Source organism: Nicotiana tabacum, chromosome 1 (assembly GCF_000715075.1).
Source record: "Nicotiana tabacum cultivar K326 chromosome 1, ASM71507v2, whole genome shotgun sequence".
Classification (NCBI taxonomy): Eukaryota; Viridiplantae; Streptophyta; class Magnoliopsida; order Solanales; family Solanaceae; genus Nicotiana; species Nicotiana tabacum.
This window is the reverse complement of record NC_134080.1, coordinates 68,417,142-68,489,230: the sequence shown is the minus strand read 5'-3', so window position 1 is coordinate 68,489,230 and position 72,089 is coordinate 68,417,142. Positions and strand designations below refer to the sequence as shown.

The following is a 72,089-nucleotide window of genomic DNA, read 5'->3' as shown; positions in this document are numbered from 1 at the left end:
AATACGAGCCGTTGAGGAAGTATTTTCCTGACGAAGAAGTGATGCATATAGATGAATTGGAATTGCCTGAGGAACCAGGTTGGAAGCTCTTCTTTGATGGAGCCGGAAATGCGAAGGGAGTTGGAATAGGAGCGGTACTTATTTCTGAAACAGGACGTCATTATCCTGTTACGGCTCAGCTGCGTTTCTATTGTACCAACAACATGGCTGAGTATGAGGCATGAATTCTGGGTTTGCGACTAGCTGTAGACATGGATGTCCAGGACGTCTTGGTCTTGGGAGACTCGGACCTCCTGGTGCATCAGATTCAGGGTGAATGGGAAACACGGGATTTGAAGCTCATACCATATCGACAATGTTTGCACAATCTGAGCAATCGATTCCGATCAGTGGAGTTCAGACACATCCCAAGAGTTCATAATGAGGTTGTTAATGCTTTGGCCACTTTAGCATCGATGTTGCACCACCCAGACAAAATTCGTGTTGACCCGTTGCATATCCAGGTTCATGATCAGCATGCTTATTGCAACATGATAGAGGAAGAAATGGATGGCGAGCCATGGTTTTATGATGTCAAGGAGTACCTCAGGATGGGGATATACCCGAAGCAGGCCACCGGAGATCAAAAAAGAGCCATTCGGCAATTGGCAAGTGGATTCTTCCTCAGTGGAGGAGTGTTGTACAAAAGAACCCCAGATTTGGGATTGCTGAGATGTATAGATACCAGTCAAGACATGACAGTTATGATAGAGGTACATGCTGGAGTTTGTGGGCCACATATAAGCGGATATGTATTGGCGAAGAAGATTTTTCGAGCAGGGTACTATTGGCTCACTATGGAGCGTGATTGTATCAATTTCGTGCGCAAATTCCATCAATGTCAGATACACGGAGATTTGATTCATTCTCCGCCGACAGAATTGCATACAATGTCAGCGCCATGGCCATTTGTTGCCTGGGGCATGGATGTCATTGGACCTATTGAGCCGGCAGCTACCAACGGTCATAGTTTCATTCTGGTGACCATCGACTATTTCACTAAGTGGTTTGAAGTTAAAACTTTCAAGTCGGTAACCAAGAAGGCAGTGGTGGATTTTGTTCACTCACATATCATCTGTAGATTTGGGGTCCCAAAAGTAATCATCACAGATAATGGTGCTAATCTTAACAGCAATATGATGAAAGAGGTATGTCAACAGTTTAAGATTGCACACCGCAATTCCATCCCATATCGTCCCAAGGCGAATGGAGCAGTTGAAGCGACCAACAAAAACATAAAGAAGATACTTCGGAAAATGGTAGAAGGTTCTAGGCAATGGCATGAAAAATTACCATTTGCATTGTTGGGTTATCGCACCACTGTCCGTACTTCGGTAGGGGCAACTCCTTATTTGTTGGTATACGGAACTGAAGCAGTAATACCGGCGGAAGTTGAAATTCCATCCCTTCGGATTGTCGGTGAGGCTGATATTGATGATGACGAGTGGGTCAAAACCCGTTTGGAGCAGTTGAACTTGATTGATGAAAAGAGATTGGCAGCTGTGTGTCATGGTCAGTTATATCAAAAGAGAATGGCGAGAGCCTACAACAAGAAGGTGCACCCCAAAAAATTTGAGGTGGGGCAGCAGGTGTTGAAACGAATCCTGCCATATCAGGCCGAAGCAAAAGGAAAGTTCGCCCCGAATTGGCAAGGACCATTCATTATAACCAGAGTGTTGTCCAATGGCGCTTTATGTTTAACAGATATCGAAGGGAAATGCGTCGACATGGCTATCAATTCTGACGCATTTAAGAGATATTATGTATGATTTCTTTTGATTGTAATTGTTGTTTGTTTGTAGTTGGCATTTATCGGAGAATGAAATGACGGAGGCAATTCTTTCTTCTATCCAAACACTTTAACCTTTGCTTCCCCTTTTGAGCCTTATTTATCCTTTCATATCCCTCTTTTGGAATCAGTAATTAAAATGAAAGAAAAAGAAAAAGAGAAAAATAATGATAATAAAGGCAAAAGAAAGTCACAAGAAAATAAAGAAATTGGGAACTACGTTTGACCTGATTCCTCAAAGAAGGATACGTAGGCGTCTCACGGCTCGGTCATAGTGTAACATAGTGTGTATAATGTAACATAGTGTAACAAAATAAAAATCCCCAAGCAAGAAAAACTGGGGCAGAAGTTTGCGTTTGTAATTTTGGTACGAAAGTTTGATTCCAAGAGTTGTACTGTTTTACCCATCAAAATTATTTTGAACTTTTGATACCCCTTTTCCTTTTTAACCATACACAAAAATCCATATTGATGTCCAAAAAAGACCTCTCGATCAGTATCTGAGAAGTGCCAAGTCAATGCAAATGGAAGTCGGGAATAACACTCTGATCCCCAGCAAAGAAGAAGATCATAAGCTGGAAATGAATTGATAGCCGAAAGAATCCCCAGCAAAGAGAGTCATATCGATAGCACGCCAATCCCCAGCTAAAAAATAAAATAAAATGAGAGAGTCTTATCGGTGAAAACCTTCACAGGCACCATGAGGCGACGGGAGTTGAGAGAAATGAGAGAGTCTTATTAGTGAAAACCCCTCGAAGGGCACTATGGGCGACAAGGCAAGATTGGCGGAAAGGGTCCACATTTGGCAAAGAGTTGAGTGTTTATTTATCCCCAGCAAGATGAGGCCATCCGAAAGATTGATTGATACGAATAGACTGGGTTCATCAATCCGGAATGCATGACATGATCGTTGGGATTGGTTATATCATTCAGATAAGTTCTTTTCTTTCCTTTTTCCTAGCATTTGTTCAGAAAGACTTCTTCTTTTTCTATCTTTTGAAATTATCACTTTAGCAAGATTCTTGGTTTAAAAGACTTTACCTCCCCAGCAATTTGTTTTTGGAAAAGATTTTCAGAGCTTACTACCAGTGGCCAAAATGGTGCAAAGCAAAATGCGAATAGGACAGGCCAAAGATAAGGTGACAAAGTGAAAAGAAGTTTGTCGCAAGACCAAATGACGAATGGGTCTAGATACCAAGAGGACCAAATTTCCAGGGGAAGTCGGAGAAAAAAGAACAACAGTTAAAAAGTTATGGATCAAATTCCAAGAGGATCCCCAGCAGATTTGCGAGATACAGAAACAACTCCGACAGATTCTCAACCAAGTTTTACAATGGTCGGACAACACAGAGCGGGGAAGAGAGAAAAGAAAAACCATCCCCAGCAGGAATATCATCCCCAGCAAGTTTTATAGCAAAGCAGGGAAAAGAAATACCATCCCCAGCAGAAGTGGCACGACCACTCGCCACGTTTTAAACTAACAAATTTTTCTTTGATTTAAAGCAGAGAAAGGAAATATTATTGACAGCAGGAAGACATGGCCACAAATAATATTATCAAACTGGGGAAGAAAATTTTCTCTCATTACGAAAATTTTCTTGAAATAAGATAGCCGTTTGGGGAAGAGGAAGATAACACAAGTTGTTGAAGGCTGAATTATTTTGAAGAAGTTGTTGAAGTCAGGAGCCCGCCTGGAGAATGGAGGTTGTTAAATTTTAAGTTGGAGTCAGGAGCTCGCATGTAGAACGGAGGTTGTTATATTTTATGTTGTTGAAGAAGTCAGGAGCCCGCCTGGAGAATGGAGGTGTTACATTTTAAGAAATTGTTGAAGTCAGGAGCCCGCCTAGATAATATAGGTGTTACATTTTAAGAAATAGTTCAAGTCAGGAACCCGCCTGGAGAATGGAGGCTGAATTATTTTGAAGAAGTTGTTGAAGTCAGGAGCCCGCCTGGAGATTGGAGGTTGTTAAATTGTATGTTGGAGTCAGGAGCCCGCCTGTAGAATGGAGGTTGTTAAATTTTAAGTTGGAGTCAGGAGCCCGCCTGTAGAACGGAGGTTGTTAAATTTTAAGTTGAAGTCAGGAGCCCGCCTGTAGAACGGAGGTTGTTATATTTTAAGTTGTTGAAGAAGTTAGGAGCCCGCCTGGAAAATGGAGGTGTTACATTTTAAGAAATTGTTGAAGTCAGGAGCCCTCCTGGATAATGGAGGTGTTACATTTTAAGAAATAGTTGAAGTCAGGAGCCCGCCTGGAGAATGGAGGTTGTTAAATTTTAAGTTGGAGTCAGGAGCCTGCCTGTAGAACGGAGGTTGTTATATTGTTGAAGAAATCAGGAGCCCGCCTGTAGAACGGAGGTTGTTATATTGTTGAAGAAGTCAGAAGCCCGCCTGTAGAATGGAGGTTGTAAATATTAAATTGTTGAAGAAGTCAGGGGTCCGCCTGGAGAATGGAGGTTGTTAAAATTTTAAGTTGAAAAAGTCAAGAGCCCGCCTGTAGAACGGAGGTTGTTATAATTTTAAGTCGAAGAAGTGAGGAGCCCGCCTGGAGAATGGGGGTGTTTATTTTAAAGTTGAAGTAGAGAAGTCAGGAGCCCGCCTGTAGAACGGAGGTTGTTATATTTTTAAGTTGTTGAAGAAGTCAGGAGCCCGCCTATAGAATGGAGGTTGTTATATTTTTAAATTACTGTTGAAATCAGGAGCTCGCCTGGAGAATGGAGGTTGTGTCATCTTTCAAAAGTCAAGTTGGAGTCAGGAGCCCGCCTGCAGAATAGAGGAATACATTTCAAGATCAAATCAGAAGTCAGTAATGCGGAGGTTTACAACAAAAATCCCCAGCATAACAAGCTTTAATGTAGGAAGCAGTGTCCCCAGCAGACAGAACGAAATGATAAAACTTGTGTTCAGAAAAGCAAAAGGCCAGTGTCATCCCCAGCAGTTTTCGGAAGAAAAAGCACCAGAGGAAACACAAGCCGACAAGAAAGCAAGGCAACCAGAGCGAGTGGAAAATAGATAAGATTTTGTAATTCCTAGTTTAGTCTAGCCTCTTGTTTTCTTTTGAGCACAATGTAACAAGGAGATCGGTAAGCAGTAGTAACAACATGCAGCAGCAGTAACAACAAAATTGCAGTCCCATGGTAGTCCTAGCTACCAAAACTTTCTGAACTACATTAACCTGATTCCCTTTTAGCCAGGGATATATAGGAAACCTTTGAAGCAAAGGTTCGGTTAAACCTTTTCAAAAAATTCTTCACACGGAGTATTCCAACGGGCAAAAATCGCTCAAATCCGCTCACTTTATCTTAGCACGAAAACTCTTTGTGTTTTCGGACAAAGAGGGGCAGCTGTGAGCACGTGATTTTTTCTTCACGAAAAAACTACTCCAAAAGAAATCGAAAATTAAAACAAATTTCCTTGGTGTACAATTTTTAGAATTTGCGTGGCATTTTTGGATAATTATTTGTGTTTTTATCTGTGAATGTTTATCCTGTTTTAATTAATTAAAATACAAAAACAAAAATATGTTGCATGCATATTTAGGATTTGATTGTGCATTTAGGAACTAATCGAACCATAATTTGGTTTTAAAAGAAGAAAATCACAAAAATATGCATTTAGTCTATTTTATGTCATTTAAAGTGTGCCATCGTGTGATTTTATTTTAATTTAATGTTTTAACTTGTGTGCTAATTGTTGTTAAGAGTTAATTAATATTTTGTAGTTTAATTTTGGTTTTACAATTTATTTTTAGAATTTTTGTTAATTATTAATTAAAAGAAGAAAATGAAAAGAGTTGAAAATATAAGGCAAATCGAATTTGGGCCAAAATTTTAGACCAAAAATCAGGCCCAAACATTCAAAAGACCCAGTCCATTTCAGCCAGTCCCTCAGAAGACTCGAACGACGTCGTTTCTGAGTCTCAAATCTGGGCCGTTGATTTGTTTCAATCAAACGGTCCAGTTCAGCCCCTGCATAATTGAAACGACGCAATTTTAGGTGATCAGATCTGAGCCATTCATCTATCTTGATCCAACGGCCTCAAGGCCTCCTCTATACCCGACCCATTTTCACCCAAGGTCGGCCCAATTTCGTATAGAGACCAAACGGCGTTGTGCCATTAAATGAAATGATCCAGGCCGTCGATCGTACTTGATCGAACGTCCAGGATCAAACAACCCCGCCCCTATATAAACTCAACCTCCTACCCCTAGCCCCCCTAACCAAATACCCCCCCTCGTCTTCCTGTTCATCGTCTCAACTCAGAGACTGAACCAAACACCCCTCACCGAAACCCTAGCCGCCATGACACCCCACCGCCTAAAACCTGGCGGCAACAACGTCACCGGTCACCAAATCAACACCATAAGACCATCAGACCACCCTCGCTCCAAATATGTTAACATCTGGCTCGAATCTTCCTGAAAATCCTCGAATCTTCATTTGAATATTCGAGCCAAACATGAACCTACCCCAATCCACTCCAAATTCATACCAGGCAACCCCCAGACCTCCCTTATACCATAAATGACTTTGGTTCCGTTCAAATCTGCCTAGAAACTTTCAAACCCTAAATCGAAAACCAGGAACCCTAGAAATTCCAAATTATGGAATCCGTCCAAATTAAGTGAGGATTTGGGTCTAATTGACCTTAATCGAAGTGTTCTCAGTTGAGAACACTTCGACTAAGGTCTGTTCGACCTCAAAGTGTCTGAGTCCGAGTTCGAGCCTGGGTCCGTATAGTTCTGATGTTCTGAGGTATTTTTCTTTTTACCTTGTTCTGTGTTCATGTTTTTTTTTATCTGTGTATCTGTTTAGATTAGTTTTGTTGATTTTTCCATTCTTTATCAATTCATCTTCTCATCTCCAGTGACCTTTTTATTTGGTCAATTTTTCTGTTTGTTGATTAATTGTACCTGTTATAAACTACACATTCGATTTGAATAATGTCGTCGAATAATTAGTTTCATAAGTCCCGTGTTTTGTCCAAAACCATGAATCACCCTGTTTGTATGTTTGATTTTGTTTGTTGTTACCAATTGTGTATGTATAATCGATTAATAAGTTGCGTCGATTAATTAGTTTCCTGTTAGTCCCTATCCATGTTCTTGTCATTGTTACTTGAATGGCCTGATTGTCTATTTCTGAGTAATTGCTGTCAATTGTTGTAGGCAATCGTTTAATTAGTTATCATCGATTAAGTCAAGTTTTATCAGTAGTTTCGTAAAATGATTTAAGGTCGAATGTTGTGTGTGCTTGATCTGTGGACATTTAGCTTCAGGGCATTGTCAATAGGCTGACAATGAACCTGCATTCATGTTACCTATATTCATGTTCATTTTTGGTTCAATTTTCAGTTTCAGTGTTAATGGTTCTGCTGAGTTCTGTGTGGTGTTAATATGATTTAAATTCAGTTCATTTGTGTCAATTGGAATTCAAACTTAATCATTCAGTTTGTTAGGAGAATTGGTTATAGCTGTTAATCAAATTAGTTTTAGTTAATTGCTAGTTGAGCAGATTTTAGAATCAAAAGTTTTAGTATATTTGAATAGTTGTATTAAGGGGGGCAGTAATATTAAGGGGTTTCAGTGGTGATTTGGGAATGAAACAGTTAGAATAATATGTTAATATTAGTGTTTTGTTAGTGGGATGTTGGTGTCTATAAATTAATGTGGTAATGGGGAACAAAAAGGAATGGGGGGCTGAAAATAAGGAAAAGTTTTCCTTAGTGGATTTTAAGTAAAAATTTCAGATTTAGTGGAGAAAGGGGGGTCGGGCAGTAGGTTTAAAAGGTAAGGCAGGTCTGTATAAGAGAGGGACATTTTTTTCAAAGATAAGGGGATTGAAAGACTTAGAGAATGGGACAAAAAAAAATTATTGGGCTTAGACATTCGGCGATAAATACAGAGAGTGGAGGTAAGGTTAAAAAGAATTTGGGGGGGGGACACCAGAAGTGAGAATTTTAGAGTTGAATAGGCTGAATTTTTAATACCTAAATGTTCAGTAATTGGAGAAAGTTAAAAGAGAGGGTTGAGAGATAAAAAACTGAAAAGTGTAGTCTTTCTTCCACTGTTAAAAATCAGTGCTAGTTTGCTACTGTATCAATGAAGCTTCAAGCTTCTATTCTTTGAGTGTTTGAAAATCAGAAAACAACCGCCTATGTCTGGTCCTTTCTGTTGCTGCCTGTGATTGCATTTGGTATTGATGGGGTCTCAAGTGTGTTTTTCCTGGGTTACTACTTGGGTATTTGCTACTACTTCACTAGTTATTGCTGGATTTTTTGCTTGATTTTAAAATCTGTCACTGGTTTCCCGTTGCTGGTTATTACTGGTTGTTGGGTGTTGTTGTTGTTGTATGCTACTGCATTTCAGTTGATCTTCCTCTTCTTTTGCTTCCAATATCAGGTACACAACTGATACGCTGGTTACTGTATGCTGAAACATGAAGCATGAATACAAATAAAGAGTTGAAGTTTTAATTTGATTTAGTTTTGTTACTGATTGTACTTAGGACATTCTATACACTACTGTTTTGTAAAAAAAAATTCTGCCATTTCTGTATAACTGGACAGTGTTATAGTAATGTAGTCAGTAATGTCTCGTTGTTTTAGCTTGGTTATTAGGTAGTATAGGTTCAAATGCATGTTAAATAAAACCAGGCCAGTAGACTGTTTTAATATCATGGCAATCTAGCTCCAACAATAAATTGTTTGAATTTAGGATTAAAACTAGACCCTTAAGTTACCTCTTTCCAATTAATTTCTCTTCCTAAAACTTGCATGTAACTTGCTTAGTTAGATACTATCATCTTATATCTCTGTAAGTTCAAAAATTGTGAACATGTGTAGAAATAGTTAACTAGGCCCAATATTGGAATAAGACGGCCCAAGTCACGTTTAATACTACATGCGGTGAACCTGGGCCCACGTTGGCCAACGGGCTGTCCATATTGTGTTTACATTCTGATTTAACAAATTGCATTCGGAACCCGACTATAACAACTCGTAAGCATGTAAATAAATTAGGACCTTTTCTCTTTTATTTTTAGAGACAAATTGGACGAGATGAGCCTCGCCCAATAAAACGCACAAGTTGCGGGGCCCTCAATAATTGGTTAATAATTGTATAGTCTTCGGGATCGGTCGTTTAGCAAATTTCACGGCCTTACCCAAAATAATGATACGCTAGTCGCTTTAGGTGCGCCTTTAACAATTTACTTTCTTAAACTCGGGTGCACATTTATGTGACCCAAATCCAAATCTCAACAGAGTCAAAATGTGTCGATAACCACGGGTACATTGATGTGACGTGGTTCGAGATACGTTTTTCACAATGTTGTAATTCTCTGTTAAAATAATAATAATAATAAAAGCGGTAAAGAGTTTAAAGTTTGCACATAAGTTCATAATTGTATAAAATCAGATAATTAAGTTAAATACGACAGTTGAGCGACCATGCTAGAACCACGGAACTCGGGAATGCCTAACACTTTCTCCCGGGTTAACAGAATTCCTTATCCGGATTTCTGGTTTGCGGACTGTAATACAGAGTCATTCTTTTCCTCGATTCGGGATTAAAACCGGTGACTTGGGACACCATAAATCTCCCAAGTGGCGACTGTGATCCTTAAATAATAAATCCCGTTTCGATTGTCCTTTAATTGGAAAAACTCCACTTACCCCTTACGCCCCTGCGGGCGCAGGTAAAAAGGAGGTGTGACAGCTCTGGCGACTCTGCTGGGGAAGACACTTCTAACCCAGAACCACTGGTTCAAGGTTAGAAATTCGAGCTTAGAATAATTGTTGTATTTGGCTTTATCGTATGATTGAGCTTAAATGTGCAAAATAATGCTTTTTTACCGCTTTGATATTATTTGAACTGTACATATAAACTGTACCGAAACCTTCTCTTCTCACCTCCGGGGATGTGCTTACAGGTTGAGACTCCCTATTCTGTTAGTGTCATACCCTAAAATAAAAGAGGCTCAGAAAGTTTCTAAGGCGGCTGGCCTTTTGGTTCCCGGAAAGGAGCTCCTTCCTCAACTCGAGTTGTCCGCTCGGGTACACTGTCTAGAACATATACCCTGGTTGAACCTAGAATAACTTGACTTCATGCCGAATCCCTAGTAGGAACGTTTATTTGCATCATATTGCATTTGACTTAGGGGACTCAACACAGGGGTTGGGTCCGTCGAGGACAAACAACCTGAAATGAAAAAAGACCATCCTGCTGCATCCTGTTTGTTTTGCACATTTATTTGCTTCAGATCTGCATGCTGACCGGCTTCTGAAATCGGGAATTTTTGAAAAATTGTGAAAAAGAGAAAAAGAAAAATAGCAGTATAGGGAGATAACTACTTATTTTTAGAAAAATAAAACCAATGTCCAAGTAGTGTCAAAACCCTGCCGAAATTTTGAAAAATGAAAAAAAAAATTGTCTTTTTTAGTTTGATTTATTTGAAAAACAAAAGAAAGGAGTCTTGTTTACAAGTTTAGTTTATGTTGGGAGAACTACGCCGGTTTGATTCTCACAGGGCGTGAGATACGTAGGCAACCCTCGTCGGGTCCAACCTCCCATTTTGCAAAAATAGACAAAAAATGTCAAATTTTAATTTTCATCATATAGTCGGGCGATGTCGTTTTTGTCAGAAATAGCCGAATGTTCCCGAAAGGGATGCCGGAAGGTTGACTTTGCATAAACGGCCACTTCTGTCATTTTTTGGATTTTTGATCGGTTAACTCACACAACCTTAAAATCTTCGTCCCTGAAGTGCTGAAAGGTCGTGTTCGGAAAATCGGGTCTTTCTTTTATGAAAAATAATCAAATAGTTTTGAGTTAAATAGTCAAATCGTTTTGAGTCAAATAAATTTTCTTTTGTTTAATCACATTAATAAATGTGCAGGATGAGCACGACTCAAAATGAACCTTTTTCAATCATGAATAAAATCCCCCTCCAGTTGCGGCTATGGTGGAATGATTTAGGCAAAGAAGGGCGAGACGAAGTCAAGAAACATCTGAAAGGTCTCATGGGTTTGTTATCAGGTCTCGAGGGGATATTATAAGGGCACTGGTCACTTACTGAGACCCGACGCACAAGGTCTCATGGGTCAGTACTTTGCTCACTCAAGATGACAGCACGCTTGCGCCCATGATTGTATCTGATATCTTCCGAGCTCTCACGGCCTGCAAAGTCGGAGGGAACTTTTTCGAAGGGTGTAACTTGTTATTGCAAATGTGGATGACCGAACACCTTTGTCACCGAGCCCAGTTCCTGAGCCATGGATCTTCTGAGAAAACCTGCATAGAGGAGTTCTACACCAGAATTAATGAGGTCCACTTACCTGAAGGAGTCTCAGCATGGACCTCATACTTTCGGACCCTCAACGCCAGTCAAATACAGTGGACACTGGGACGGTTATCGATCGACGAAGTAATATATATGCCAATAGCTAGGCCCCATTTTCTCTTGATGGGGCTTAAGAGCATTCAACCTTATGCGCCGTATCGGGTTTTGAGGCAACTTGGGATGTATTAGATAGTGCCGAAAGATGAGGACCTGAGCACCCAAGTGACTGAGATCAGTTCCGATGGCCAGTTTCCTGAAGCAAGGGTCCGCCAGATTTGGAGCCAATGTTAATACTTGGAGGCAAATACTTGTGTACTGAATTGGGCAAGAGGGGAAGTTTCACCCGGATATCAGGCTTGGTACAAAGGGGAAGTGTCGTCTGGAAGGCCGGCTAAAAGACCTCACCTTCAAGAGTTTACCAAGTCCTCACAAGAGCATTGAGACTAGTTGGCGAAAGAAGAAGAATACAGGGCCACAATAGGCAAGTTGAAGCAGCAGGTCACAGATCTTCAGTTTGAAAGAGAAATTCAGACTGCGGTCGATGAAGGGGACAGAAAGAAATCAGCCCAAGAAAATGACTCCCTTCGAGCTCAAGTCATAATGGATGCCGACAACCAACGGAGAAGCCGGTCCGATAAAAGGCTGATAGCAGGGTTAAGGAATCAGGTCATTGAAAGCCGAAAGGACTTGGAAAGATCCGAGGCTAGCATAGCAAGAATGCGGGCCAGATGGGCAAAAGGTACAGCACCGCGGAAAAAGCACCTATGGCAAGTGAGAAGGGATTATGAAGGGAGCATTGAAATATTAAGAGAAACAAATTCCACTCTCAGAGATCGGGTCTTTAAACAAGCCCGAGATGCTAGAACGGACAGGGAGCGCTGCTATGATTTAATAGCCCGAATGGAAGAACAAATGGAGAGGTTCCAAGATCGGCTCGTTGACAACACTCAATTATTGAGATTAAAGAATCAACGAATAGAACAGCTATGTATGGAAAGGGATAGAATCAGGGGTAGGATCGATGAGATTGGGCACTACATCACCACGAGGTGCCTAACCTGTGAGGAAATGCCCTGTGATACCCTTTTTGCCTCAATCATGGGTTATGTCCACCGGATCATGGAGGAATTAAAAAGCTTGCAAAGAGGCCTAGCACCAAAGCCCGCGAAAAGGCCGAACGATGCCTCGCGGGCACCAAAATTCAAGCCCTTAATGTATCCCTAGTTCAAGTCTGCACTTGTTGTTTTTAAGAGTCTGCTGTTTACCCTTCTGTTCTCTTTTCATATCAAACAATGTTAATAGTGTGGAGTCTATATTTTATTTGTCTTTTTTCAAATGGGTAGCTTGTAATAGCATATTTTGGTAATAAAATGAAAAAAAAATCCAAATAAAATAAAATAAAATAAAATAAAATAATTATGTCTTTATTTTTACTTGTGGCAGAACTACGACCGGTCTGATTCATGCGGGGACATGATACGTAGGCAATCCACATAAGATTCGACCATCATCAAAAAAAAAAGGCAAAGTGAATAAAAGAAAGGACATAAGCCGGAATGACGCATGCAGTCAAAGCAAAGACATGTTAGAAATGGTTGAACTGCCTAGGAATATTGCATTCCCCAATGTGAAATTGCAATATGTGTTAAACTCTAACGCTAACAAGTTTGTTGTTTATATCAGAGAAAGAGATTTCAAAACAGTTAGCTCATTAGAACGTTCTGGCAGATTACCATTACCACACAAGATCTAAAGGGCCCATTCCGGAAAGTATGTCTGGTTCGGACAAAAGTGTTAAGGAGGAAAAGACAGAGATACAAATGATGAAGGAGGAAGTAGACAGGTTGAGACAAGAGATAGCTGGGATGCACCTTAGCCTGGGCTAGGGGACAAACATCACCAACCCTTCCCCCTACTCCTACCCTCTCACCGGCTCGGACTTCGGAACACCCTCCCACTGGTCCATCAACGAGCTTCCCCATTACTCAATACTATCAAGGGGAAACTTCCTATAATCCCCAAGCTTCACCACCCAAACAAAACCCTCTTCCACCAACTGTTCCTGTTTTTGTGGCTCCTCCACCTGCCACATTGCAAAAATCATCCGATGAACCAGTGTTTCAGGTTCACGACAACCAATACTATCCTCCCGAACTCACCTTCAAAGCACTCGAGTCATACACTTACACCCCTCATCTTCAGCTCCCGACAGAAACTGAGAGGCCAACAAAGAATCCGAAGCAGGACGAAGTGCTCCGTAAAGTGAAAAGCCTGGAGCAATCCTTCAGGAATATGCATGGATTGGGCAGCCAGGTTAGTGAGGCCTACAAAGATCTGTGTCCCTTCCCCGATGTTCAATTGCCGACAGGTTTTAAGATGCCAAAGTTTGATATATATGAGGGACATGGTGATCCCATGGCACATCTACGAGGTTTCTGTAGTAAGATGAGAGGGGCAGGTGGAAAGGATGAGCTGCTGATAGCTTATTTTGGTCAAAGTTTAAGTGGGTCCGCACTAGAATGATACACGAGGCAGGATCCTAGCAGGTGGTATACCTGGGACGAGCTAGCACAAGCATTTGCAGGTCACTTCCAATATAACCTTGAGATCGTCACTGACCGTCTCACACTGTTGAAACTTGAGAAAAAGCCCGGAGAGAGCTTCAGGGAATTCGGATTCCGTTGGAGAGAACAAGAAGCAAGAGTCGATCCACCAATGAGGGAAGGTGAAATGGTGGACTACTTCTTACAAACTTTGGAACCAACTTACTTTGGTCACCTGGTGACGTCAGTTGGTAAATCTTTCAATGAAGTAGTAAAAATGGATGGTATGGTTGAAGAGGGACTCAGGTCCAACAAGATAATGAGATATTCGGCAATCAAGGCCACAACTCAGGCTATCCAAGGCGGCACGGGAGGTGCGCTCGGGAAAAAAAAGAGAGAGGAGGTCGCAACAGTCGAAGCAGGTACTTGGTCCAGATCAAGAGGTCCTTCCCCTCGCTTCCAACCCAGACCCCATTACCCAAACTATCCACACACTCCATACAACCCTCCATAACCCTATTATCCACCACAAGAGCCACATTTCTCCGTCCATCACGCCCAAATTTACTCCCAGCCTCTGGCTCGCCCGCAATGGTGTGCGCCGTTTCCCCAGAATACATATACACCTCCACAAAACACATACCCACCTTCGCAAAGCACATATCCACCACCAAGGGCCTACAGGAATCCTTCAGGGGCAAGCTTCCGCGAAAATCAGGCTTTCAGGAATGAAAGGGTGCAGAGGACGAGAACATTCACTCCACTGGGAGAAACCTATACTACTCTGTTCCACAAGTTGAGGTATTTAGGCCTATTAAGTCCTGTTGAGCCAAAATTGCCAAATCCTCTTCCCAAAAATCTGGACCACTCAGTAAGTTGTGAATATTGTTCGGGGGCTCCCGGGCATGATACTAAGAAGTGTTGGAAGTTGAAGACTGTCGTACAAGATCTTATTGACACAAATAGGATCGAGGTTCAGGCACCAGAGGCACCCAACATCAATGAGAACCCGTTGCCGGTGCACCACGAGGCTCACATGATCGAACTAATGCACGAAGGGGGAGAGCCCAAGAAACCCTCACAAACGGTAATGATGATTTGTGCCAATCCAAACGAAAAGTCGACCAATTGAAAGGCAGTGGTACAGTTGGGAAAGGTATATGACAAGCCATTTGTGGTAGTGGGGAAAGGTTCGTCTGTTGCTGTGAAGAAGCCAAAGTTAGTCAGGGTAGTGCTGCAGGGAGTATCAAGCACACCAGTGTTGGTAGTGAAGGGGGCCCGCGTAGAACCAGTTGTTATCAGGCCAGTAATGCAGTTGCTGATAACAAGTGAGAAAGATGTGCCATGGAGCTACAGTCAAGTGACAGTGATGCATAAGGGGAAGGAGGTTGTGGAAGAAGTATGCGAGGCCCAGGGGTTAACTCGTTCGGGAAGGTGTTTTGTTCCCGCAGAATTGAGAAGGGTCAATCCTGTAACAATAAAGAAGACAGTGACGGAGGAAGAAGCAGAGGAGTTTTTGAAGAAGATGAAGGCACAGGACTACTCCATTGTAGAGCAGTTGAGGAAGACCCCGGCCCAGATTTCGTTGCTATCCTTGTTGATCCATTCAAGCGATCATTGTCGGGCATTAATGAAGATTCTGAACGAAGCCCATGTTCCGGACAAGCTCTCAGTGAACCATTTGGAGAAAATAGTGCACAAAATCTTCGAGGTCAACCGAGTGATATTTTCTGATGATGAGTTGCCAGTAGAGGGTACAGAACCCAACAGGGCACTCTACCTGACGGTGAAATGCGAAGACTCGGTGGTCACTCGAGTACTGATTGATAATGGGTCAAGTGCCAATATCTGTCCTTTGGCCACTCTGAACAAACTGAAGGTGGATGATGATAGGATTCACAAGAACAGCGTCTGCGTCCAAGGTTTTGATGGGGGAGGTACTGATACAGTGGGTGATATCATACTGGAATTGACCATTGGTCCGGTCGAGTTCACCATGGAGTTTCAAGTGATAGATGTGGTGGTGTCGTATAATCTTCTGTTGGGACGACCATGGATCCACGCAGCCAAAGCAGTGCCTTCTACATTGCATCATATGGTCAAATTTGAATGGGATAGACAAGAGATTGTGGTACACGGGGATGACGGTACACATGCTGTTAGTGATGCCATTGTGCCCTTCATAGAAACCGACGATGACAAGGGCCCATGGGTTTATCAGGTTTTTGACGCAGTCTCAGTAGACAAAATTCCTGAGGGTGGGGGCCTTCCACTTCCCAGAATCGCGGCTGCGACCTTCATGATAGCCTCGGAAATGTTAAACAGCAGATTTGTACCAGGGAAAGGTTTGGGGGTTGATCTACAGGGTATTGTCTAGCCAGTTTCCTTACCCAAGAACGTGGATACTTTTGGGTTAGGATTCAAGCCTACCGCAGCGGATGTAAAACGGGCCCGCAAGTTGAAGAAAAGAGTTTGGGTCCTTCCTAAGCCAATCTCGCGCCTATCCAGATCATTTATCGGAGCAGGTATCAGAGAGTTGTCGGTACCGAAGGTTCTCGGACCACTAATCGGACAAGATGGAGATTTGAATGAAGGCTTTGAAAGGTTGTTCGCCGATGTCAACATGATAGAAGCTGGAGAAGGTTCCAGTAAGGCAGAAATACAGTTTGTGGGGCCTAGTGCCAATGTCAACAATTGGACAAGCCACTCCTCTTCCTACTCGGAGGGAGTCCTAGTAGTTGGCTCTGATTTTCCTTCTTGTTTTCTGGATTATTCCAGGGTTGTAATCCAGATTCTTTTTTATTTTTATTGCGTTCATCAAAGTGTGAAACCTTGTTATCCCATAATTCAATAAAATAAAAAAGTTTCTTCTTCATTCCTTATTTTATTTTTTATTTTTAATTTTGTTTTCTTCTATTCTTTTTCTGAACAGTTCTCTTTATACTGGTCTTAATGACATGGCATGCACAACGAATCTTCAACCTAGTCTAAAAGATCAATCTGATTCCGAACTAACTATACAAGAGGTCGATTATGATAATGAATCGGAATACGATGAGGACGAAGCCTTCGAAGAGATAAACAGAGAGTTAAGCCAGTTTGAAGAGAAATTCAAGCCCAACTTAAATGACACAGAAGCCATCAATTTAGGGGATGCAGACGATATCAAGGAAACTAAAATAAGCATCCACATTGCACCAAATATCAGGGAAGAACTAATCAAAACACTCATTGAGTTCAAAGATGTTTTTGCATGGTCGTATGATGACATGCCGGGGTTAAGCACGGATTTAGTGGTTCATAAATTGCCCACTGACCCGGCATGCCCTCCCGTCAAGCAAAAATTGAGGAAGTTCAAGACGGATATGAGTGTGAAGATTAAAGAGGAAGTAACCAAGCAGCTGCAAGCAAAGGTTATTCGTGTCACTCGATATCCTGATTGGTTGGCTAATGTGGTGTCGGTGTCGAAGAAAGATGGGAAGATCAGGGTGTGTGTCGATTACTGCAATCTGAATAGAGCAAGCCCAAAGGACAACTTTCCTTTACACAACATCCATATCTTGATCGACAATTGTGCCGGACGTGAGATCGGATCTTTTGTAGATTGCTATGCTGGGTATCATCAGATTCTGATGCATGAAGAAGATGCGGAAAAGACGGCATTCATTATGTCGTGGGGGACTTATTGCTACCGGGTAATGCCATTTGGTTTGAAGAATGATGGGGCAACGTACATGAGAGCAATGACTACTGTGTTTCATGACATGATACATAAAGAAATTGAGGTGTACGTGGACGATGTGATCATAAAATCCAAGCATCAGGAAAACCACGTAGCAGACCTAAGGAAGTTTTTCCAAAGACTTCGAAGGTACGATATTAAGCTCAACCTGGCCAAATGTGCATTTGGAGTTCCATCTGGAAAGCTGTTGGGATTCATCGTCAGTCGGCGAGGTATTGAACTAGACCCGTCGAAAATCAAATCTATCTAAGATTTGCCACCGCCGAAGAACAAGACAAAAGTAATGAGTCTGTAGGGAAGGTTGAATTACATCAGTAGATTTAATGCTCAACTCACAGCAACTTGTGAACCCATTTTTCGGCTACTGAAGAAAGATGCTGCGATAGAATGGACGGCATAATGTCAGGAGGCATTTGACCAGATCAAAGGATATTTATCAAATCCACCTGTGTTGGTTCCACCTGAGCTGGGGAGACCGTTAATTCTTTATCTAACGGTCCTGGAGAATTCGTTTGGCTGCGTGTTGGGGCAACACAACATTACAGGAAGGAAGGAGCAAGCCATCTATTATCAGCAAGAAGTTTACAGTATATGAGGTTGAGTACACTCAACTCGAGAAGACATGTTGCACCCTAACTTAGGTGGCCCAGAAATTGAAGCATTATCTGTCATCATATAGTACTTATCTCATTTCACACTTGGATCCACTAAAGTATATTTTCCAGAAGCCTATGCCCATAGGGAGGTTAGCGAAATGGCAAATATTACTCACGGAGTTTGACATCGTCTATGTGACGAGGACGGCCATGAAAGCCCAAGCACTGGCCTATCACTTGGCTGAGAATCCTGTTGATGAAGAATACGAGCCGTTGAGGACGTATTTTCCTGACGAAGAAGTGATGCATATAGATGAGTTGGAATTACCTGAGGAACCAGGTTGGAAGCTCTTCTTTGATGGAGCCGCAAATGCGAAGGGAGTTGGAATAGGAGCGGTACTTATTTCTGAAATACGACGTCATTATCCTGTTACGGCTCAGCTGCGTTTCTATTGTACCAACAACATGGCTGAGTATGAGGCATGCATTCTGGGTCTGTGACTAGCTGCAGACATGGATGTCCAGGACGTCTTGGTCTTGGGAGACTTGGACCTCCTGGTGCATCAGATTCAGGGTGAATGGGAAACACGGGATTTGAAGCTCATACAATATCGACAATGTTTGCACGATCTGAGCAAGCGATTCCGATCAGTGGAGTTCAGACACATCCCAAGAGTTCACAATGAGGTTGTTGATGCTTTGGCCACTTTAGCATCGATGTTGCACCACCCAGACAAAATTCATGTTGACCCGTTGCATATCCAGGTTCATGATCAGCATGCTTATTGCAACATGATAGAGGAAGAAATGGATGGCGAGCCATGGTTTTATGATGTCAAGGAGTACCCCAGCATGGGGATAAACCCGGAGCAGGCCACCGGAGATCAAAAAAGAGCCATTCGGCGATTGGCAAGTGGATTCTTCCTCAGTGGAGGAGTGTTGTACAAAAGAACCCCAGATTTGGGATTGCTGAGATGTATAGATGCCAGTCAAGCCACGACAATTATGACAGAGGTACATGCTGGAGTTTGTGGGCCACATATGAGCGGATATGTATTGGCGAAGAAGATTCTTCGAGCAGGGTACTATTGGCTCAATGTCAGATATACGGAGATTTGATTCATTCTCCGCCGACAGAATTGCATACAATGTCAGCACCATGGCCATTTGTTGCCTGGGGCATGGATGTCATTGGACCTATTGAGCCGGCAGCTACCAACGGTCATAGATTCATTCTGGTGACCATCGACTATTTCACTAAGTGGGTTGAAGCTAAAACTTTCAAGTCGGTAACCAAGAAGGCAGTGGTGGATTTTGTTCACTCCCATATCATCTGTAGATTTGGGGTCCCAAAAGTGATCATCACAGATAATGGTGCTAATCTTAACAGCAATTTGATGAAAGAGGTATGTCAACAGTTTAAGATTGCACACCGCAATTCCACCCCATATCGTCCAAAGGCGAATGGAGCAGTTGAAGCGACCAACAAAAACATAAATAAGATACTTCGGAAAATGGTAGAAGGTTCTAGGCAATGGCATGAAAAATTACCGTTTCCATTGTTGGGTTATCGCACCACTGTCCGTACTTCGGTAGGGGAAACTCCTTATTTGTTGGTATACGGAACTGAAGCAGTAATACCGGCGGAAGTTGAAATTCCATCCCTTCGGATTGTTGCTGAGGCTGAGATTGATGATGACGAGTGCGTCAAAACCCGTTTGGAGCAGTTGAACTTGATTGATGAAAAGAGAATGGCAGCTGTGTGTCATGGCCAGTTATATCAAAAGAGAATGGCGAGAGCCTACAACAAGAAGGTGCGCCCCAAAAAATTTGAGGTGGGGAAGCAGGTGTTGAAACGAATCCTGCCACATCAGGCCGAAGCAAAAGGCAAGTTCGCCCCGAATTGGCAAGGACCATTCATTATAACCAGAGTGTTGTCCAATGGCGCTTTATGTTTAACAGAGCATTTATCGGAGAATGAAATGACGGAGGCAATTCTTTCTTCTATCTAAACACTTTAACCTTTGCTTCCCCTTTTGAGCCTTATTTATTCTTTCATATCCCTCTTTTGGAATCAGTAATTAAAATGAAAGAAAAAGAAAAAGAGAAAAATAATGATAATAAAGGCAAAAGAAAGTCACAAGAAAATAAAGGAATTAGTAACTACGTTTGACCTGATTCCTCAAAGAAGGATACGTAGGCGCCTCACGGCTCGGTCATAGTGTAACATAGTGTGTATAGTGTAACATAGTGTAACAAAATAAAAATCCCCAATCAAGAAAAACTGGGGCAGAAGTTTGCGTTTGTAATTTTGGTAAGAAAGTTTGATTCCAAGAGTTGTACTGTTTTACCCATCAAAATTATTTTGAACTTTTGATACCCCTTTTCCTTTTTAACCATACACAAAAACCCATATTGATGTCCAAAAAAAGACCTCTCGATCAGTATCTGAGAAGTGCCAAGTCAATGCAAATGGAAGTCGGGAATAACACTCTGATCTCCAGCAAAGAAGAAGATCATAAGCTGGAAATGAATTGATAGCCGAAAGAATCCCCAGCAAAGAGAGTCATATCGACAGCACTCCAATCCCCACCTAAAAAATAAAATAAAATGAGAGAGTCTTATTGGTGAAAACCTTCACAGGCACCATGAGGCGATGGGAGTTGAGAGAAATGAGAGAGTCTTATTAGTGAAAACCCCTCGAAGGGCACTATGAGGCGACAAGGCAAGATTGGCGGAAAGGGTCCACATTTGGCAAAGAGTTGAGTGTTTATTTATCCCCAGCAAGATGAGGCCATCCGAAAGATTGATTGATACGAATATACTGGGTTGATCAATCCGGAATGCACGACATGATCGTTGGGATTGGTTATATCATTCAGATAAGTTCTTTTCTTTCCTTTTTCCCAACATTTGTTCAGAAAGACTTCTTCTTTTTCTATCTTTTGAAATTATCACTTTAGCAAGATTCTTGGTTTAAAAGACTTTACCTCCCCAGCAATTTGTTTTTGGAAAAGATTTTCAGAGCTTACTACCAGTGGCCAAAATGGTGCAAAGCAAAATGCGAATAGGATAGGCCAAAGATAAGGTGACAAAGCGAAAAGAAGTTTGTCGCAAGACCAAATGACGAATGGGTCTAGATCCCAAGAGGACCAAATTTCCAGGGGAAGTCGGAGAAAAAAGAACAACAGTTGAAAAGTTATGGATCAAATTCCAAGAGGATCCCCAGCAGATTTGCGAGATACAGGAACAACTCCGACAGATTCTCAACCAAGTTCTACAATGGTCGGACAACACAGAGCGGGGAAGGAAGAGAAAAGAAAAATCATCCCCAGCAGGAATATCATCCCCAGCAAGTTTTATAGCAAAGCAGGGAAAAGAAAAGGGAAAAACCATCCCCAGCAGAAGTGGCACGACCACTCGCCACGTTTTAAACTAACAAATTTTTCTTTGATTTAAAGCAGGGAAAGGAAATATTATTAACAGCAGGAAAACATGGCCACAAAGAATATTATCAAACTGGGGCAGAAAATTTTCTCTCATTACGAAAATTTTCTTGAAATAAGATAGCCGCTTGGGGAAGAGGAAGATAACACAAGTTTCGAAGGAAGTAAAATCCCCAACAGTATACGAGAAGGGAGATACAAGTTTTAAAGAAAAGCAATCTTGGAAGAAGCAATATAACCCAAAGTTTTAAAAGTAGTGGCCTTTGAATCAGTGTCATCCCCACCGTTGTTAAAAGGAGGAGGATAATTCCCCAACAATGTTATTCCCGGCAGGTTTCAGGGAAGTGAAAGCACCAGCTTTAAAAGAAGTAGTCATTGAAGAAGGAAAATAACATATTTGTGAATAGAATATCGGTGTTATCCCCAGCAGTTTTCAGAGGAATAAAACACCAGTTTTGAGGGAAGCAGTTGAAAGAAGATGATTCAAGTTATTGAAGTCAGGAGCCCGCCTGGAGAATGGAGGTGTTACATTTTAAGAAATTGTTGAAGTCAGGAGCCTCCCTGGATAATGGAGGTGTTACATTTTAAGAAATAGTTGAAGTCAGGAGCCCGCCTGGAGAATGGAGGCTGAATTATTTTGAAGAAGTTGTTGAAGTCAGGAGCCCGCCTGAAGAATGGAGGTTGTTAAATTTTAAGTTGGAGTCAGGAGCCCGCCTGTAGAACGGAGGTTGTTATATTTTAAGTTGTTGAAGAAGTCAGGAGCCCGCCTGGAGAATGGAGGTGTTACATTTTAAGAAATTGTTGAAGTCAGGAGCTCGCCTGGATAATGGAGGTGTTACATTTTAAGAAATAGTTTAAGTCAGGATCCCGCCTGGAGAATGGAAGCTGAATTATTTTGAAGAAGTTGTTGAAGTCAGGAGCCCGCCTGGAGAATGGAGGTTGTTAAATTTTAAGTTGGAGTCAGGAGCCCTCTTGTAGAACGGAGGTTGTTAAATTTTAAGTTGGAGTCAGGAGCCCAACTGTAGAACGGAGGTTGTTATATTATTGAAGAAGTCAGGAGCCCGCCTGTAGAACGGAGGTTGTTAAATTTTAAGTTGGAGTCAGGAGCCCGCCTGTAGAACGGAGGTTGTTATATTGTTGAAGAAGTCAGGATCCCACCTGTAGAATGGAGGTTGTAAATTTTAAATTGTTGAAGAAGTCAGGGGTCCGTCTGGAGAATGGAGGTTGTTAAAATTTTAAGTTGAAAAAGTCAGGAGCCCACCTGTAGAACGGAGGTTGTTATAATTTTAAGTCGAAGAAGTCAGGAGCCCGCCTGGAGAATGGGGGTGTTTATTTTAAAGTTGAAGTTTAGAAGACAGGAACCCGCCTGTAGAACGGAGGTTGTTATAATTTTAAGTTGTTGAAGAAGTCAGGAGCCCTCCTGTAGAATGGAGGTTGTTATATTTTTAAATTATTGTTGAAATCAGGAGCCCGCCTGGAGAATGGAGGTTGTGTCATCTTTCAAAAGTCAAGTTGGAGTTAGGAGCCCGCCTGCAGAACAGAGGAATACATTTCAAGATCAAATCAGAAGTCAGTAGTGCGGAGGGTTACAAAAAAAATCCCCAGCATAACAAGCTTTAATGTAGGAAGCAGTGTCCCCAGCAGACAGAACGAAATGATAAAACTTGTGTTCAGAAAAGCAAAAGGCCAGTGTCATCCCCAGCAGTTTTCGAAAGAAAAAGCACCAGAGGAAACACAAGTCGACAAGAAAGCAAGGCAACCAGAGCGAGTGGAAGATAGATAAGATTTTGTAATTCCTAGTTTAGTCTAGCCTCTTGTTTTCTTTTGAGCACAATGTAACAAGGAGATCGGTAAGCAGTAGTAACAACATGCAGCAGCAGTAACAACAAAATTGCAGTACCATGGTAGTCCCAGCTACCAAAACTTCCCGAACTACATTAACCTGATTCCCTTTTAGCCAGGGATATGTAGGAAACCTTTGAAGCAAAGGTTCGGTTAAACCTTTTCAAAAAATGCTTCACACGGAGTATTCCAACGGGCAAAAATCGTTCGAATCCTCTCACTTTATCTTTGCACAAAAACTCTTTGTGTTTTCGGACAAAGAGGGGCAGCTGTGAGCACGTGATTTTTGCTTCACGAAAAAACTACTCCAAAAGAAATCGAAAATTAAAACAAATTTCCTTGGTGTACAATTTTTAGAATTTGCGTGGTATTTTTGGATAATTATTTGTGTTTTTATCTGTGAATGTTTATCCTGTTTTAATTAATTAAAATGCACAAACAAAAATATGTTGCATGCATATTTAGGATTTGATTGTGCATTTAGGAACTAATCGAACCATAATTTGGTTTTAAAAGAAGAAAATCACAAAAATATGCATTTAGTCTATTTTATGTCATTTAAAGTGTGTCATCGTGTGATTTTATTTTAATTTAATGTTTTAACTTGTGTGCTAATTGTTGTTAAGAGTTAATTAATATTTTGTAGTTTAATTTTGGTTTTACAATTTATTTTTAGAATTTTTGTTAATTATTAATTAAAAGAAGAAAATGAAAAGAGTTGAAAATATAAGGCAAATCGAATTTGGGCCAAAATTTTAGACCAAAAATCAGGCCCAAACATTCAAAAGACCCGGTCCATTTCAGCCAGTCCCTCAGAAGACTCGAACGACGTCATTTCTGAGTCTCAAATCTGGGCCGTTGATTTGTTTCAATCAAACGGTCCAGTTCAGCCCCTGCATAATTGAAACGACGTCGTTTTAGGTGATCAGATCTGAGCCGTTCATCTATCTTGATCCAACGGCCTCAAGGCCTCCTCTATACCTGACCCATTTTCACCCAAGGTCGGCCCAATTTCGTATAGAGACCAAACGGCGTTGTGCCATTAAATGAAACGATCTAGGCCGTCGATCGTACTTGATCGAACGGCCAGGATCAAACAACCCCGCCCCTATATAAACTCAACCTCCTACCCCAGCCCCTCTAACCAAACACCCCCCCCCCCCTCTCATCTTTCTGTTCACCGTCTCAACTCAGAGACTGAACCAAACACCCCTCACCGAAACCCTAGCCGCCATGACACCCCACCGCCTAAAACCTGGCGGCAACAACGTCGCCGGTCACCAAATCAATACCATAAGACCATCAGACCACCCTCGCTCCAAATATGTTAACCATCTGGCTCGAATCTTCCTGAAACTCCTCATGAAGATTTGATCCAAACATGAACCTACCCCAATCCACTCCAAATTCATACCAGGCAACCCCCAAACCTCCCTCATACCATAAATGACTTTGGTTCCGTTCAAATCTGCCTAGAAACTTTCAAACCCTAAATCGAAAACCAGGAACCCTAGAAATTCCAAATCATGGAATCCGTTCAAATTAAGTGAGGATTTGGGTCTAATCGACCTTAATCGAAGTGTTCTCAGTTGAGACCACTTCGACTAAGGTCTGTTCGACCTCAAAGTGTCCGAGTCCGAGTTTGAGCCTGGGTCCGTATAGTTCTGATGTTCTGAGGTATTTTTCTTTTTCCCTTGTTCTGTGTTCATATTTTTTTTTATCTGTGTATCTGTTTAGTTTAGTTTTGTTGATTTTTTCATTCTTTATCAATTCATCTTCTCATCTCCAGTGACCTTTTTATTTGGTCGATTTTTCTGTTTGTTGATTAATTGTACCTGTTATAAACTACATATTCGATTTGATTAATGTCGTCGAATAATTAGTTTCATAAGTCCCCTGTTTTGTCCAAAGCCATGAATCACCCTGTTTGTATGTTTGATTCTGTTTGTTGTTACCAATTGTGTATGTATAATCTATTAATAAGTTGCGTCGATTAATTAGTTTCCTGTTAGTCCTTGTCCATGTTCTTGTCATTGTTACTTGAATGGCCTGATTGTCTATTTCTGAGTAATTGCTGTCAATTGTTGTAGGCAATCGTTTAATTAGTTATCATCGATTAAGTCAAGTTTTATCAGTAGTTTCGTAAAATGATTTAAGGTCGAATGTTGTGTGTGCTTGATCTGTGGACATTTAGCTTCAGGGCATTGTCAATAGGCTGACAATGAACCTGCATTCATGTTACCTATATTCATGTTCATTTTTGGTTCAATTTTCAGTTTCAGTGTTAATGGTTCTGCTGAGTTCTGTGTGGTGTTAATATGATTTAAATTCAGTTCATTTGTGTCAATTGGAATTCAACCTTAATCATTTAGTTTGTTAGGAGAATTGGTTATAGCTGTTAATCAAATTAGTTTTAGTTAATTGCTAGTTGAGTAGATTTTAGAATTAAAAGTTTTAATATATTTGAATAGTTGTATTAAGGGGGGCAGTAATATTAATGGGTTTCAGGGGTGATTTGGGAATGAAACAGTTAGAATAATATGTTAATGTTAGTGTTTTGTTAGTGGGATGTTGGTGTCTATAAATTAATGTGGTAATGGGGAACAAAAAAGAATGGGGGCTGAAAATAAGGAAAAGTTTTCCTTAGTGGATTTTAAGTGGAAAAATTCAGATTTAGTGGAGAAAGGGGGGTCGGGCAGTAGGTTTAAAAGGTAAGGCAGGTCTGTATAAGAGAAGGACATTTTTTTCAAAGATAAGGGGATTGAAAGACTTAGAGAATGGGACAAAAAAAGGGGCTTAGACATTCGACCATATATACAGAGAGTGGAGGTAAGGTTAAAAAAAATTGGGGGGGGGGGACACCAGAAGTGAGAATTTTAGAGTTGAATAGGCTGAATTTTTAACACCTAAAAGTTCAGTAATTGGAGAAAGTTAAAAGAGAGGGTTGAGAGATAAAAAACTGAAAAGTGAAGTCTTTCTTCCACTGTTAAAAATCAGTGCTAGTTTGCTACTGTATCATTGAAGCTTCAAGCTTCTTTTCTTTGAGTGTTTGAAAATCAGAAAATTACCGCCTATGTCTGGTCCTTTCTGTTGCTGCCTGTGATTGCATTTGGTATTGCTGGGGTCTCAAGTGTGTTTTTCATGGGTTACTACTTGGGTATTTGCTACTACTTCACTAGTTATTGCTGGATTTTTTGCTTGATTTTAAAATCTGTCACTGGTTTCTCGTTGTTGGTTATTACTGGTTGTTGGGTGTTGTTGTTGTTGTATGTTACTGCATTTCTGCTGATCTTCCTCTTCTTTTGCTTCCAATATCAGGTACACAACTGATACGCTGGTTACTGTAAGCTGAAACATGAAGCATGAATACAAATAAAGAGTTGAAGTTTTAATTTGATTTAGTTTTGTTACTGATTGTACTTAGGACATTCTATACACTACTGTTTTGTAAAAAAAAATCTGCCATTTCTGTATAACTGGACAGTGTTATAGTAATGTAGTCAGTAATGTCCCGTTGTTTTAGTTTGGTTATTAGGTAGTATAGGTTCAAATGCATGTTAAATAAAACCAGGCCAGTAGACTGTTTTAGTATCATGACAATCTAGCTCCAACAATCAATTGTTTGAATTTAGGATTAAAACTAGACCCTTAAGTTACCTCATTCCAATTAATTGCTCTTTCTAAAACTTGCATGTAACTTGCTTAGTTAGATAATATCATCTTATATCTCTGTAAGTGCAAAAATTGTGAACATGTGTAGAAATAATTAACTAGGCCCAATATTGGAATAAGACGGCCCAAGTCACGTTTAATACTACATGCGGTGAACCTGGGCCCACGTTGGCCAACGGGCTGTCCATATTGTGTTTACATTCTGATTTAACAAATTTCGTTCGGAACCCGACTATAACAACTCGTAAGCATGTAAATAAATTAGGACCTTTTTTCTTTTATTTTTTGAGTCAAATTTAATAGAAAAAGGTAGGCACTTTAGGATTATCCTTTTAAAATAAACGAGATGATCCTCACCCAATAAAACGCACAAGTTGCGGGGCCCTCAATAATTGGTTAATAATTGTATAGACTTCGGGATCGGCCGTTTAGCAAATTTCACGGCCTTACCCAAAATAATGATACGCTAGTCGCTTTAGGCGCGCCTTTAACAATTTACTTTTTTAAACTCGGGTGCACATTTATGTGACCCAAATCCAAATCTCAACAGAGTCGAAATGTGTTGATAACCACGGGTACATTAATGTGACGTGGTTCGAGATACGTTTTCACAATGTTGTAATTCTCTGTTAAAATAATAATAATAATAAAAGCGGTAAAGAGTTTAAAGTTTGCACATAAGTTCATAATTGTATAAAATCAGATAATTAAGCTAAATACGACAGTTGAGCGACCATGCTAGAACCACGGAACTCGGGAATGCCTAACACCTTCCCCCGGGTTAACAGAATTCCTTATCTGGATTTCTGGTTTGCGGACTGTAATACAGAGTCATTCTTTTCCTCGATTCGGGATTAAAACCGGTGACTTGGGACACCATAAATCTCCCAAGTGGCGACTCTGATCCTTAAATAATAAATCCCGTTTCGATTGTCCTTTAATTGGAAAAACTCCACTTACCCCTTACGCCCCTGCGGGCGCAGGTAAAAAGGAGGTGTGACAGTACTAAACACAGCATCTCCTCTTAGACTCCTCATAAAAAGCTTCATGCGAATCCTTTCATCCTTCCCTACTCCGACCAACTTGTCGCAGTATGTTCTCAAGTGGACTCTCGGATCCCATGTACTATCAAACATCTCGAACTTAGGAGGTTTGTACCCCTCGGGCAGTTTGACATTCGGTTATATGCAAAGATTTTCGTAGTTCAACCCTACAATCCCCTTACTTCCTTCGACACCCTGAATTCGACTAGTCAATTTCTTGAGTTCCGCAGCCATGTTCCTGATGAGTGAGTCTTTATCATCAGACTCGGGTGTGCTTGAGACAGGTTGGGTGGAGTGTGGCATGGTCTCCACATAGATGGGGGTGTTATGGTGGGCGTGGAAATGGTCATTTGTGGAATTTAAAGGTTCAGGGATGAGGAGTGGAGTATTGTTGGATGTGTGGCAAGTATTGCAGTGGTGGTGAGGAGCGGGGTGGTTTTGTGGTTTTGGGATGTTTTGTGGAGGCGTGGGATTCTGAGCGTTTGGAAAATTGATATCTGAAGTGGTGAGGGAAAATGACAAGTTTGCCAGATTCCGAACCTGATCAAGTTCCTCCTGAAATTTCAACAGTTTCTGCTCGAGTTGGGGCGTACTTTGTTTGGAGACCTGAGCAACATGAGTGACCTCTACCCATTCAGTTGAGTTTTCCTTTCTGGTGTTGTTCAAATCTTCCATCTTTCCTTTGTTCCTGCTTCTGATAGGACTAGGAGGAGGAGTGGGTGAAGGGCCCTTTGATCTCGTGGAATATGATGACGATGCCAGAGGACATGAACTAACCTTTAGGGAGGGGAATAAAAATGAAAAATAAAACAAAAGGTAACAAGTTAGTGAGGATTATAAAGAAAAGATGTTGTGATATTTAAACACATAGTGCAAGAATGTAAATCGTGTCCTAATTTGGGAGCCTCGTTGTGCCCGAGGTAGGCCTAGCGACAAATTGATTTGGAGAACTTAGAATGCTAAATGCCTCATTTTATTGATAAAAGTAGACGAATACCAAAAAGACACTAAATAACAAGGAATAAAATGTCACTAGCGGCCATTGGTCTTATTACATTTCTTAAAGCAAAAAGTAAAGATTCCTATCTATTTGGTCCCCGCAGGACCTTCCTTAGGTTGAATGCTCTCGTTAATCAAATCCTCCAGCTCGTGTAGGTTCACCAGTAGAAATGCCTTTGCCATGTGTTCTCCTTCGTTTCCTTTAGCGCTCTGTCAGTCGGTTACTTTCTTCCTCACTTTCCCTTCCAATTCCAGCAGACTGTACTCCAGATATTCCAACTTTTTGCTAGCTTTGGCGGCCCTCTCTTTCCACTCGTTGATTTGGTCATTTGATGGAAGACACCTCCACCAGTCCAGCAAGAGTGATGGTGTGCTAACCATACCGAAGTTGGGGACCTCGTGCCTTATGTTTCTGCAAGACAAAAGGGTTAGGCCCTTACCCCCACCAGACTCGACTATTTAATACCAACAATTAGCATAAAGCATTTAGTTCTCCAAATAAATGCACAAAACGTGGTAGTGTCCGTTTGGGTTTTGGGAAAACCCAGTGAACTTTGGATAAGGCTATCTTAAAGAGTCATTATGCAGACAATACAACTGACTCGGCTAGGTTTGACCATGATGTATGCATAGTTAAACAAAGTAAGGTTTCTATGGGGTTTTAGACTGGTACCCTTGAGCGGACAACTCAAGAGAGAAAGGCACGGAACCGTCGACTACACCGTTGATCGACTGGTTTCACCGCAAATATGTCTTTGCCAAATTTAAAGGGTGATAATATCAGAAGAGCGCAACCACTCATTATAAGCGTTGCTATGGTATTTGTTTGGCACGAGTGGAATATGATGTTGAAAACATGCTTATGCAATAATTAAAGCAAGATGTCATGTATTTGCATGTTATGAAGTAATTACAGCAATTCTTCATAATTTAAAGCAGTAATAAAGGAAGGCAATAAAAGAAATAAAGGAAAGAAACAAAAGACAAGTCAGTTTTGTAATAGGAGAGGGAATTAAATACTTAAAGGCATTAAGAAAATAAAGACATATAGAGAAGCGTAAAGTCACAATAATAGCCAGAAATGGTAAAAGCCTAAAAGAAATCCCCCAGCAGAGTCGCCACGTTGTCACGCCCCTTTTTTCTCGCGAAATAGGGTTTATGACATTTGGGAGGACAACTCGTTCCCTTTTGGGAATTAGGTTTGAATTGAAGAGTCGCCACCTAATGATTAAAGTGCATTAGGACACTAGGAGGGGTTTGTTTTGAGTAACCAGAGATTGGGTAAGGGCTTAAAATTATCCCAAGGGGAAGGTATTAGGCACCCCTCAAGATCCACTAGTGTGGTTCCCGGCCAAACTATTGTTGTGACTTAAATGCACATAGGCAAATAAAGGCTTCAGATAAGAGGGGATTTTCACGTAATGGTTACAAATAAACAAAAGTAAGAAAAAAGAGTTGATTTTCTTGAAAGAAACGGTTTAAAAAGATTTAAAAGAAACAAAGAAAACAAGGAAATGGGGGGTCCTAGGTTTATTAATAATATGGATCACCCCACATAACATCCGGTAATCATTCCCCAGTGAGGGGCTACACGTGATGTTATTGCATGGTCATCATATCCATATCTATCCTTTCCCACCCCGTTAAGGTATTAAAGCACGAAATGGTCTCGTTTACTTATTGCATCTATTACCCGCCCCAATCCTATCAGCCCCGGAGGGACTTGGGACTATTAATCCTAAAGGGAGGAGGTATTGGGCTCATTTGTGGTTTAAAAGGGTAAAATACTAAGGCGACAAACGAAACACATATAGAAAGTTTGGGGAAGCATATAAACAAATAAAAGGGCTCAAATAGACCTTCTTCAAACCAAAGAAAGCACATAATGTAGCATGACGTGCATGTACTGTTTAAGGTCTGATTAAAACTTAAAGGTCGAGGCAGACTGATTTATTACATAGTTCAGATAAGAAGCCCGAATCAGGCCTGCCTGCTGGTTGTAGCTGATAAAAAGTCTGATTCAGTTTATAAATTTACCCTATGGCTTGCCTAAGTGCTGTACGAAGACCTATAGGCGTAATATCTACTGATTCCAGAAACAATGAAGTAAACATGAATATATACTGCTTTAAGAAAATCGTCTATTATTAAAGAAAGGCGAGTTTTAGCAAAAGAGCATGCGTCACTGTTACTGGTTTTAGACTTAAAAGCGAGTGAAATGATTCAGACTTGATTAATAGCTCCTATAGGCATGTTGTCTACGCGTTGTTGATTTAAAACCCATTTTAATAGATATGGTAAAATGCGGAAACCTTATAAACATGATATCTAGGTGGTGAATTTCATTTAAGGCCTATGAACATGATATCTAATGAAGAATGTATATGGAAGATTCAGAAAGACCTATAGGCATATTTTCTATATGCATATGCAGGATTCAGATTCTCGGGTAATTATAGACCTAGTATCTATATGAGAAAATGCAGAATTCCTACAGACATGGTATCTATATGAGAAATGCAGAATTCAAGAAGTAACCTATAGGAAGGATATCTATATGCGAGTGCAGAAATTCAGAAATAACCTATAGGCAGGATATCTATATGAGAGTGCAGAAATTCAGAAATACACCTATAGACAGGATATCTACCCTTCACATAGTTATCCCTCCCTTTTCACTATCCATCCCCAAGAGTTTATTACAAAATTATTACAGCCTAGAAAAAGAAAATTACATCATAAATTAAAAGGTACAACCAAGGAGAGACTGATTCAGAATTCCTGCCTGAAATATGAAGTAAACCAACTCCAAGAGATCATATTTTAAAGCCTTTCTCCCATTTGGATGTGTTAGAGTTCCCTAAGAAGTTCATAAGAACTCCAGGCAGTACTTATACCCAAATGTATCACCAGATTAGGACATAGTGCAGTGTGGAAGGGCCAACCCTCAGGTGTCCAAGTTCAGAGGGAACTCAAGGTCCCAAGGCAAGGCTCACCAGAGGGGGGCAGAACTTATGAACTAAGAGAGAGTGCAAGTGCAAAAGTAGAATTCTGAAAGGGGAAAGGGAAAAGGGGAATAACTTAAAAATCAGTACACATAAGGGTGTAGGGGAATGGGGGAATTTGCAAGAACAAAAGAAAAGCATGCTGATGGGCACACCCAGCAATGGGAGATGCTGGCACACCCTCCAGCCTGTTTACTTAGAGGTTAAGACCCCATTGGTTCAAACTTAATTCATGGGCAACAACTCACATTGCCATGCCTTAAGTCACAACTCTCAAACATATAGGGGTAATGGGGGTAGGGAGCAAGGATTCACAGCAGAAACAAGCAGAAAGATATGAGCATACTAACTTAAATATTGAACTTTACAGAAATAGTATAGTAGACATGGATATAAAAGCTGTAAATGAACACATTGTGGTGATGCTAAGAATTAAACCTGGACATACCAGTTTTCAGGGAAACAAGCAAAGAAAGCAGTAGGTCTTGTAAAACAGGCCACAATGCAGACAGGAAAAGAATATTATTATGAGAGAGTATGAGTTCAGAAGGATTCTGAAAGTGTGTTCTGTCTGTGAAGAGGGTCGTGCCTCTTATAGTGCAAAATCAGGGAGAAATAAGGTAAGAAAATAATTGAGGAATTGATTGTCAATTAAGGATCAATCACACAAGACTTCCCTTACTTAAGGGATTAAGATTCAAACGGGTAAAACCATTTAAGGAAAGAATAGAGTAAACACTTTGTGCACAACATGCAATTAAGGGCAAATACAAAAAAGGTTATTTTAAGGACAGGGTTTTGAAGTGCACGGTTGTACAAATAAGTTAAGAAAATCAATTAGTAGCCAGTAAATCAAATGGTCAAGGATCTTGTAATTACTGATCCATGAATGAACCAAGTCAGAAAAGATGAAGAAGGGTTTTAACTTAGGCCGAGTCACAGAGAAAATCAGCAAACAATGGAAAGAAATCAATCAAGCCATATTCAGAAGAAAGTTTGAACTAATTGCGAATTTGAAAGTCACTTGAGAGGGAAGTGTGTCATATATAAGGAGCATGTGATCATGTTAAGCATGAAAGAAAGAAAAAAAGAGATTGTCGTGTCATTGTGAAATCAGTAGGAAAATCCAGTGTAGAAAAGTTTAGTAAAAAGACAGAATTGTATGAAAACCAAGATGTCCAAACTCAGTTCAGAGACTCAAAGTTAGTCTAAAAGAATTAGGGTTTTTTTTAGATAAGACCCTAGTTCAAGCAAACCACAAAGCAAAGATGAGAGGGCAAACAATTGAATCGAAACATGTTTAGAGGTTTCAGAAAAGAACTGAAACTTCCAACATGCTTCTTTCTGCAACAGAACTCATGAATAACATGCAAACACAGTAGAAGGGTTCAAAGCAAACAGAGTGAAGAAACTAATTCTAAGCATAATGAGAAAAGATTGATAAGAATAGTAGAAGAAGCATGCTTAAAAAGATCTTTTAGAAGAAACTTAAACAGAGCTCAGTAGAAGGAAAATAGTAAGAACACTTAAGAACACAGTAGAAAAATATAGTAGGAGAACATACCAGAACGTGGTAGAAGAAAATACCAGAATACAGTAGAAAAGCATACGAAAAAATAGTGTAGGAAAACACAGTAAGAGATGCATACAAGAACATGGTAGAAGAAAATCCAAGAACACAGTAGAGGCAAATACACACGAAAGACAAAGAAAGTCAGAAAAACACTTAAACACTTTCAGAAAAACCTTAGATCGGAAAAGAAAGATTTTAAAAGTAGTTTTTTTTTTGAAGAAGAGTCAGGAAAATCATTTGAAAACTCAAGGAAAGCATAGATACACAACGGATCTTAAGGAATCGGAGAAACCTCGAAGGGTTAGGGTTTCAGAAGAACCCTAGAAATGAGAAAGGCTTTGAAAAGTCACCGATCTGAGTCGGAGGTCAGAATCAGGCTCACACAACCATGGTACGCCGGAACAAGGCCGGAGATGACCGTGGAACTCGAATCGATAGAGTCTGGACACAACCCTTCATGGTCGAGTCATGGAGCTTCAATTAACCAGACGTAAGGAGGCGTAGGTGGCTTGGTGGGTGGTGAAATCACCATGGATTTCGGTTAGAGGGTGGCCGGAGAAGGTGAAAAGGATCATCAGAGAGGTGGGGATGGGGGAAGGTTCTAGAGAGAACCAGGGGTTAGAGAGATAGAGATGAGTGAGGGAAAATGAAGGGTATTGGGGGGGTCGTTTGATTAAAAAAGGTAAGGGCGGATCTAGACCGTTGATCAAAATTGATCAACGGCCAAGATCTGATCCGGGTTGGGCCGGGTAGTTTTAGGATTTGGGCTGGGTGATTTAGGAATTGAAATTGGGTTGGATTAGGGGTGCAAATTAGGCTGAAATTGAAAATAAAATCTGGCTAGGTTTTAAATAGCCACTTTTCCCCATTTATTTTATAAAAAATAGCAAATTAATTTTTGGAAACAAATTAAAGGTACTAGATTAATTAATAATATATTATATTAAAAATACTGAAATCAATTTTGTAATTATAAACGCAATTAAATCTAAAATAGGCTAATATTGCAATTATATGCAATTTAGCTTTAAAATACTAAATAAATTTTTAAAAAATGTGCGAAAATTACCTTAGCTATATTTTAGTATAAATATGAGAATTCAATAAATGAATTACCACAATGCCAATTTTGGGAACACTTATTGGGTTTTTCTTGATAAAATAAGGCAATAAAATTGATTTTAAAAACCTTTAAAATTAAGGAAAAATAATAAAAATATTTGTAAATACTTATATATGCATACATGTGCTATTTTGAAAGTATTTTGCATATAAAAAATATACAGGAAAAATTTGGGTATCAACAGGTAGTAGGTTTTTATGACTAACCGTTGTTTTCTTTCATTGATGATCACTTTAGTGTCTTGTTGTGTTATTCTACTTTTATATGGCTTTTTGATACTGTCTCTTCTTGCCTATATTTTTATTAATGTGGTACTTATACTATCTTGAGTCGAGGGTCTATTGGAAATAACCTCTCTATCCTCACAAGGTAGGGGTAAGGTCTGGGTACACACTACCCTCCCCAGACCCCACGGTGTGAGATAATACTGGGTATGTTGTTGTTGTTGTTGTAACTAAATACTAGAAAATATTTTCCGGAAAAACTTTTTCGCTCATCGACCAAACAAGGAAAAATAAGTGATAAACCCACTCATTTCCATGAAAATATTTTACCAAACACACCCTAAATATTCTGTTTTAATTAAAGTATTCCCAACAATATCTAATTTAAAAAAATTCACGCAAACCATTGGACATCATATCAAACTGTTATTCTACGAGCAATCACCTCAGTAAATCTTGTATCTCATTATAATCGCGAGGTTTAAACTATTCACCACATATACCAACGAAGTTAATTAACTATTAAATATTTAGAGTTATGTTCGCTTTGGAAGTAGGTAAACTTTATTTGTTTGGAAATTTATCCTCAAGTGCATAACTTTTTTCTGTATGAGACTCGAATTAACTTTTAAGAGGTTAATCATTCATATTTAACTTAAAACCCAAGATGATCCTTAAATAGTGCTTTGTTAGCATTTTTGCAAACTTTAGCCTGATGAGCAATTGAAATATCTTGCTAGAAAAGTTGAGCTTTGATGTCTTGTTAGTAATATTGGACTTTAAGTCATTGGGCTTTAAAGTAGAAGAAGTGTGAATTGGAAATGGAGGGAAAATGAAAAATTTGAAGAAGTGAACTTTTGTCTTGCACTACCACATTTGTGTGCTTATATATATAATCACTTCTTAAAACTCTTAAAAGTAGTTGAAGAGAATGAACCCTCGCGCCGTCGTCGTTGCTTGACTCGGCTTTGGCTTTGGCTTTGGCTTTGTCAAATGATCGATAAGATTAATTTTTGGACAAAATTTATTTAATTATTTAATAATTAATTAAATGTCAAGTCACTGATTCAGAGAGCCTATTTGACTGCGGCGGTAGAACCGCGGCAGGCAGCGTATTCTTCTGAAAAGGCACTTTTTTCAGACACCTCTTCTGATAATTGCCTATAAATTCTGAGGCAAGGCTCCATTTTCTACACACGAAAAACACTCCAGAACTTTTTTCTTTCTGAATACACTGCATCCTAATTCGCAGTCTCTCTCTCTCTCAAATTCGCAAGTGTGATTTTGCTCCGTTCTTTGAGTTCGTTGGCATCCTGTAGTTTGTATTGCCACTGTTGCAGGAAGGTTTATTCCGTTTTATCCTGGGAGAATTTAATCCATTACCTTGGCAACTTGTGAGGGGGTTAAAATTCCTTAAGGACGCACAAGAAAATTGTGGACTCGGAATATTTCTGATTCTTTATTGTTTTCTAGATTTCTTTATTCTTCTAACAGTTTTGTTTTCTGATTGTTGTTTTAACACAGTATCGCTCACAAGTAACTCTAAGAATTGTAAAGAATCTCCATGAATTGCTTGATTGATGGACAAAGTGTACACCAACATATGAAGTAAACTCACACAATATCCGACATGGAGGGGCTGATGCACTATAACAGGTTCAATTAATCCAAGTATTTTTACGACGAAACATAAATTTTTATGCGAAAATCAGTAAAATTTCAACAACTACCATCAAATTCATTTCTTGTACCTGCCTCTGCCTTGCAGCTACTCCTACCATTGCAAATATGTCGCGGTTTTGTCGCCAATATCGCCATAAACAATATCCACGTTAGCTTCCATTAGTTTCTTCATGAGTAAACTAGCCTTCTCTCGAGCTCTCACTGACCCTCTAACAGAAAGATCAGCTATCACAGATGAAAACTCAGGCAACCTCAGAGCATCTCTTATGCATCTCTCACTTTCATCAAATAAACGGAGTAGAATATCAGCAGCTCCCTCTTTACTCAACATGCACCTTCCCTTCAAAATTTCCAACATTGATAGCACAATTTGTTCAGTCTCTTTCAAAGCAGTTAGTCCCTCTTCAAATCTTGCAAGCAAGCAGAGTATTGCCAGTGATGTTCCAGCAAGATCCTCACAATCAGAACTTTCTACTAATTTGATCAGAACCGGAACTGCCCCCGCTCGGACAGCCACCGTGCAATTCCCATGAAACTGCACCAGTTCAGCCAATGTGCTCAGAAAGTGATGAGAAGCAGGGCCTCTTGGTCTCGAGATTGCCTTTACGAGAGCCTCAACGGTTCCAGCCACTCCAAACTTTGCCTTGTTCTTATCTAGCATTGCCAAACTGCAGAGTAGAGAAGCTGCTATCCTGCTTGGTTCAGCTGAAGTTGACGATAGGATCACAGAGTTGAGAAACATGATCTTATCCATGTCTGCTAGTGACTGCTTCAGATTAGGATTGAGTGAGAGGTTGAAGAGAATGGAAAGCGCGAGAAGTTGAATAGTTGAAGAGGAGGGAGACATGGATAGGCTGACAAGGTAGAAATAGAACCATCTGCTTGAGCTAACAAGTTCCTATTTTGAGGGCTCACCTTTGTGATTGAAGCCAAGGTTAGCAGAGCTTTCTGCTGATTTTCATGGGATTCAGACTGTAATTCACTAAGGCATTCAGCAATTGCCTCCCGTGCCCTCATACTTGCCATTAATTCACTAAGGGGCATGAGAACTTCAACTTAACTATATAATGACAATACCGATGACGACCTCCTATCATTGGATTCTCAACCTACATGATATTTAACAAATTCGTTTGCATAAGCAGCCAATATAATCAGTCTCTGCTAAAGAAATGGATATTTCGCATCGTCGGCAATTCTAATACATGGGATTTCGATGATAACATAGTTCTTTGCCTATATTGTAATTTAATCAGAAGACATAGTCAGCAACAGAGTATGCAGTCTTAGTATCACAATTCACACCAATCCAAGGACAATAAGCCAACTGACACTTCACAACCTTGTCAACTAATGGATCACCAAAATATACCAACCTTATCAAATTCTAAGGTCGTTGACGCATTGAGTGAGCAGTAAATTTCTCTTGGACCTATAGAGTTTGTGCTACTAAATATCGATACCATGGCAAGGAGATAAAACAATTTATAGTCCTCATCATATATTAAGGTTCTATTCTATAAAGCAAAAATGAGTCAGATGTAGTGAAATATTCTTAAAAGGATCAATAGCACCTTCTTAGACATTTTTATACTCTTTAAATCAGTTGCTACAGGACAAGACACAAAAAGCTGTAAATTTAACAATACGGGCATTTAAACAACATACAAAGTGCAAGGAACATGAAGCTGAACGGTGCCTCACAGCCCTAGGTTGCGATTTAACCTATTTCATTTATATGTTGCTCAGTTGGGAATTACAGCAACAACATTACAATGATGAATAGAAACGATTATCACAACCATGAATCAAACATATAATCAAATGTAAGTAAAGAAGGTACAGCAGTAGTATGAGCTAGTAAAACATTTGAAATTGGCACAAAAAATAGCCAATCATTATTTAAGAATAATATGGACAGGTTAAAAGAAAATCCAGCCTCTGGTATGGCTAGTCCATGGAAGTAAAAAATCAATGTAAATTTACTGAGATTCACTAGCTAAAGTTTCAAGTTCGACCTCTGCATTAAGTATGAAACAGTCTCTGTTTATTCTAATGCTAAAACCTATAACTCAACTTAGTGATCATCTCCATGCCCATCGAGAGGCCCTCCAGGCCCAGCAACATCTAGCTGTAAATACCAAATCAACAAGTTAGTTTGTGTAGGTGCATTGTAAAAAAATCCAATCAGTAAAATGTTTCTTGGAACACTTCAGAAGGATTCCTGCATCTGCAGATAGTACTCTGACCTACCTTGAAGTATTGAGAACAGACGGGGTACTCGTGAGGCTTGCCTTTCTCCAACCAAAACCAGACCACATCATGCTCATCTTCTGTTAAAAAAGAAAAGGCCAAAATAGATTCAGCAAAATGAGGTTTCTTCAGTACATTTATGTTAATGTATGCAGACGAAAAGAGGGAGGGAGAATAAGAAAGCTAAAAAGCGCCCCTTGTTCATAGCCAAATAAAAACACCAGTTTGAAAAAACGAAGAGCTAACCAACCTCCTTCAGCACCAGGGCATCCTATGGAAAAGGCGTATAGTTCAGTTAGTATTCTTGTGTGTGTGAAAATATACTTAAAAACATGCAGTTGCTGAGTAAAGTACTAAAGTTATGCTACATAAAGTGACTTCCACAAAAGGTAGTTAAAGTAGATATCTAATATTATATCAGATTCCAGATATACTCTCGTGGAGTTGTATTGTTCAAGGAAGTGACATTAAAGAGTTAGCAGAAAATTGTTAGTTATGTGTAATAAGAAATTGAGACTAATGTCTACCTTGAATTTTGGTTGTCCTCAATAGTGATAGAACAGAGGCAGTAATCCAAAGTAATCACCATCACAGTCATTACAGAGCTCCTTTTTAATTTTTTTTTTTTTTTTTGTATTAGCAGTTAATTCTTGGAGGTGAACTTGACTATCCTAGGGGGGATGTCTTTTGCATCACTAAACTAGGTCCGCGTTGAACTGATTACAGTTCACAGAAAATTGAAATATTATAGCTGGTTCTAATGTCTCATAAAAAAAAGGAGACCGGAGAATTCGAAAGAAGTCTCGGCACATTATTCATAGCCATCATATCGGAAAAGAGAGGAGCAATGAATATTAAGGACTACAGGCTTATAAGTCTAGCGCAAAGCATCTACAAGAATAATATCTAAGAAGTTTTTTAGTAGATTGAAGAAAGTGTTGGACGAGACAGTGTTACATCTCAGAGTGGGTTCGCACAAATGCTAGACACGGCTTTGGTGGCAAAAGAAGTGGTTGGCTCCAGAAGAAAGTAGGGAGAGTCGGAAATCTTGTGTAAACAGGATATTAAGAAGGCATATGATCATGTGAATCGAGAGTTCTTAGACTATATAATGTTGAAGATGAGATTCAGAATTAGGAGGAGAAAGTGAATCAAGTTCTGCATATCAACTGTCACTCTCGATCCTAGTAAATGGGAGCCCATGGGGTTTCATTAGCAGCTCGAGGAGCTTGAGACAGAGGAACTTGTTGCCTCTCATGCTATTCATCTTGGTATTTGAAAAACTTACAATGATGGATAGAATTATGGTAAGTGGTCACTTGAGGGGCTACTCTGCAACAATCAGGGGACAAGGGTTTCACACCTCATGTTCGCAGATGACCACTTCTGTTTAGTGTGAAGCAGAAATTTACCAGTTAAATTTTCTTGGAAGGGTTCTTATGTGGTACGAGGCAGTGCAAGCCCTAGATCAACCTCAAGAAGTGTGAGATTATTCCAATAGGTGAAGTGGATAATACTGCGCGATTAGCACACGTGCTCGATTATAGGGTTGGAGCTCTTCCAAGTTCCAACCACTTATCTTGGCTTACCTTTGCACGCTCCCAATAAAGACCAAGCAACATGGAGCCCGGTGATTAAGAGAGTTTAAAAGAGGCTAGCATCATATAAAAAGAGGTATATATCAAAAGGATTGAAGGAAGTAGACTCTGTCGAGCATCCCTATGTATTTTATGTCATTGCCGCATCAAGGAATATCACAGGTAAATTAGAAAGGCTCCAAAGGAACTTCCTATAAGACTCCACAAATGGGGGCTAGGAAGTTTCTCTTAGTCAACTAGGAGGATGTTACATCTCCAACAAAATTGGGGGGAGGGGTGTCTTGGGATGAAAGATCTCTATGTTTTTCAACAAGGTCGTATCAGAAAAATGGTTATGGAGATTCAGGATTGAGGAGCACGCTCTATGGAGGAAGCTGATAGCAGAAATGTGTGAAATTTTGAAAGGGGTATGGAAGACTAAAAACATTGCACCTCCTGTAGGGTGTGGAATTTGGGGAAATATTTATAAAATGATGGAAAGACTTCATCGGCAACATAATTTTCACATTGAGGGAAGTTGTGATGCTCATGACAGAAGACAGGCTGATGAAGTGGGGTCAAGCAGGACCGGCAGACTTCTAGGCTGGCTAGCTTTCGAAGAAGGGGTGCACATGTCACCTTAGGCGAATCCCACATCGGAATGGGAGAGGGAAGTGAAGAGCTTTATAAGGCATGGCACAAGTTCACATGGTACGTGCGCTTTTGGGGTTCGTGTAGCGTAGCCCAAAAGACATCCGTACAGGCCTAGACGCAAACCGGACAATACGTTCCATGGGCTTGGGTCGTGATAAATATAGTATCAAAGTCGAATCTCCCTCAGTACGATAGTAGGGCAAACCTCAGTGTCCTTGCTGAGTCCCGGGGGGGAGGGGGGGACAAAGAACAGGCTGATGAGGGATGTACTTTCAAGGTTTTGCACCTCTCGAAGAGTGTTAAACGAGAAAAGAACAAATGGGAAAAATAAAGAAATAGAAAAGAAAGAAAGGAAACAGAAAGTAAAAAGATTTTAATTGGAAAAAGGGGCATGAGTTTCGATCCCTCAACCTAGGAGTCAAAGGGGCACCCATTAGCCAATACACCAAAGTGCTCTATTGAGCATGGAGGCACACATTAAAATATAAGTACATTTACCAAAAAATAACCAATGATGCACATAGCCTAGGGAGAGGAGCATGGGTTCACGTGACCCGCCCGTATACCCATAGATCCGCCATTGTCAATGCGGTGTAGCCCGAAAGACAAATCCGTGCGGGCCTAGGCCCAAAGCGGATAATACGTTCCATGAGCTTGGTTTGTGAAAGAAGCATAATCAGTTTTTGGAATCACATGTCCTGTGGAGAAGAGACGTTAGATTCACATCCCAAAAAATACAGTATCTCAAGCAAGAAAGAGATCACAGTGCGACAGATTCATATATGATGATTGTAATCAAAATGTCCAACATACATATTGGTCATTATCTTCTGAGTATTTTTTCCTGGTTTTCTACCCAGTACCCCTATTGGGGCCTAGACTTATTCGGATTTGCACCCCCTAAGGCCCATTAAACGGGAAACAAAAAAGCAGTGAAGTTAAAGAATGAGCTCCTGCACGCTTCACTTTTAGCTGGAAGGAATTTCACCACAGAATTTGTCTCGGAAATATATACTGCTCTTGTTAAAGTCCAAAAAATAGAATCAAGTATGAGTTAACTCAGGGCAAGGGAAATATGTATTCAGCTAATCCAAGTCACCAATATTAAAGAGTTGTGGACTTTTATAGATGAATAAAATATAACCCGTTTGACAGAGTCAAGTATCATAAATGAATTTTCCTTTAAAGGCGGTCAAGCTCAATATTCTCCAATTTAAGGTAGCCACAATCGCTCAACCACATGCGCTAATCCTCTAGGTTTATGCAGTCCCATTTCAAAGTGTTCAATTGAACTCAAGAGGTCACAACTAAATTGGGTTACTCAGTCTAGTCTAACCAACGCCTAATTGGTCTGCAGATCAACCTTACTTGTCATAACACACACACTAAATAATCTTGCACATGTAACCTACAGTTCAACAGTTGCGCATATGTTAATCAACTACAAGAAACCTTCATATCTTGTGTTCTTAATCTTAACCTCTCAGAACACCACAAATATTAATATCCAATATAAGAATTACTTCAAAATGTAAAATAAAAGTTGAACAAATACTAACCTTGGTACCAGATGGTCCAACTGGATAATCCATCTCCAAAATATCTCTCCCCTAAATTCAGAATCCAATCAGTCAGAACATCATTTCGTAAATTAGTAAATATGAATACTCGATAAAAAGAAAAATCACTTAAATCAAAATGATAGAAGTGTTCAATTCTACATACTAATTCCAATTATAGATTTGAGGTTTGGATTCTTTTAGCTCGCTTAATCAGTATTTTCAATTAAACCACCACTTCCGTCATCAAAATCGATCTTAATTTACTGTACATAACACTCACGTTTAATGAAAAATGACTTATCAGCTTATAAAGCTGGAAATTTCTTAATCAAAAGATTAAAATAATCAGTTACCTAATCAAATTATTTTCAGAATGCAAACCAAATAGGCCCTATATACCTGAAGCTCAGCCTGATGTTCTTCACGCTCATGCCCGGTGTAAGGCTGCTCGGTGGGCCGGGCCTGAACCGGACCGGGCCCGCGGTCCTAACGGGCCTGGTGGGCCGGTCCTGGGTGGGCCGGTCTTGGTGGTCCTCCTGAGCCCGTCACGGGATGGTCTTCAAGTTTGAGCCCACGAGCCCGGGACCGTTTAGCCCGGGACCGTTAGGCGGGCCTGGGCCGGTCCTGGCGGGCCTGGCGGGCCCAACGGCTATTTTTAAAAATAAAATTAAAAATAAAATTAAAAATTCTCCAACGGCCATAATTAAAATCTAGCCGTTTGGGCTGAAAATATGACCGTTTTTAAGTTTAAAAAATGGTCATTTGGCCCCCAAACTTTATTTTAACCCCAAACTTTATATAATTACACTTTTCCCCATTTCTCAACTATAAATACCCCCTCATTCTTTCATTTTTATTCACCAATTCATCAATATCTTTCAATCTCTCTCAATCTCTCTACTACAATTACTTAATTTATGATGAAACTTCACATCTAAATGAGCTTCAAGTTTATTTGTCTCAGGGACTTGAAAAGGAGAATCCAGACGGCTCTTTTGATCTTTTGGAATGGTGGAAGGCAAGGGAAAAACATTTTCCTGTTCTTGCAAGGATGGCTCGGGATATTTTATCAATTCAAGCTTCAACTATTGCATCAGAGAGCGCTTTCAGTCAAGCAAGACTGCAAATAGGTGATCATAGAGCGTCTATGAGGGATAGCTTGGAAAAATCAGTATTGTTTAGAGATTGGATCCGCTCGGAAAGAAGAAACTTTGGAATTGCAGAAGCACAACCGGCGATAGATGAAGCTTATGAAGAAATGATAGCGGAACTTGCGGAGGATTCGGCTTCGCCCGGAAGTGGTGATGAACAAGCTTCTTTTCCACCACCACCAACGCAACCTCCTCCGAACCTTGAAGGATTTATGAGATTTGTTAGAGATAATACATAGAATATTATGTAACTTGTATTTTGGCACATCTTCATTAGTTTTTTTCCTTCTAATGGTGGTATTAGTACCTTGTTGTGCTCATTCCATTGGGGGAAGGATGACTAAGAAAGATATGCCATTTTTTGGTAATAAAATTTATTGCTTCTACCCATGAGCTTCTTTTCGCAATATTTCTTTGTCTATACTTAGAATTATTTATAAGCTACAATATATACATAATATACAATATATATACTACAAGAAAATATATAAGAGAATATATATACATAAGATACAATATAATATACTACAAGAAAATATATTATGCGAAAATATATACATAATATACAATATATATACTACAAGACAATATATTATGCGAATATATATACATAATATACAATATATATACTACAAGAAAATATATTATGCTACAATATATACATAATATACAATATATATACTACAAGAAAATATATAAGAGAATATATATACATAAGATACAATATAATATACTACAAGAAAATATATTATGCGAATATATATACATAATATACAATATATATACTACAAGACAATATATTATGCGAATATATATACATAATATACAATATATATACTACAAGAAAATATATTATGCTACAATATATACATAATATACAATATATATACTACAAGAAAATATATAAGAGAATATATATACATAAGATACAATATAATATACTACAAGAAAATATATTATGCGAAAATATATACATAATATACAATATATATACTACAAGACAATATATTATGCGAATATATATACATAATATACAATATATATACTACAAGAAAATATATTATGCGAACATATATACATAAGATACAATATATATACATAAGATACAATATATTATGCGAATATATATACATAAGATACAATATATATACTACAAGAAAATATATAAGAGAATATATATACATAAGATACAATATAATATACTACAAGAAAATATATTATGCATGACAATTTAGTGTTTTACTATTGTTTTGTTATTTTCTTTTTCGTCAAGCACTTTAATAATTAGATATACATATATACTACATATATATTTTTAATATAGCCATGATACTACAAGAAATTGCCTTAAAAAAAAAAAACCCGCTAGGCCCGCGAAGCCCACGAGCCCGGCCCGTTAAGCACAGGACCATGTGGGCTTAGGCCCGTCACGGGCCGGTTCCACCCATTGAGCCCACGAAGACCGGGACCGCCAGAGCCCAGGACCACGAAGCCCGGGACCGCGAGGCCCGGCCCGTTAGGCCCACTAAGGCCCGGGCCCGGGCCAAAATACAGCATTAGCCCGGTGGCAATTGGCATTAAGGGTGTGTTTGGTATGAAACTATTTTCAAATTTTCTCATGTTTGGTTGGCTTAAATGTTTCTTTTCATGATGTAAAAAAGTATTTTCTTTCATTTCAACAAAATAATGTAGTAAAAGTATTTTCTTTCATTTCAACAAAATGATGTAGTAAAAAGTATCTTCTTTTTAACAAAAAAAGTACTTTCTGTTCATGATGTAGAAAATATTTTCTTTCATTTCAACAAAATGATGTAGTAAAAGGTATCGTTTTTCATTTAAACAAAAAAAATAGTTTCTTTTTATGATATAGAAAACGTATTTTCTTTCATTTCAACAAAATGATCTAGCAAAAAGTATTTTCTTTCATTTCAAAAAGACGAGTATTTTCTTTTCATGATGTAAAAAAGTATTTTCTTTCATTTCAACAAAAAAAATACTTTCCATATTTTCTTTCATTTCAACAAAATAATATAGTAAAAAGTATTTTCTTTCATTTCAACAAAATAATGCAGTAAAAAGTATCTTCTTTCATTTCAAGAAATAAGTACTTTCTTTTCATGATATTGACAAAGTATTTTCTTTCATTTCAATAAAATGACGTAGTAAAAAATATCTTCTTTTTAACAAAAAAAGTACTTTCTGTTCATGATGTGTGAGCACGTGATTTTTGTTTTGCGCGACAATCACTCCAAAAGAAATAAAAAAATAATAACAATTGGTCCTGCTGTACAATTTTTGGATTTTTACATGGCACTTTGTTAATTATTTATGATTTTTGCCCATTTTTATTTTATTAAAACAAAATACAAAAAATGTATGTGTCATGCATAATTTGAACCGTAATCGGGTTGTTAAATAGAAAATTATAAATAGGCATCTTTGTCCGTGATTTTGTTTTTGTTTGATTTTACCTGTTTTTAAATATTTTAATATGTGTGCAAATAATTGTATTAAGTAATTTTAATTTGAATTACTTAGGTTTTGTTTTTAAAATAAAGAAGAAAATAAAATAATAAAAAAAAAATCTTTTTCGGACTTGGGCCAATTTTAAACAAATTGGCCCAAACAAACTCAGCCCAAAAAACCAGGCTCACCCGGTCCGTGACCAGCCTACCCCTAGCCATCTAAACGACACCGTTTAAATCCAGTATGATCTGGACCGTTGATCTCAGATTGATCAACAATCAAGATCTCACACCCCATAACCCACTAATGAACCCGACTCGTTCCACCCGAACCAACCTTGACCCCTACTAAGCCAAACGACACCGTTCCACTTAAGCCCTCAGATCCAGACCGTAGATCTAGATTGATCTAACGGTTGAGATCAAGTCATCCACCCCGTATATAAACCCTAACCCCTTTACCCCGCGCCCTAATCCAAACCCCCCCGTGCCTTAGGTCGTCTTCACCAGACCCCAGCCCTCCAAACCCTAGCCGCCCCTGCATACCTTCGCCATGAAAGCCGGCGACATGGACGCCGGTGACCCTACCCTTAACACCATAGATGCTCCTCACCGTCCTGAACCCAAATCCACCAACCACACACCTCGAATCCCATCCCACCTTCTCGAATCTTCATTTGAAGATTCGAGTCAAAACTCGATCTACCCCGATCTGCCCTAAATTCTTACCAGGCAGTCCCCGGACCCCCCTCGTGACCAAACCATGCTTGGTTTGGTCCGAATCTGACCAGGGAAGCATGAATCCCAGATCTAATCTTTGAAACCTTAGGGTTCCTTGTCACTGGTCCGTATCTCGTTTAAACCAAAAGATTAAGGTCTAATGGACCTTAATCGAAGTGTTTCTCATCTGAGAAACACTTCGATTAAAGTCCGTTCAGCCTTAAGAAAGGTCTGTCCGAATCCGAGTTAAGGCTTTTGATTTTTCGAGATTTGAGGTGAGTTTTGCTTTTCTTTTCTTATTTCTTTTAGTCCATGTTCGTTTAAAAGGTCTGTTCAGGTTTTGTTTTAATCTGTGTTTTGAGTTTTATCAACTGTTCCTGTCCACTTTGCCTGAACCTCTGTTGTTTGATTGAGTCCTTCTTCTAATTGTTCTGATAATGTGTATGTATGTATTTGTTGTGCAATTAATTGAATTTCAAATGTGAACTGACCAACTGATTCCTCCCATGTAATTTTGCTTAGTCAGTACAATTCGAATCATGTGTTCGATACTGTTAAATGTCTGATTTTGGTCTCGATTGTATGAGTTATAACTAGTATAGTCGAGTCGACATATGTCGTCAATTAGTTTCAGTTGTCCAAACAATAACAAATCGATTTGCTTCTGTTAAACATTGCCTGAATCAATTAAGAACTAAGTTTGTTTACTTATAGTTGTTAATTTGAATCAGAAATATAAAAGGAATATTTGTTTAAGTTCTGAATTGGAGGGCATGTGCACTTGTGCACAACATGTGCCTTGTGCACCACAGGTGCATTTGTGCACAGCCTATGCCCTGCATAAGGGCTTTTGAATAAAATAGTTGACAGCACATGCTATCAGATCACATTCTGCTGCCCATGCACTGCTTTAGTTTCAGAAATAATAAACCTTACTAAAAAGTAAGTTTGCCAGAGAGTGTGATGGGGGTTCTAATACTTAAATAGCTAAGTGGAACTGAAAAGAAGATAGCACATGGGAGGGGTATCTGATTGGTCTATCAGGCTGTAAAAGGGGTAATGTTAAAGCTTATAAAAGGGAGGCACATTGAGAGGGAATGGAGAAGAGAACAGAGAGAACTAAGAAGAAGGAGAATTAAAGTTCTGAGAAAGACATACACACATACAGAAAGAGGGATATACACATAAAAAACTGAGATTGAATATTGAGAGTTGAGTTCTGAAAAACAGAAAACTGGATAAGTTTTCTTTTGATAACTCAAGTATAGTTTCAAAACTGAAGATTGACATTTGGATTTTGGAAAGAAAGGAGATAGGGAGAGGGATATACAGAAAGCAGAAACTGTTTTCTTCTTCCTGCTGTTTTGTTCGATTCCCAGTTTGTTCAACCTGTTCAGTCAGTTCTGTGTTCTTTCAAGTGTCAGCTGAGTTTATCGGTTGGTTTGCATTGATTGATTCTCTTGGAATTGGTTTGTCTGAATTCTGATTCTACTCCCCTACTTGTTGCTGTCATTTTGCTGCCTCTTTCTTCGTCTATAATTGCATTTTGCATTGGAATTTGTCCTGCTATTGTTCATCTGTTACTGCTGGTGTTTCGTTTACATTGCTGCTCAACTGACTCCCCTGCTTATTTCATTGTGAGCATCTCCTCAGGTACACATTTCGAATTTGTCTGATGTAACTGATGTCGCAATGAAAGATTGAATCGAAAGATCTGAAGGGATTATAATCATCTGTTGCTTCGATTACAAATTTTATAACTATCGTTAAGTCGTGTAAATTTCAGTTTGTAGTTCAATAGAGAAGTACATTAGTAAGTTTGTATCTGATTGAAGCTTATGCTGATTTTAAACCACAATATGCAATTGATCTAATGGTATATAGGATGTAACTACAATTCATGGAATATGCAACCATTAGTATAGTTGTTAATTCAAAAATTCGTTCTTCAGCATGCTTCGAATATATAGGTTGGACGGTTCCTTTTAATCCCGCAAAAATACAATACAGTTTTTTTAGATTCTTGGGTTGCAATTTTATTAGGCATGTTTAAGATAGTTTTTTTTACACCATAGGTAGCATCCTTTGGTAAGGAATTCCATTAATCCTGTTTAAGCAATTTAATTTAAATTCGACTCAAGGATGTTTGTTCGGTTTAAGCGTTGTACTTCGTCAGCTCGTATGTGATTTCTTTGACAAATTAAAGCATTTTTCCATGAAGTATAATGTTTTCTCCACTTTGTAAATAATTGATCAGAAATTGATAAGAATCCGGATTGGGCCCAAACATATAATTAAATTAGCATGTACCTTTTTTCTTCTAGTTTTAGAGACAAACGCATTAGAAATGTAGCCACTTTAGGATATCCTTTCTAAAATAGAGACGAGCCTCGCTAAATGAAAAATGCAAATTGCGGGGCCCTCAATAACTAGCCATAATAAATACTTAGAATTCAGGATAGGCCAGTTAGTGAATTTCATGGCCTTCCCCAAGAATTATAACACGTTAGACTCTTTAGGCACGGTTTAATTAAATTACAGTCTTAAACTCGGGTGCACATTGATGTGACCCAAATCCGAATCTCAACGGAGTCAAGATGTGTCGACGACCACGGGTGCATTGATTGTGACGTGGTTCGAGATGCATTTTCACGACGTTGCAATTCTATAAAAATAAATGATAATAATAAAAGCGGTTTAAACTTAATAAAAGCACGTAATTCATAACATATATTTAAATCAGATATTTAGCCATTATAACAATTTAAGCGACCGTGCTAGAACCACGGGATTCGAGGGTGCCTAACACCTTCCCTCGGGTCAACAGAATTCCTTACTTAGAATTTCTAGTTCGCAGACTTCATTTGGAAAAGTCGAATATTTTCCTCGATTTGGGATTCAAGATAAACCGGTGACTTGGGACACCAAAAGCCAAACCTTTCCCAAGTGGCGACTCTGAATTAAATAAATAATCCCATTTCGAATATTGTCACTTAAATTGTAAAAACTCCCCTCGCGCATTTAACCCTTCGGGGGCGGGCGTGCAAAAAGGAGGTGTGACAGCTCTGGCGACTCCGCTGGGGATGCTTAACCCAGAACCACTGGTTCAGGGTTCAAGAATTCGAGCTTAGAATAATTGTTATATTTGGCTTTATTATCTGATCTTTATTACATATTTTTGCATAACGTGCTAAATGTTGTCTTTTACCGCTTTGATATTATCTGAACTGTATATAAACTGTGCCGAAACCCTTCTCTTCTTACCTCCGGGGAGAAGCTCGCTGGTCGAGACTCCCTATTCTGTTAGTGTCGATACCTGAAATAAGAAAGAGGTCGGACAGGTTACAAAGTCGGACGATCTCGCGGGTCCCCGGTACGTAGCCCCCTCCTCGACTCGAGTTGTCCGCTCGGGTACACAGTCTAGAACAAATACTCAGGGTATAAACCTAGTATAATGAAACTTCATGCCGGATCCCTAGTAGGAACGTTTATTTGCATCATGTTGCATTTGACTTAGGGGGCTCAACACAGGGGTTGGGTCCGTCTAGGACAGGCAACCTGAAATGAAAAGACCACCCTGCTGCATCCTATTTGTTTTGCGCATTTATTTGCTTCGGTTTCGCATGCTGACCGGTTTCTAAAAAAAAAAGGAAAAATAACAACGTAGGGAGATAATTACTTGTTTTGGAAAAATAAAACCAATGTCCAATGTAGTGTCAAAAGCTCGCCGGAATTTTTCTAAAAAAAAAGAGAATAAAAACAAAATTTGTCTTCTTAGTTTGATTTTAAAAAAAATATATAAAAATTTTCTAAAAAAATGTTGTTTCTTTTGTAGTACCCCTTTTATAAATTTAGACTAATAGTCCAAATATTTCCTGAAAAAAATAATAATAAATATTTTCTTTAGTCTTTATCTCTTTTCAAAAATAGTATAAAAATATATATTCTTGTTTTCTAGGTTTATTTGATTTTCTCTATTCACGATAGCCCGAACTACGCCGGTTTAATTCTCACCGGATGTGAGATACGTAGGCAACCCTCGTCGGGTTCAACCCCATTTTGCTAAAATAGCCAAAATCAATAAAAAAAAAAGGAAATATGTCAAATTTTAAAAAGAGTCATAAATAAGTCAGGTGATGTTGTTTTATCATAAATAGCCGAATGTTCCCGAAAAGGGACGCCGGAAGGCTGACTTTGCATGAACAGCCACCTTTGGGTCTTGTTTAGCATTTTTATCCAGTTGACCCACACAGCCTTAAAATCCTCGTCCCCAAAGTGTTTAAAGGCCGTGTTCAAAACTTGATCCCCTTTGTAAAATATTTTTTTTAGTCAAAGTCATTTTTGTTGAAATCACCTTAATAAATGTGCAGGATGAGCACGATGCAAAATGAACATTTTTCAATAATGACCAAAATCCCTGTCAAGTTACGACTATGGTGGAATGATCTAGGTACTGAAGGACAAAATGAGGTCAAGAAATATCTGAAAGGTCTTGTGGGTTTGTTGGAAATCCAGCCTCGGGGAGATATCATAAGAGCTTTGGTTACCTATTGGGACCCGGCGCACAATGTTTTCCATTTCTCTGATTTTGAACTCACCCCGACTTTGGAAGAAATGATCGGATACATCGGGAATACTGAACTTCCCTTGAGGCAAAAATACTTGGTCGCCCCAAGAGTTGTCACGGTACATAGGTTCCTAGATTCATTGAAGATACCTAGAACAGTCCACAACCCGGATCTGGCAGCCGGATTTTGTACTCCATGCTTCATATATGATAGGTACGGTCATGAGGGGGGATTCAATAATCCAATCAACAAACTGTGCAGCAAAGGAGTTCGTCAGAAGTGGGACAAGCACAGACGGGTAACGTTCATGATAATGTTCCTGGGCCTTCTGGTATTTCCAAGGAAAGACAGAAACATTGATTTGAAGATATCCGGGGTCGTCAGCACTTTACTCACGCAAAGTGACTGTACTCTCGCGCCTATGGTGGTATCTGACATCTTTCGAGCTCTTACAGCTTGTAAAGCTGGGGGAAATTTCTTCGAAGGTTGTAACTTGCTCCTACAGATATGGATGACCGAGCACCTCTGCCATCATTCCGAGATTTTGAGCCATGGTTCCCCGGAAAAGACTTGCATAGAAGAATCTTACACGAAAACCAAAGAGATCAGTTTGCCCAAAGGAGTCCTGGCATGGACCTCGTTCTTTCAAGCTCTTACTGCCAGCTAAATACAATGGACGCTAGGATGGTTGCCTGTCGATGAGATCCTATATATGTCGGCAGCTAAAACTTATTTCTTACTGATGGGGCTTAAGAGCATTCAACCTTACGCACCCTGCCAAGTTTTGAGACAGTTCGGAAGATGCCAGACAGTACCTCATGAGGAAGATCTTAGCACTCAAGCGGTTGAGATAAGTCCTAACGGACAATTCCCAGAAGCGAAGATTCGCCTAATCTGGAGTGAGTGTCAATATTTGAAATCAGATACTTGCGTGCGGGATCGAGCCAAAGGAGAGACGGCACCAGGCTACCTTGCATGGTATAGAAGGGAACTGGAGCATGAAAGGCCGGCTAAGAGACCCCACATCCGGAGTTTCACCGAATCGTCACAAAGGCAGTAGGATTGGTTAGCAAAGGAAAAAGGCTATTGCGCCGAAATCAGCAGGTTAAAGCAACAAGTAGAAGGCTTGAAATATGAGCACAACGTGCAAGCTGCTACCAATCTGGGAGAGCGGAACATGTTAATTCAGGAAAACGAAATGCTCAGAGCCCAGATCAAACAGATAAGGGTGGATGCGGATAAATAACCAAGGCGTCGATCAGACGAGCAGCTGATAAAAAGGCTAAAAAGTGAAATCAGGAAATGGCAAGATGGTCTGGAGAAATCTGAAAACGTCATAGCCGAGTTCAGGGCACAGTGGGATACAAGAGCAGATAAGCATCGTCGATACCTGAATCAATTGGAAGGCGACCACGAGAAAACTGTTGCTAAAATAAAGAGAGAGATGGCTGCACTTGAGATCAAAGCAGTTAATCAGGCCAAGGATTTCCAAATTGAGAGCAGATACTGGTACGACTCAATAGCCCAGATGAAGTCGGAAGTACGGCGACTGAAGCATCAGCATATACAGGATGCTCAAGTCTTCAAGATATGTAGCGATCAGATAAAACGCCTACTCGTAGAGAAGAAGCAAACCAGAGATAGGATCAAGGCCATTGCCCATGCCATCACCAGACGATGTCTACGATGTGAGAACATGTCCAGCGTTACCGTCCTCTCGGCAGTGATGGGTTATGTCAAGCAGACTATGCATGAGCTGGAGCAACTTGAGAGGGATATCACGCCTAGGACCGCGGCGAGGCCGAACGATGCCCCGCGGACACCAATTTTCAAAACCATAATGCACTCATAAGTCAAGCCTGTATCTTAGCATCTTCTGCCTGTTTTTCCATCAGGGTGATTTTTAGTCTATTTTGAGTCTAGGTTTATTTTCAAAGTTTGCTCTTTCTTTTGCAAAATGTAGTTTGTAATAGAACATTTCAACAATAAAGAGGTTGCTTCTTTTACGCTCATTTGCATTTTTCGAACTACGTAATGATCTGATTCACGTAGGCATCATGATATGTAGGCAATCCTCATCGGATCCGGTCGCATTTCTTTTACTGCAAAATAATAAATAAAAAAAAAAGAGAAAAAAAAGAAGGGAAAAAAGGGGAAAAACTAATAAGAAGAAAATGCCGGAATGACGCATGCTCTCGTAGCAAACATGTAGTAATCCACTTAACTGTATATGTGCATCATGCCCAACGTGAGATTGACTATCTGTTATTTGCTGCAAATTAACCGTGCGTTTGTCGTTGAGTACCCTCAGGGTTTTGAAAAAGACGGTTGGTTTGGTGAAAGTCTGGCCTCGCACTCATACTTCACGAGGTCAAGGAGAAGTGTTCAACTACCTGTTGTTAGGACCAGAAGCGGTACTCACACTTACTTCACCAGGTCAAAAGGAAGTGTGGAAATGTCTTCAGAAATTCCATTGCAAACAATCCCTATTTCTGAGGAGAGCTCAATCTCAGCCGTCCTCACACCAGAATCCGCAACTGCGGAGGAAAATAGAATCCTACGGCTCCGCATGTTGGAAATGCTGGACGACTGGAATAATGGGAAAGAACCGCCAAGTGTCGTCCCCGGATTCCCTGAATTATTCTCCAGGTCGAGTGGGACTTCTAATGTCCCCATAAATTATCCTGCTACCCCATTCGGGTACCCAGCCACCTCAGCCTTCTCTGCTGGATCGCCTTCTGAGCCTCATCCCCGAATGTCATCCACTGATGCAAGCATGAACATCTTTACTGCATCGCCTTGCCCGATTACGGCACAGCCTACCACGTACAAGCCAAGCTTTGACTCATCCTCTTTTACATTCCAAGCACCATCATTCTCAATGGAACCAACTAGGTTCGCTACCAGCACTAATCCTCTACCGCCTCAGTGCGAGCTTGCACCCGGGCAGGATCAGAACCCCAGAATTGCAGAACAAAATGAGATTGCCAAGAGAATGAGAAGCCTTGAACAAAGTTTGAAGAATATGCAAGGATTGAGCGGACAGAAGAGCGTCTTTTACGCCGACCTATGCATGTTCCCTCACGTGCACCTGCCAACGGGTTTCAAGACCCCAAAGTTTGAGAAATACGATGGGCACGGCGACCCCATTGCACATCTTAAGAAATATTGCAACCAATTGCGGGGAGCCGGCGGAAAAGAAGAACTGCTAATGGCATATTTTGGGGAAAGTCTAGTAGGGATAGCCTCGGAATGGTATATGGACCAGGAAATGTCCCGATGGCATATATGGGATGATCTCGCCAGAGATTTTGTGAAACAATTCCAGTATAACATCGACATTGCGCCAGACCGAAACTCTCTGTCGAATTTGAAGAAGAAACCTTCAGAAAGCTTCAGAGAATATGCTATTAAGTGGCGCGAACAGGCGTCAAGAGTAAAGCCTCCCATGGATGAAGTGGAAATGGTCACTACCTTTCTTCAGGCTCAAGAGTCTGACTATTTCCAAAACATGATGTCAGCCATGGGTAAGCCATTCGCGGAAGCGATCAAGATTGGAGAGATGGTGGAAAATGGTCTGAAAACAGGTAGGATTCTGAGTCAAGCAGCCATAAGGGCGACCTCCCAGGCCGTCCAAAGCAGGTCCGGAGGAACAACAAGAGGGAAAAAGAAGGAAGAAACGACTATGGCAGCCTCGGAAGCAAGGGAGTATCGTCATCCCAGGCCCCGTTTTCCGGAAAGAACCCCACAACACTACTACCCCCACTCAAATTTGGCATATGCTCATCAACCTTATATGGTCATGGATGCCCAACCTTATACCCATCAAACCACAACAAGCCAACCGAGGCCCAGCTCCACCTCCCAGAAATCAGCCTCCTTACCGCAACCACTATAATCCACAACCCCCGCAGAATAACTTCCGCCCTCAGGAGCCACCCAGAAGGCGGACTTTCACGCCCATCGGTGAACCATACTCAACTTTGTTCCCAAAGCTAGTCCAGTTAGGTTTCTTGCAACCAATCCCTCAAACAAGGCAAAACCCGACGTCACCTTCTTACAAAGCTGGAGTCAGATGCGCCTATCATTCAGGGGCCGAAGGACATGATACAAATGACTGCTGGTCGTTGAAAAGAGTGGTCGAAAATTTGATAGAGCAAGGGAAAATAGTGCTAAGGGACGAGGAGATCCCGAATGTAACTAACAATCCATTACCTGCTCACAATAATGGGCCGCTGATCGGAATGATTTGTGAAGACAAAGAGTTCGACCCCGCTCTGAAAGCCATAATTGCCATTGTCGACACGGGGAAGAGGCCCGAAGCAGACCAGAAACCAGAAAAGGGGGAGGAGGCCAAAGCTATAAAGAAAGTGCCTGAGAAGAAGGTGGAGAAGAAAGTGGTACCGGTAAAGGGTGGAGTTCTTTACATACCGCGAGGTCGAGCTGAGAAGACGCAGAACTTCGGAATCAAAAAGACAAAACCTATGTACGTGCCGAAAGGGGCCTATGTGGTCCGGGGAACGATTCAACCACCTCGGCTGAATGAGCCAGTGGTTATCGGACGCGTGCCACAAAAGCCAATGACCAACCCATCCACAGTGCCGTGGAATTATCAAAAGACTTTGGTAATGTACAAAGGTAAAGAGGTCACGGGAGAACTTCCAGAAAATACTTTCATTGGAAGGTATTCAAATACCCAAGAACTGAACAACGCCACCCAAAGGCGCTTCCCGCCAAAGAAGCCCGTAAGTGTTGAAGAAGCGGAAGTGTTCTTCCAACAAATGAAAATGCTGGATTACGAAGTGATAGATCAAATGCGCAAGTACCCCGAGCAAGTGTCATGCTGTCATTATTGATGAGGTCGGCCGAGCATCAAAAGATCTTACTGAAGACCCTGAATGAAGCATATGTGCCAGTTGAAACCTCGGTTGAGCAATTAGAGTGGATGACAGAAAGATTCTTCGCCGTCAACCAAATCTCTTTCAGCAAGAACGATCTACCCCCGGAAGGAGCGGCACACAACAAGGCTTTGCATCTAACAGTTAAATGCGAAGACTATTATGTCAAGCGGGTAATGTTGGATGGGGGCTCAGGCGTTGACATTTGCCCGCTCTCCATGCTACAAAGAATGGAAATTGGGACCGGAAGAATCCGACCCAACAATGTCTGCGTAAGGGCTTTCGACGGCATCAAGAGAGATACCATGGGAGAAATAGACCTGTTATTGGTCATAGGACCAGTCGAATTTCAAGTAACCTTCCAGGTACTCGACATAGATACATCCTACAATTTTCTCCTTGGCAGACCTTGGATCCATATGGCAGGAGCCGTGCCTTCCACTCTTCACCAGATGGTGAAGTTCGAGTACGAAGACCGAGAAATCGTGGTCCATTGGGAAGATGAGCATGCTATTTACCGGGACCCATCCATTCCATATCTGGAACCGAGAGAAGGGAGCGAACACACGGTCTATCAAGCTTTTGAGATTGTACTGGTAGAGCATCACGAAGAGGGAATACCCTGCCCCCAGCCTTTCTTGTCTAACGCCTCGGTCATGGTGGCCAAAGAGATGATCCGGCACGGATTTAGTCCAGGGAAGGGGCTTGGACGAACCCTTCAGGGAATAACAGAACCCATTACCTTGCCAGTCACCAAGAAACCTTTTGGACTAGGTTTCAAACCTACTCCAGCAGACGAAGAGTGGGCAAAGAAAAGGAAAAATGAGGGTTGGAAGTTACCTCGACCACTACCGGATTTATATGCAACTTTCATCAGGCCAAGGTACGCTGAAGAAGAAGATGATGAGGTCTTCACAGCTGAGAAAATCGAGGAAATATGTGGGGCGATGAGAAAGATACTCTACGAGGTCCACATGGTTCAACCAGGTGAAGGCACAAGCATTGCTGAGATGATATACATGGGGCCGAACGCCAAACTTCAAAACTGGGAGGCCACGCCATTCCCGACTAGACGGAAGTCCGGGTAGACCTGTCCTGCCACCTTTCCTGTGTCACAAGTTATCTCCAGGACATAACTTGAACGTTGTCTTCCTTTCCATTGTTGTTTTTGTATTCTTGAGTTGTAAACATCGTTGTCTTCCAACTTTCCAAAGAAAACAAAAAAAAATCATCATTGCTTTCCCATTCTTTCTTTCGTTCTGATTTTTGTTATTTTTCCTTTTATATTTCTTTTCAGTTATAATAATGCGGCTTTAAATATGACATGCTTGCGGACTTCACGCCCAGATCACAATGAGCTATTTAGCTGCGAATTAATGAACCCAAAACCAGAATATGATGCGGAAGAAGCTTTTAGGGAGATAAACCGAGAGTTGGAATATTTCGAGAATAAACCTAAGCCAAATCTGAATGACACCGAACCGGTAAATTTAGGAACCCCGGAAGAAATCCGAGAGACCAAGATAAGCATTCACACGGACAAGAAAATGCGAGAGGCGATAATTCAACTTCTTTTTGAATTTAAAGACGTGTTTGCTTGGTCATATGATGACATGCCGGGGCTAGGTGTTGATCTAGTGGTTTATAAATTGCCGATTCATCCTGATTGTCCTCCAGTTCAACAAAAGCAACGAAAGTTCAAAACTGAGGTCAGTGACAAGATTAAAGAGGAGATCACCAAACAACTGAAAACGGGAGTGATTCGGGTAGTCCAATATACAACATGGTTGGCGAATGTGGTTCCAGTACTAAAAAAGGACGGGAAAACTCGGGTATGTGTAGATTACCGAGATCTGAACAGAGCAAGTCCTAAAGATAATTTCCCGCTGCCCAACATCCACATCCTCGTTGATAATTGCGCCAAACATGAGATACAGTCTTTCGTAGATTGTTACGCTGGGTATCATCAGGTATTGATGGATGAAGAGGACGCCGAGAAAACTGCCTTCACCACGCCTTGGGGCACCTACTGTTACCGGGTCATGCCATTTGGTTTGAAGAATGCTGGGGCTACTTACATGAGGGCCATGACTGCCATTTTCCATGACATGATGCATCAGGAAATAGAGGTGTACGTGGACGACGTGATAGTCAAGTCCAGGACACAGGATAATCACATCCAAGACTTGAGGAAATTCTTCGAGAGATTAAGGAAGTATGACTTGAAGCTAAACCCAACCAAATGCGCTTTCGGAGTTCCGTCGGGCAAACTTTTGGGCTTCATCGTAAGCAGGAGAGGTATCGAGCTAGATCCAACTAAGATAAAATCCATCAGAGATCTGCCTCCCCCGAGAACAAAGAAAGACGTGATGAGTCTGTTGGGCAGGTTGAACTACATCAGTCGGTTTATTGCCCAGCTGACAAGCACGTGTGAGCCCATATTCAAGCTGTTAAGGAAAGATGCGGCGATTAAATGGACAACTGAGTGTCAAGAAGCCTTTGATAAAGTCAAAGAATACCTTTCGAATCCCCCGGTCTTGGTCCCTCCAGAACCGGGAAGGTCACTTTTCTTGTATTTGACAGTCTTGGAGAACTCTTTCGGTTGCGTCCTCGGGCAACACGACATAACCGGAAAGAAGGAGCAAGCAATCTACTACTTGAGCAAGAAATTCACCGGCTACGAGGCCAAATACACTCTGCTGGAAAGGACATGCTGCGCTCTCACATGGGTTGCTCAAAAGCTGAGACATTATCTCCAAGCCCACACTACGTTCCTCATAAGCAGGTTGGATCCTTTGAAGTATATATTTCAGAAACCAATGGCTACCGGGAGACTGGCTAAATGGAAAATCTTGCTTACGGAATTCGACATAGTCTATGTCACTCGCACGGCAATGAAAGCCCAGGCGCTAGCAGATCATTTGGCCGAAAATCCGGTCGATGAGGAATACCAGCCATTGGATACCTACTTTCCAGATGAAGAGGTAAATACTGTAGAAGTAATCTCGGAGGACGCTCATGTTTGGAAGATGTTCTTTGATGGAGCCGTGAATGCCAAAGGTGTAGGAATTGGGGCAATTTTGATCTCGCCCTCCGGTCAGCATTATCCCGCCACAGCTAGACTGCGTTTCTTTTGCACGAATAATACAGCTGAGTATGAAGCCTGCATCATGGGCATGCATATGGCAATCGATCAGGATGTCGAAGACTTATTGATTATGGGAGATTCTGACCTGATTATCCAACAATTCCAAGGTGAATGGGAAACTCGGGATGTCAAACTTATCCCATACCGACAGCATATAGAGGACCTCAGCAAGCGCTTTACATCAATAGAGTTCAGGTATATCCCGAGGTGTCACAATGAACTGGCAGATGCACTTGCTACTTTGGCTTCAATGCTACCCTACCCGGGCAACGCCCACGTCGATCCTTTGGAAATCCAAATCAAGGAAAGACACGGTTACTGCAATGTAATCGAGGCAGGATCAAATACGCAGCCGTGGTACCATGACATCAATAGGTTCCTAAAGACACAAGAATACCCCGAGCATGCTACTGGAGATCAAAAGAGGACCATTAGGCGACATGTAAGTGGTTTCTTTCTAAGCGGTGATTTGTTGTATAAGAGGACCCCGGACCTCAATCTTCTAAGATGTGTCGATATCGAGGAGGCAAGAAAGATCATGCACGAAGTACACGCAGGTGTGTGCGGACCTCACATGAACGGTTATGTCTTAGCAAAGAAAATCCTTCGAGCAGGTTATTATTAGATGACCATGGAAAAGGATTGCTTTAGCTTCCTTCGGAAGTGTCATCAGTGTCAGGTGCACGGTGATTTGATTCATGCACCTCCCACGGAGCTGCATCCCATGTCTGCACCTTGGCCATTTGTCGCCTGGGGCATGGACGTCATTGGACCAATCGAACCGAAGGCTTCGAATGGACACAGGTTTATACTGGTTGCCATCGATTACTTCACAAAATGGGTAGAAGCTGTCACTCTCAAGTCGGTCACTAAAAAAGCTGTAGTGGATTTTGTACACTCAAATCTTATCTGTCGTTTCGGTATTCCTGCGACTATCATTACAGATAACGCAGCAAACTTGAATAGTCACTTGATGGGAGATGTATGCGAGCAATTCAAGATAACGCATAGGAATTCTACTCCTTATCGGCCGAAAGCCAATGGCGCTGTGGAAGCGGCGAACAAAAACATCAAAAAGATTTTGAGGAAAATGATCCAAAGTTCCCGACAGTGGCATGAGCAGTTACCATTTGCATTGTTGGGGTATCGCACTACGGTACGCATATCAGTAGGAGCGACTCCTTATCTTTTGGTTTATGGGACCGAGGCTGTAATACCGGCAGAGGTAGAAATTCCTTCGCTTCGAATCATTGTCGAAGCAGAAATCGAAGACAGCGAGTGGGTCAAGACTCGGTTAGAGCAATTGACTTTGATTGATGAAAAGCGAATGGCCGCAGTTTGTCACGGACAGTTATACCAACGAAGGATGGCCCGTGCTTACAACAAGAAAGTCCGACCCAGGAATTTCGAAGTAGGTCAGCTAGTACTGAGGCGTATTCTGCCGCATCATGAGGAAGCAAAAGGTAAGTTTGCTCCAAATTGGAAAGGCCCATACATCATAAGGAAGATATTGCCAAGAGGAGCGTTGTATTTAGGTGATATCGAAGGAAATGACCCCGAAACAGCAGTAAATGCAGATGCAGTCAAGAGATACTACGTCTAAATTATACTCCAGTGGTCCTGACACATTTGAAAATGACGAAGGTCTTATTCCCCACTACTCCCAAACACTACCCAATTCTCTCTACAAGCCTTTGGGCCGCTTACAAAACAAAAAAAAAACAACAAAAACAAAACATTGATTGAGGCCTGAACTACGTTTGACTTGATTCCGAAAGGATACGTAGGCAGCCTCTCCCTGAGGTTCAGTCACACCAACAATAAAATCTCATTCGCCCTGAAATGGAAACCGGGGCACGTCGAGCAGTTGAGAAGTTAGTATTATCTACCTCTCTTTACCAAGCACAAGCCTTCAAATCAATTACAAAAGATAGTGGGGAACCAATAAGCGTCACAAATGGAGACCGGCACACGCTGAATTGAGAGAGATAAAAAGAGAGAGTCTCGTCGGTGAAAACCTTCGGGCACCACGAGGCGACGGGAGCAGAGAAATGAAAATGAGAGAGCTTGTTTAGTAAAAACTCACAAAGAGTGCTATCAAGCGATGACAGGAAGAGAAATGAGAGAGGTCAGCCAGCGAAAACCCGCAAAGGGCGCTGTTGGCCGAAAAGAATGACTCCACCCCCAAAGAAGTATCGGCAAAGTTTCACCGGTTTGGAATCACAGATTCGTTCTGGTTCAGGGAAACGCGAGTTCATGGAAGGTCAGGCGTCCAGTCCAAAGAGCATGTCATGTCATTTAAAGCCAGCGTTATCTTCCTTAGATAAGTCTTTCTCGTCCCAAAAGGGACACTCCCTTCCTGAAATTTGTTTTCTCCTTTCTTTGTTTCTTTTCGAATCTCTTTTATGTTTTAACCCCAAGTTCAAGATACACCGGAGAGGGCAGGTGGCAGGTTTGTTTTCACGGAGTTCTGTTTCATGAAGGAAAACACCCCATTTCGTTGGTACGTCTGTCCAAACTTGATGAATCATGACATTTGATGGCGTTCGAAGTAAAGAGGAAAAAGAGAAATTTCCCCCAGCAAGTCCGCCTTCGGACGAATCCCCACAGAGTCTCTCCTTGTACAATCCTCCCACAGAGTCTCCCCAATATAAAAAAAAAAAGAAAAAAAAAATCCTGTTGGAATTTCCCCAGCACATCCCCAGCGAGTCCCTTTGTAAAAATTCCCCAACAAGCTTACCCCAACAAATCCTAAAAAGCCCGCTTTGAAACAAATACCCAGCATGCCCCATTGTACAAAATCCGCACAAAGAATCCACTTTGTAAATATTCCCCCTCAGAGTTTTCTTTTGTACAAATCCCCACCGTATACCTCCAATAAAACCCCCGTTGAGAACCTTCAAGCAAAACGGGACAACAAAAAAAAAGAGAAAAGAAAAAGAGCCTTGTGAGGCGAATCATCACGGAATCTGGAAATACAAGCCTGAGCAGTCTAAAAGGTTCCGACATATGAATCAAATCAATGGCGGGACTTCGCAACAGAAATGAAGACGCAACAAAACAACCGGGAACGATCAAGGTCACCAAACCGACCGTCATTTCCGAACTAACAAATGTTCTTTGTCTGAAAAGTTGAAACAGGGCCAATCCAAGATAACCATGCAAGAAGCAGGTGTCGCCCAAAAAAGAAGGTACACGGGTACAAGAAGTACTTTGGCGATGATGAGTTCACTCGAAAGGTAAGTTTCCACGAAACTCCCTTTTATCTTCTACTAAAACAAGAAAATTCAAAAAAAAAAGAGATCGTTTAGTATTCTCGAACTTTGTCCCCAGCCAGTCAGCATTAGGGTTTTAAACCCTAAACTGAACTCTTTCCATTCAGCCAGCATTAGGGTTTTAAACCCTAAACTGAGTTTTTCCATGCAGTCAGCATTAGGGTTTTAAACCCTAAACTGACCCTCTTCCTTTAGTCAGCATTAGGGTTTTAAACCCTAAACTGAACTCTTTCCATTCAGCCAGCATTAGGGTTTTAAACCCTAAACTGAGCTTTTCCATGCAGTCAGCATTAGGGTTTTAAACCCTAAACTGACCCTCTTCCTTTAGTCAGCATTAGGGTTTTAAACCCTAAACTGAATTTTTCCTTTAGTCAGCATTAGGGTTTCCCTAAACTGAACTCTTTCCATTCAGCCAGCATTAGGTTTTAAACCCTAAACTGAGCTTTTCCATGCAGTCAGCATTGGGGTTTTAAACCCTGAACTGAACTTTTTCCTTTAATCAGCATTAGGGTTTTAAACCCTAAACTGAATTTTTCCTTTTAATCAGCATTAGGGTTTTAAACCCTAAACTGAACTTTTTCATTTCAGCCAGCATTAGGGTTTTAAACCTTAAACTGAGCTTTTCCACGCATGTCAGCATTAGGGTTTTAAACCCTAAACTGAACTCTTTCCTTTCAGCCAGCATTAGGGTTTTAAACCCTAAACTGAGCTTTTCCATGCAGTCAGCATTAGGGTTTTAAACCCTGAACTGAACTTTTTCCTTTAATCAGCATTAGGGTTTTAAACCCTAAACTGAATTTTTCCTTTTAATCAGCATTAGGGTTTTAAACCCTAAACTGAACTTTTTCATTTCAGCCAGCATTAGGGTTTTAAACCTTAAACTGAGCTTTTCCACGCATGTCAGCATTAGGGTTTTAAACCCTAAACTGAACTTTTTCCATGCAATCAGCATTAGGGTTTTAAACCCTAAACTGAGTTTTTCCATTTAGTCAGCATTAGGGTTTTAAACCTTAAACTGAACTTTTTCCATTCAGCCAGCAATAGGGTTTTAAACCCTAAACTGAGCTTTTCCATGCAATCAGCATTAGGGTTTTAAACCTTAAACTAAATTTTTCCCTTTAGTCAGCATTAGGGTTTTAAACCCTAAACTGAACTTTTTCCTTTCCGCCAGCATTAGGGTTTTAAACCCTAAACTGAGCTTTTCCATGCAATCAGCATTAGGGTTTTAAACCCTAAACTGAATTTTTCCCTTTAATCAGCATTAGGGTTTTAAACCCTAAACTGAATTTTTCCCTTTAGTCAGCATTAGGGTTTTAAACCCTAAACTGAACTCTTTCCATTCAGCCAGCATTAGGTTTTAAACCCTAAACTGAGCTTTTCCATGCAGTCAGCATTGGGGTTTTAAACCCTGAACTGAACTTTTTCCTTTAATCAGCATTATGGTTTTAAACCCTAAACTGAATTTTTCCTTTTAATCAGCATTAGGGTTTTAAACCCTAAACTGAACTTTTTCATTTCAGCCAACATTAGGGTTTTAAACCTTAAACTGAGCTTTTCCACGCATGTCAGCATTAGGGTTTTAAACCCTAAACTGAACTCTTTCCTTTCAGCCAGCATTAGGCTTTTTTAAACCCTAAACTGAGCTTTTCCATGCAGTCAACATTAGGGTTTTAAACCCTGAACTGAACTTTTTCCTTTAATCAGCATTAGGGTTTTAAACCCTAAACTGAATTTTTCCTTTTAATCAGCATTAGGGTTTTAAACCCTAAACTGAACTTTTTCATTTCAGCCAGCATTAGGGTTTTAAACCTTAAACTGAGCTTTTCCACGCATGTCAGCATTAGGGTTTTAAACCCTAAACTGAACTTTTTCCATGCAATCAGCATTAGGGTTTTAAACCCTAAACTGAGTTTTTCCATTTAGTCAGCATTAGGGTTTTAAACCTTAAACTGAACTTTTTCCATTCAGCCAGCAATAGGGTTTTAAACCCTAAACTGAGCTTTTCCATGCAATCAGCATTAGGGTTTTAAACCTTAAACTAAATTTTTCCCTTTAGTCAGCATTAGGGTTTTAAACCCTAAACTGAACTTTTTCCTTTCCGCCAGCATTAGGGTTTTAAACCCTAAACCGAGCTTTTCCATGCAATCAGCATTAGGGTTTTAAACCCTAAACTGAATTTTTCCCTTTAATCAGCATTAGGGTTTTAAACCCTAAACTGAATTTTTCCCTTTAGTCAGCATTAGGGTTTTAAACCCTAAACTGAACTCTTTCCGCCAGCATTAGGGTTTTAAACCCTAAACTGAGCTTTTCCATGCAATCAGCATTAGGGTTTTTAAACCCTAAACTGAATTTTTCCCTTTAGTCAGCATTAGGGTTTTAAACCCTAAACTGAATTTTTCCCTTTAGTCAGCATTAGAGTTTTAAACCCTAAACTGAACTTTTTCCTTTCAGCCAGCATCAGGGTTTTAAACCCTAAACTGAGCTTTTCCATGCAGTTAGCATTAGGGTTTTAAACCCTAAACTGAATTTTTCTTTAGTCAGCATTAGGGTTTTAAACCCTAAACTGAACTCCTTTCATTCGGCCAGCATTAGGGTTTTAAACCCTAAACTGAGTTTTTTCCTTCAGCCAGCATTAGGGTTTTAAACCCTATACTGAATTGTTTCCTGTAATCAGCGTTAAGGTTTTAAACCCTAAACTGAATTTTTCCTTCAGTCAGCATTAGGGTTTTAAACCCTAAGCTGAACCTTTCCCCAGTTGGCCAGTATTAGAGTTTCAACTCTAAAACTGAACTTCTCCCCAGCTAGTCGGTATTAGGGCTCCAACCCTGAACTGAGCATTTTTATCTTCCTTCATCAATTTTATGAACTTCCTGGCGAATAATTCACGAAATTTTCCTAGTGAAACTGGGGCAGAAAATTTCGTTCGTTTGTTTGTTTTCTCCCGCAGGTCTAACCTCGAGCCACACGATTCGAAATGACCCACGAGATGAGTCTCAACTCAGAATCAAAGAAGAAAAAAGACAAAAAGAAGATGTCTCGAGAATATCAGAGTAAATGGAAGGTGGATCGACTCCAACATTTTACTAAGGTCCTGAACTCTTCCAGTCGCGTTCCACTCAGTATCCCAAAGATTGAACAAGTCGCCGCAACTCGCAAGCATCAAGATTCGGATCAAAGTCTCCAAGCACAATCAGCTAAGACCCAAGATCAAGTCGCAAAAGAATCATAGATAGGAATCTTGTAACTCGCAGTTGACATGCATATAAGTAGTTAGTTCAGTTCCAATTTTCCTTTGGTTGTAATAAGGCGGTCAGTGACGCAGCAGTGACAACAGCAACAACAGTAACAGCAAGCATTGCAATCCCATGGTAGTCCCAGCTACCAAAGCTTCCTGAACTACATTGACCTGATTCCTGTTTAGCCCAGGATATGTAGGAAATCTTTGAAGCAAGATTCGGTCAGATCTTTCAAAAACATGCTTCACACGGAGTTAGTCCATAGGCAAAAATCGCTCATATCCGCTCACTTTATCTTTGCACGAAAACTCTTCGTGTTTCCGAACAAAGAGGGGCAGCTGTGAGCACGTGATTTTTGTTTCGCGCGACAATCGCTCCAAAAGAAATAAAAAAATAATAACAATTGGTCCTGCTGTACAATTTTTGGATTTTTACATGGCACTTTGTTAATTATTTATGATTTTTGCCCATTTTTATTTTATTAAAAAAAATATAAAAAATGTATGTGTCATGCATAATTTGAACCGTAATCCGGTTGTTAAATAGAAAATCATAAATAGGCATCTTTGTCCGTGATTTTGTTTTTGTTTGATTTTACCTGTTTTTAAATATTTTAATATGTGTGCAAATAATTGTATTAAGTAATTTTAATTTGAATTACTTAGGTTTTGTTTTTAAAATAAAGAAGAAAATAAAATAATAAAAAAAAATCTTTTTCGGACTTGGGCCAATTTTAAACAAATTGGCCCAAACAAACTCAGCCCAAAAACCAGGCTTGCCCGGTCCGTGACCAGCCTACCCCTAGCCATCTAAACGACACCGTTTAAATCCAGTATGATCTGGACCGTTGATCTCAGATTGATCAACGGTCAAGATCTCACACCCCATAACCCACTAATGAACCCGACCCGTTCCACCCGAACCAACCTTGACCCCTACTAAGCCAAACGACACCGTTCCACTTAAGCCCTCAGATCCAGACCGTAGATCTAGATTGATCTAACGGTTGAGATCAAGCCATCCACCCCGTATATAAACCCTAACCCGTTTACCCCGCGCCCTAATCCAAACCCCCCTGCCTTAGGTCGTCTTCACCAGACCCCAGACCCTCCAAACCCTAGCTGCCCCTGCATACCTTCGCCATGAAAGCCGGCGGCATGGACGCCGGTGACCCTACCCTTAACACCATAGATGCTCCTCACCGTCCTGAACCCAAATCCACCAACCACACACCTCGAATCCCATCCCACCTTCTCGAATCTTCATTTGAAGATTCGAGTCAAAACTCGATCTACCCCGATCTGCCCTAAATTCATATCAGGCAGTCCCCGGACCCCCCTCGTGACCAAACCATGCTTGGTTTGGTCCGAATCTGACCAGGGAAGCATGAATCCCTGATCTAATCTTTGAAACCTTAGGGTTCCTTGTCACTGGTCCGTATCTCGTTTAAACCAAAAGATTAAGGTCTAATGGACCTTAATCGAAGTGTTTCTCATCTGATAAACACTTCGATTAAAGTCCGTTCAGCCTTAAGAAAGGTCTGTCCGAATCCGAGTTAAGGCTTTTGATTTTTCGAGATTTGAGGTGAGTTTTGCTTTTCTTTTCTTATTTCTGTTAGTCCATGTTCGTTTAAAAGGTCTGTTCAGGTTTTGTTTTAATCTGTGTTTTGAGTTTTATCAACTGTTCCTGTCCACTTTGCCTGAACCTCTGTTGTTTGATTGAGTCCTTCTTCTAATTGTTCTGATAATGTGTATGTATGTATTTGTTGTGCAATTAATTGAATTTCAAATGTGAACTGACCAACTGATTCCTCCCATGTAATTTTGCTTAGTCAGTACAATTCGAATCATGTGTTCGATACTGTTAAATGTCTGATTTTGGTCTCGATTGTATGAGTTATAACTAGTATAGTCGAGTCGACATATGTCGTCAATTAGTTTCAGTTGTCCAAACAATAACAAATCGATTTGCTTCTGTTAAACATTGCCTGAATCAATTAAGAACTAAGTTTGTTTACTTATAGTTGTTAATTTGAATCAGAAATATAAAAGGAATATTTGTTTAAGTTCTGAATTGGAGGGCATGTGCACTTGTGCACAACATGTGCCTTGTGCACCACAGGTGCATTTGTGCACAGCCTATGCCCTGCATAAGGGCTTTTGAATAAAATAGTTGACAGCACATGCTGTCAGATCACATTCTGCTGCCCATACACTGCTTTAGTTTCAGAAATAATAAACCTTACTAAAAAGTAAGTTTGCCAGAGAGTGTGATGGGGGTTCTAATACTTAAATAGCTAAGTGGAACTGAAAAGAAGATAGCACATGGGAGGGGTATCTGATTGGTCTATCAGGATGTAAAAGGGGTAATGTTAAGGCTTATAAAAGGGAGGCACATTGAGAGGGAATGGAGAAGAGAACAGAGAGAACTAAGAAGAAGGAGAATTAAAGTTCTGAGAAAGACATACACACATACAGAAAGAGGGATATACACATAAAAAACTGAGATTGAATATTGAGAGTTGAGTTCTGAAAAACAGAAAACTGGATAAGTTTTCTTTTGATAACTCAAGTATAGTTTCAAAACTGAAGATTGACATTTGGATTTTGGAAAGAAAGGAGATAGGGAGAGGGATATACAGAAAGCAGAAACTGTTTTCTTCTTCCTGCTGTTTTGTTCGATTCCCAGTTTGTTCAACCTGTTCAGTCAGTTCTGTGTTCTTTCAAGTGTCAGCTGAGTTTATCGGTTGGTTTGCATTGATTGATTCTCTTGGAATTGGTTTGTCTGAATTCTGATTCTACTCCCCTACTTGTTGCTGTCATTTTGCTGCCTCTTTTTTCGTCTATAATTGCATTTTGCATTGGAATTTGTCCTGCTGTTGTTCATCTGTTACTGCTGGTGTTTCGTTTACATTGCTGCTCAACTGACTCCCCTGCTTATTTCATTGTGAGCATCTCCTCAGGTACACATTTCGAATTTGTCTGATGTAACTGATGTCGCAATGAAAGATTGAATCGAAAGATCTGAAGGGATTATAATCATCTGTTGCTTCGCTTACAAATTTTATAACTATCGTTAAGTCGTGTAAATTTCAGTTTGTAGTTCAATAGAGAAGTACATTAGTAAGTTTGTATCTGATTGAAGCTTATGCTGATTTTAAACCACAATATGCAATTGATCTAATGGTATATAGGATGTAACTACAATTCATGGAATATGCAACCATTAGTATAGTTGTTAATTCAAAAATTCGTTCTTCAGCATGCTTCGAATATATAGGTTGGACGGTTCCTTTTAATCCCGCAAAAATACAATACAGTTTTTTTTAGATTCTTGGGTTGCAATTTTATTAGGCATGTTTAAGATAGTTTTTTTTACACCATAGGTAGCATCCTTTGGTAAGGAATTCCATTAATCCTGTTTAAGCAATTTAATTTAAATTCGACTCAAGGATGTTTGTTCGGTTTAAGCGTTGTACTTCGTCAGCTCGTATGTGATTTCTTTGACAAATTAAAGCATTTTTCCATGAAGTATAATGTTTTCTCCACTTTGTAAATAATTGATCAGAAATTGATAAGAATCCGGATTGGGCCCAAACATATAATTAAATTAGCATGTACCTTTTTTCTTCTAGTTTTAGAGACAAACGCATTAGAAATGTAGCCACTTTAGGATATCCTTTCTAAAATAGAGACGAGCCTCGCTAAATGAAAAATGCAAATTGCGGGGCCCTCAATAACTAGCCATAATAAATACTTAGAATTCAGGATAGGCCAGTTAGTGAATTTCATGGCCTTCCCCAAGAATTATAACACGTTAGACTCTTTAGGAACGGTTTAATTAAATTACAGTCTTAAACTCGGGTGCACATTGATGTGACCCAAATCCGAATCTCAACGGAGTCAAGATGTGTCGACGACCACGGGTGCATTGATTGTGACGTGGTTCGAGATGCATTTTCACGACGTTGCAATTCTATAAAAATAAATGATAATAATAAAAGCGGTTTAAACTTAATAAAAGCACGTAATTCATAACATATATTTAAATCAGATATTTAGCCATTATAACAATTTAAGCGACCGTGCTAGAACCACGGGATTCGAGGGTGCCTAACACCTTCCCTCGGGTCAACAGAATTCCTTACTTAGAATTTCTGGTTCGCAGACTTCACTTGGAAAAGTCGAATATTTTCCTCGATTTGGGATTCAAGATAAACCGGTGACTTGGGACACCAAAAGCCAAACCTTTCCCAAGTGGCGACTCTGAATTAAATAAATAATCCCATTTGAATATTGTCACTTAAATTGGAAAAACTCCCCTCGCGCATTTAACCCTTCGGGGGCGGGCGCGCAAAAAGGAGGTGTGACATGATGTAGAAAATATTTCTTTCATTTCAACAAAATGATGTAGTAAAAGGTATCGTCTTTCATTTAAACAAAAAAATACTTTCTTTTTATGATATAGAAAACGTATTTTCTTTCATTTCAACAAAATAATGTAACAAAAAGTATTTTCTTTCATTTCAAAAAAGTGAGTATTTTTTTTCATGACGTAAAAAAGTATTTTCTTTCATTTCAACAAAAAAAAATACTTTCTATATTTTCTTTCATTTCAACAAAATAATATAGTAAAAAGTATTTTTTTTTATTTCAACAAAATGAGTATTTTCTTTCATTTTAACAAAATGAATATTTTTTTCATGTTGCAGAAAAAGTATTTTTTTTTCAACCAAAAAAAGAGTATTTTCTTTTTAGTTACGTAACACAAATTTCAACGTTATTTTTGAATGAAAAAGTAAAGCAGCACATAGGTACCTTTTGGATTTGTGCGAACTTTTAAAAGAATAATTAAATTCTTGAAAAAAATAAAGTCCTCAAAATGTTGGGTATTTAGGGCTGGGGGAGGGAGGGGGGACGAGGAGCACAGGAAACATGGGATTTGGGGGAAGGGGTAAGGAAAGTAGCATAAAAAATTATTTTTTTTAAAAAAAGTTTACTCTCTAAACAAATACAGTAAAAATATTTTTCGAAAAAAACTTTTCACTCACCAACCAAACATGATAAAAATATTTTCCATGAAAAACGTTTTCCTTCGTGCCAAACACACCCTGAGTCTTCAACTCTCTTGTTCTTTGATAGAAACTCTATGCACATTTCAAGGGTCAATTCAGTTTCAATTCAAAGTAATAATAAATGTAAAAATAAAGGGGATTACCGGAGTGGGAGAAAAGGGTAGTGGTTTGCTGAAACGACGTTGCAGTGGAGGGAGAAGAAGAAGGGTTGAGGGATCGGGCCCCATTTGTGGAGTCTTTGCACATATTGGAGCTGCTGCGACGGAACCACTCTCCTCCCCATTGTTCTTTCGCGGCCCGCCGGTAGACTGACTCAATGCTGCTGCTGTGTGTATGTGTGAGAGAGAGAGACCGAACTATTTGGAGCTTCTTTTTTTTTAGTGGGTTATTGTATTTAAAAAATAAAAATGTTAGTTTTGGCCTAATGCAATCAGAAATTGCTTAATTTTGCCATCGATTAAATTTTTTATTTTTCGTACATTTATTACAGTTAGTAAATTAGTTTATATTTGCCTACTCCACATATTTAGAGCCCGTTTGGACTTAAAAAAAATTTCACTTCTTTTCGAAATCAGCATTTGTTCATAAAATTTTCAATTTTCACTTGAAGATGCAATTTGGAAATTTTCGAAAACTTAGAAACTCCAAAAATCTGTTTTTCAAAAATTTCATTCAAATCACTCACAAAACTTCAAAACAACCCAAACTAAAATTTATGTCCAAACACAACTGTAAATTTCAAATATCATTTTCGCTTGAAAAAAATTTCACCATTTTTTGGAATTTTACAATTCTTATGTCCAAACGCCTACTTAAATTCTTTTACAAAATTTACCTTCAAGTACTTTTAAC

At 40.1% G+C, this 72,089-nt stretch overlaps 1 protein-coding gene across 6 annotated transcripts; it reads right to left on the bottom strand.

Annotated features, from left to right (window-relative positions):
* Nucleotides 1-36,517: 36,517 nt before the first annotated feature.
* LOC107798523 (uncharacterized) lies at nucleotides 36,518-43,056 on the bottom strand. 6 transcript variants are annotated; one of them, XM_075251341.1, is made up of 6 exons: nucleotides 42,983-43,056; nucleotides 42,700-42,750; nucleotides 39,160-39,180; nucleotides 38,910-38,989; nucleotides 37,572-38,787; nucleotides 36,518-37,422 (listed from the first exon to the last, which is right to left on the bottom strand). In XM_075251341.1, exons 5-6 carry the CDS (start codon nucleotides 37,698-37,700, stop codon nucleotides 36,748-36,750), a joined length of 804 nt encoding a protein of 267 aa, XP_075107442.1. In that variant the 5' UTR covers nucleotides 37,701-38,787; nucleotides 38,910-38,989; nucleotides 39,160-39,180; nucleotides 42,700-42,750; nucleotides 42,983-43,056; the 3' UTR covers nucleotides 36,518-36,747. The 6 variants fall into 6 exon arrangements, with proteins under 6 accessions (XP_075107442.1, XP_016477019.1, XP_075107443.1 ...); XM_016621533.2 differs by having other exon boundaries at nucleotides 42,866-43,047; XM_075251342.1 differs by lacking the exon at nucleotides 39,160-39,180 and having other exon boundaries at nucleotides 42,866-43,047.
* Nucleotides 43,057-72,089: the final 29,033 nt, after the last annotated feature.

Bases quoted from the DNA above. Each gene is read 5' to 3' on its own strand.
- LOC107798523 (XM_075251341.1), bottom strand. From the start codon at position 37,700: ATGCCCCTTAGTGAATTAATGGCAAGTATGAGGGCACGGGAGGCAATT. The intron at 37,423-37,571 runs GTGAGCCCTCAA...AATCTGAAGCAG, and splicing joins CCTTGGCTTCAATCACAAAG to TCACTAGCAGACATGGATAA.